The 56,984-nt window shown below is 44.4% G+C and overlaps 4 protein-coding genes across 8 annotated transcripts; 3 read left to right on the forward strand and 1 right to left on the reverse strand.

Annotated features, from left to right (window-relative positions):
* The first annotated feature begins 2,133 nt into the window (after nucleotides 1–2,133).
* Nucleotides 2,134–5,343, forward strand: znf593 (zinc finger protein 593). Of its 2 annotated transcripts, XM_042338358.1 has the most exons (4): nucleotides 2,134–2,213; nucleotides 3,462–3,679; nucleotides 4,684–4,746; nucleotides 4,926–5,343. In XM_042338358.1, exons 2-4 carry the CDS (start codon nucleotides 3,480–3,482, stop codon nucleotides 5,056–5,058), a joined length of 396 nt encoding a protein of 131 aa, XP_042194292.1. In that variant the 5' UTR covers nucleotides 2,134–2,213; nucleotides 3,462–3,479; the 3' UTR covers nucleotides 5,059–5,343.
* A 2,299-nt stretch (nucleotides 5,344–7,642) lies between these two features.
* Nucleotides 7,643–16,876, forward strand: selenon (selenoprotein N). Its single transcript, XM_042338825.1, has 12 exons — nucleotides 7,643–7,931; nucleotides 9,212–9,329; nucleotides 9,947–10,077; nucleotides 10,564–10,776; nucleotides 10,925–11,049; nucleotides 11,213–11,350; nucleotides 11,546–11,627; nucleotides 12,070–12,258; nucleotides 13,082–13,187; nucleotides 13,902–14,014; nucleotides 14,242–14,343; nucleotides 14,680–16,876. Exons 1-12 carry the CDS (start codon nucleotides 7,710–7,712, stop codon nucleotides 14,848–14,850), a joined length of 1,710 nt encoding a protein of 569 aa, XP_042194759.1. The 5' UTR covers nucleotides 7,643–7,709; the 3' UTR covers nucleotides 14,851–16,876.
* A 521-nt stretch (nucleotides 16,877–17,397) lies between these two features.
* Nucleotides 17,398–38,751, reverse strand: si:ch211-15d5.11 (nuclear receptor coactivator 7). Of its 3 annotated transcripts, XM_007894793.2 has the most exons (16): nucleotides 38,549–38,747; nucleotides 37,419–37,588; nucleotides 35,203–35,396; nucleotides 34,050–34,129; nucleotides 33,829–33,936; nucleotides 33,312–33,419; nucleotides 32,183–32,326; nucleotides 31,529–31,713; nucleotides 29,471–30,264; nucleotides 27,820–27,988; nucleotides 22,322–22,481; nucleotides 20,686–20,805; nucleotides 19,937–20,089; nucleotides 19,707–19,802; nucleotides 19,099–19,172; nucleotides 17,398–18,234 (listed from the first exon to the last, which is right to left on the reverse strand). In XM_007894793.2, exons 2-16 carry the CDS (start codon nucleotides 37,511–37,513, stop codon nucleotides 18,099–18,101), a joined length of 2,616 nt encoding a protein of 871 aa, XP_007892984.2. In that variant the 5' UTR covers nucleotides 37,514–37,588; nucleotides 38,549–38,747; the 3' UTR covers nucleotides 17,398–18,098. The 3 variants fall into 3 exon arrangements, with proteins under 3 accessions (XP_007892984.2, XP_007892986.2, XP_042194782.1); XM_042338848.1 differs by lacking the exon at nucleotides 19,099–19,172 and having other exon boundaries at nucleotides 18,146–18,234; nucleotides 38,549–38,751; XM_007894795.2 differs by lacking the exons at nucleotides 35,203–35,396; nucleotides 37,419–37,588; nucleotides 38,549–38,747 and adding an exon at nucleotides 34,329–34,537.
* Nucleotides 38,752–42,401: 3,650 nt separating this feature from the next.
* On the forward strand, nucleotides 42,402–53,329 carry mtfr1l (mitochondrial fission regulator 1-like). 2 transcript variants are annotated; one of them, XM_007894798.2, is made up of 8 exons: nucleotides 42,402–42,535; nucleotides 44,913–45,065; nucleotides 45,549–45,650; nucleotides 46,602–46,726; nucleotides 47,465–47,694; nucleotides 48,578–48,896; nucleotides 49,610–49,750; nucleotides 50,287–53,329. In XM_007894798.2, the coding sequence occupies exons 2-7, from the start codon at nucleotides 45,051–45,053 to the stop codon at nucleotides 49,716–49,718; spliced, it is 900 nt and encodes a 299-aa protein (XP_007892989.2). In that variant the 5' UTR covers nucleotides 42,402–42,535; nucleotides 44,913–45,050; the 3' UTR covers nucleotides 49,719–49,750; nucleotides 50,287–53,329. The 2 variants fall into 2 exon arrangements, with proteins under 2 accessions (XP_007892989.2, XP_007892987.2); XM_007894796.2 differs by having other exon boundaries at nucleotides 42,403–42,535; nucleotides 50,297–53,329.
* Nucleotides 53,330–56,984: the final 3,655 nt, after the last annotated feature.

Genomic DNA, 56,984 nt, shown 5'->3' on the forward strand with positions numbered 1-56,984 from the left:
ACACACACGAGCGCGCGCGCGCCGAACTTCTGCGTCTGACTCGAAGCGCGACCCCGCCACGGGGGGGGGGGGGACGACGACGAAGGCGGCGGCGCGCGCGCGCGCAGAGAGAGAGCGAGAGAGCGAGAGCGCGCGTGACCTCCCCCCCCCGCCTTTGTGACGTCGCCGCCCGTGACCCGCGCCTTCTTATGACGTCATAGCCCCCCCCCACGCACTTGCGCCAAAGGCGGTCGCGGACGCTCAAAGAGGGACCGACTTTATAATCTATGATATTTATTGTATAGAGAGCGAGAGGAAGGTACGGGTTTATAGTATGGATTCTATAAGGTTCACGGGGGGAGGGGGAGGGAGGGTGTGTGTTGTTGTTGTGGTGGTGGTGGTGGGGGGAGAACCCCTATGGATTCACCGCCTGAGGAACGCTCTGAAGAACGTTTTGGACACTCAGAGCAACTTCTGGTGGACACTGTGCAATGGTGGGCGGTGGGTGGGGGGGGAATCCTGTGGCTTTACGGCTGCAGAGGGATAGTGTAGGTTCGCAGTGAGGGAGTGGACATGTCCGGCGCCTTGGGACGTCCTCCCCGGTGGTGGAAGGCGCTTATAACGCACGTGACTTCGCTGTGATGCGGATTCAAGGTGTGTGTGTGTGTGTGGAGCGTATATGATGATATCATAATTAATAATAATAATAATAAAAATGAGCGTGTAGGATTCTCAGGGTGAGGATGTATGAATTCGCAGTGTGACAAACGTCTAGATTCGTGTTGTGCTGACTGTACAGGACTCAAACCAGCTTGTCCAGGTTTAGAGTCGACGCGTGGAGTCCATTGGAGCCTCTCCATCTCGCCTGGAGCCTGAATCAAAACATTACAGAAAATACAGGTGCCTCCCTCATCACCATAGGGGGCGGCGATACCTATCCCACAAAGCACAGAATGCCTCACTTTTCGACTTTGATTTCATCTCTGGGCTTTTAAGAGCTGGATCGACCACGACAAGCAGCCCAACCCAATATATATATGTATATATATATACTGGGAATTCATGATGGAGTGTAATTGTCGCCGGTGCACTGTAGAGATTGCTCAAGTGTTGAAGCTGACCTTATGTTGCACTCTGCTAATGACCATTGTGCTAGAAAAGAAACCGGGATGCCAAATTGTTTCAAAGGAACACGGTAAGTCACTGGGTCTGTAAATCACATTCTTGGAAACTAGACCCAACTGCCTACGTGTAAAACAAATCTTAAAAGATTGGCGTAGGAACTCCACGTTGAATGTGTCCAAATCCAGCGCCCCCTCAACGACCCCTTGAACTGTTGAAAGGAAGAACAAAGTGAAGCCAGAGCAGAGAGTAAAACACAGTCCAACTGCAAGTGAATCAAGCAGTTAGTGACAGAAAGTGCTGGTACAGTTATGTGATAAGATCGCCTGCCCTCTTCCTCCCCCCGTGCAGCTGCAGAATGTAATGAGATACGCGGTTTTCGGAGATCAGCAAAACCCAAAGCCCACGCGAGGAGAATTGCAGGTGCGACGTTTTTTGTGCCAACGGCACAATATATAAAAAAAATAAAACGCGAGGAAGACTCATTTTCATCTGCAATACATACGGTTAGCAAAGAGGGCGATACACTGCAGAGACCCTGGGTTTCTAAACGCTCTTCCAAGAGGAAAAAGTAAGAGTTCCTCTCGCACGAAAAAAAGGCTTATTTTCAGGGATGAAAACATAATGTTTTTGCTAAATGTCCTTGCGGATTTGAGTCAATTTGACTCGTTAGCTGCAAATATTGCACGGTTTTACAACGAACAGTTGCATTCGGGCAATTGTCACGTTATTTGCAAACTTGAATCCCATTTCATTTCACTTTTGATTTTCCCCCTCCAAAGTCACACATCTCGTTGCATTAATTCCCCTGACATCGAATGTGGTTGAAATAACGCAACCAATTGCAAACCGAGGAGGAGGAGGAGGAAGAGGAGGAAAGGGAGGAGGAGGAGGGGTAAAAAAAATACAGATTTAAAAAAACAAGTGACCGTAAAAATCAAAGGCTCTGAATGAATCATCGCAACACAGACTCGCACAGAGAGAGTGAGTGAGTGAGTGATTGACAGGAGGGATCACGTGGTCCGTCAGGGCTCGCTGACCTTTAGCCCCCGAGACCCGGAAGCAGTCGGGGTTGGCGGCGACTCGGGCCCGGAGCGGAGCCTCGGAGTTGGGTGAGTTTCTGTCCCCGCGTCTTCCAGGCGCTGCCGGGCGGCCCTGGCTGGGTTGGGGGTACCCCTTCCCTGCCTCTCGGGGGAGGGGTGTGTGTGTGTGGGGGGGGGAGGGGGTGTTAATTCTCCCCGAGGCGCCGGTTTGAGCAAAAAAAACCACTAGGCCTCGTTGCGACTGTTAGGCCTCAGTCTCTCCCGAGGACCTGCCCGACAATCTCCTGCATTAAGTCCCTCACTCACTCACTCGCTCACTCACTTACTTCCCCCCCTCCTCTGTTGGCGGGCGAGTCCCCCCCCGTCCCTGGGCACACAATTGGCTGCCGAGTTCGCCCACAGACCGCGCGCGCACACATCACCCTCGAGCGATAATAATAATAATAACAACAACGACGACAACGACGACCACGACGACGACCACGACAATAGCGATCCTTGCGTTTGATACCGCGCCTCAGCCCGTCTTCGAGACCGCCCCGAAGCGCTTCGCGCAATATTATTCTTCGCCGTGAAGTGAATTAACAATGTTACAGTCCGTCCCCACCCCCCCCCCCCCCCTCCCCCACCCCCACCCCCGGGGTCTTTCAGGCAACAACAACAACAACTTGGGTTTGCGTAGCGTCACCTCACTCATGTCATTGAGACATCTCAAAGCGCTTCAGAGGATATAGCGGATTGACTGTATCGATGACAGTCCGTCCGGGCTGGTGCAGTGCTCCAGCACATCGCCGGGGTGTCCCTTTTTGGGGACTCTGACCCCCTGCACTGGCCCTCTTCACGCAGACGTGATGGGAGGTCCCGCCACACTGTTCGTAAAGAGAAGGGAGTTTCTCCCCCAATGTCCTGACCGGAAATCCCGCCAGATTGAAGGTTGTGCGTGGGCCGTTGGCCGCCTTCGAACACAGTCACTACACTCGGCAGCACTTACCATCAAGGGTTTTGAGACATTTCAGGCCCCTATTCTCTCCCCCACCCCCTCAGCTCAAGATACCAGTCGCAGTGGGTGAAGTGCTTTGAATCGTCTTCCTGACCTGAAAGACAGCGTATCAGATGCAAGGATTTGATTTAATGTATTCCAAATGATTATCAAAACCTTGTTTATGGATATTGTCCATAGGGAAGTTTTTTCCCTTTAATAATGTTGACTTTTATTCATAGTTTATTTGTGAAGCATTTATTTATACTTTGAACCCTGTAAAATGATCAATATTTGAATGATCAAAGAGGGATTATTTCTGCCCGTTTCCTTCAAAGGATTAATCATCAGGGAAAATGGGTAAATCAAAGCAGACGCGGAACCACAACAGTGACAAGAAGAAAAATATCTCCAAAATGTGGAAAACAAAAAGGCGAACAAAAGATTTAGACGAGATTCACAAGGACATGGAAGCTGCAAATGCTCAGAAATTACTGCACCAAGCAGTAAACTTCGACGTGACAGGCAACGCTCAGTTCTATTGCTTACATTGCGCGTAAGTAGCCATTAATACCTTTGATGAATAATTTATTCTCTATCTCAAGATCAATTAATAATCCTATGAAGGAGTGAATTATTTATCTTCTGCGAGCTGAGGAGCTTCCACAAACTTCTCTCTTTCTCTCTGGGGTCCATTGTGACAGTTTTATCACTCAAAAAAATCATTTTTATTTTAAAATCTACTTGAATTGATTGCATCGCCAGGGTGAGGGCTGCAGTACAGTACAATTTACACTTGTTTAGGGGTTTTCACATGGAGTAGACATCTCAAAGCTACTGCTGCCCTTCGGACGGGACACAATACTGTGGTCTAGTCTGTGCCTTTGCTTCAGGTGGACATTAAAGATCCTGTGACACTATTAAAACACAGAATGGAGTTTCTTCCGATGTCCTGACATCCAGATAAATTGGTCATTCCATTCACTTCATCGCTGTTTGTGATTCCTTACGCTCTGTCAAATTGGCTGCTGGGTTTGCTGACAAATGTGCAGTCACTAGACTTGACAGCTGTTCTCTGTGAAGCAGTTTGAGATTGTGAGTGTTCAAGTCCTAGTAGTACCAAAAGATTAACCAAGTTGAAACTAAATCAGCATTTTATTCACCAAACGAACATAAAATTCACATCCAAATAACTTTGCCTTTTTGTACCTTTACACATGGTATTGCCTCGGCCCCGCTTTCAGCTAAATATTCCCACCCATTAGCCTTGGATCAGTTACCTCATTAGGACTTGTAATGCGGTCTCAACATTTCACATGCTTTGTTTAAAAGGATCCGCTTCCTCTTTTAATGTAGCAGTGCTTGAGCACAGCCTCTGAGACCACTCATGGAGTTTCCTGACTTTTCCTTATTCTGAGAGAGGCAGAATAATTAAAGGAGACGGCAGGAGAAAGAGAGATGGGTCTGACTTGATCAGTGGATCTTAAATTTCTTCAGTTTTCTATTTTAATTCCGCAGGGTTTAAAACTTTTTTTGTTTTTTCATTTTTCCCCCTCACAGTCGGTACTTCATTGATCAGAGAAACCTCCAGGAACATTTTAAAACTAAAGTCCACAAAAGAAGGTACAGTAATGCCATTTTTTAAATACGTAAAGATCTTTGTAGTGCCTGGAATTTTGGCCTTAATGTGGAATGAAGCCAGTTGACTTGAGCTGAGTCAGCTAACAGACCAAAGATCCATGTGAAAGGAACTACTGGTTCCTGGCTCTTTAAACATTCATTCTCTATTTGTGGTTCTCTAGGCTCAAGCAGCTGAGTGAAGCGCCATACACCCAGGAAGAAGCTGAGCGAGCAGCGGGCATGGGCTCCTACACCCGTCCACAGAAAGTCACGGTCAGAACACAGCCAACCGAGGAAAACATGTCTGTGCAGTGAGGCCGGCTGCCGTCGGCGCCCTGAGCCGTTCTTTAGAAAACAAGACTTCTCTTTTAACGGTTTCCAATGTTGGTGTATGTCAGTAGTGTTTGGGACAGGTTCAATTTCCAGTTCAAAAACTTGCCAATGTGGACCCTGTCAAACTGACAGCCTGTCTTGAAGACCAGCCGTGAAGACTCGTTCTCTGAGTAGTAATTCGTGCAGCCCCCGTTCCCCACACAGGTGACCTACAATCAATCCTCTGTTTTCAGGGAAAAAATAAATTCTAGCGAGAATACCCTCAAACTTGTTTGTTTTCTGATTTGTAAAAACATAGGAATCCACTTTGTATCTAATTGGTATTTGGAGGCGAACAGAAATCAAGGGGTGAAGTCATTGCTGAGTTTGTCTTTCTTTTTTGGGGGGTGGAGGGGGGTAAGGATGGGACTGTATCTCTGGTAGCACTGAAACTGCTTGCTTCACAAAGTCTCTGTCAAGTGTAGTGACTATCTGTAGGCGAACAGAGCAGCTATTTTTGGGCACAGCAAACAGCTGTGAGGTGAATGACCAGTTTAATTTACTTTCTCTTCAAATAGTACCACAAAACCTTTAACACCCACTGCACAGGTAGACGGAACCTCAGCTTATCGTTTGTGTTTCCATTAAGGGATGTGGGGCAAGAGCTGGAAAGCGTGATTTATTTTTTAATAAACGGCACAGTGGCATAGATGTGTGATATGCAGAAAATGGAAGAAAAATACTGTTTTTAGGAAGGCATCTCTGATAATGCAGCATTCTTCCTCCCTAGTCCTACCCCCCAGTACTGTACTGCACCGTCGGCTTCAATTGCAACGTACACATCAATGGGTGAGCCTTTAAGCCATTCTGCCACTGCTCTCTGGAACAACACCTCTGCCTCACCCCCTCCCCAGTTTTAAAGCCTGTCTTTAGACCTATCTCGTGTACTGTGCTTTCGGTCATCTATTCCTTACAGATACATACACACACGGCTCGGGTGCCTGGTCAGCTGTATGAAGCACTCAGAGATGCCCTCCCGAAGTGAAAGGTATGCAAATTGTATGTTAACCGTGGCTGCCACTGACCCTATTAAACGAGTCTCGCGGTCGTGTTGCTTAAATTAACTGGAAGAAGCTGAGCTGCTGCCTGAGGGCGAATTCTACAACTTGGAAGAGCTTCTGTTATGGAGAATCAGCCACTGATAGGAATGAATAGTCTGGTTTATTACTGCTCCAGCCTGAAGCGTTGAGCCCTGACCGAGAGAAGTTTGTGGAATCCTGTAGAGTAGGACCTGGGTTCGATTCCCACCCGGTTGGGGCAAAACCTTAGGCAATATAATAATAATGATAATAATAATAATAATCCTTGTATTTGATATAGCGCTTTTCACGTCTTCTCGACATTTCAAAGCGCTTCACAGAATATGCTGTAAAGTGAATTGACTGTATATTTGTGGGCGAAACACGGCGGCCGACTGCGCACAGCGGCGTCCCCACAAACAGCCGTGGATTGAAAACGGCCAATTTGTTGTCGCTTTTTGTAGGGTTTATTATTCGGACGAGTTTTAGACGTCCCGACGACGACGTGATAAGAACCCCGTATCAAACGCAAGGAGTATTACCGTTCTCAAGACGTAATAAAGAAATGCAAGTTGCTCACGGGTGAAATTTTAGCGCCTGGTTTTGTGGGGGGGGGGGTGGCGAGACGGTGCAAACGCACTCCCGAGTGGAAAAAATTCAACGGCGAAGCGGTGAGTCGGGGGCGTACGGTACAGCGGTTCAATCCTGCGGGAAGGGACAGCTTCAAATAATTAGCGATCCGGGTTTTCCTTCCATTTTCCCAGTCGGCCATTCCCAGTGAGTGAGTTGCACAGACGGATAGAGACAGACGGATAGAGACAGACGGATAGAGACAGACAGATAGACAGAGACAGACAGACACAGAGGCAGACAGACACAGACAGAGACACAGAGACAGAGAGAGAGAGACAGACACAGAGACAGACAGAGACACAGAGACAGACAGACAGAGAGACCGACAGACAGAGAGAGAGACAGATGCTCTGATGGGGATTGGCAGAGGCTGAGATAGAGTGGGTGGACGTGGTGTGAGTGAGTGGGTGTGTGATGGGGAGGGGGTGTGGGGGGAGAGGGGGAGAGTTTAAGTGAAAATAAACCCAGAGAGAGAGAGAGAGAGAGGAGAGAAAACTTCTGAGGCGCCACACAGAGAGCGCTCAGAGCCATCACCTTTCCGGGGGGAGTGGGGGAGAGAGGGAGAGTGGGAGAGAGGGGGAGAGAGGGGGAGAGTGGGGGAGGGGGGAGAGAGGGAGAGTGGGGAGAGGGAGTGGGGGGAGGGGGGAGTGGGGGAGAGGGGGAGAGTGGGGGAGAGGGGGAGGGGGGAGAGGGGGGAGAGAGGGAGTGGGGGAGAGAGGGAGAGGGGGGGAGTGGGGGAGGGGGAGAGAGGGGGGAGTGGGGAGAGGGGGAGAGAGGGGGGAGTGGGGAGAGGGGAGAGGGGGAGTGGGGGGAGGGAGAGGGGGGAGAGGGGGGGAGTGGGGGAGAGAGAGGGGGGGAGAGGGGGAGAGGGGGAGAGGGGGGAGAGAGAGGGGGAGAGGGGGAGAGCTCTGGGGGTCTGCGGTTCGGCTCTGATCGCAGCTCATGGCGTCTGAGGTGAAGAAGCGGAGGAGCGGCTGCGGCTCCGCTGCGGGAAATGAGGCGACGGGTGCGGCTGAGAGCCCGACCCGCACCCGCCACCGGCACAGGGGGGGACCCCCCCCACACCCCCCCGGGCGGCTCGGGGCTGCGGGGCTGCTCGGGCTGGTCCTCACCCTCGGGTGGGGGGTGAAGTGTTACCGCGACTGGAAACTGCTGAGACAACGGGTGAGAGGGGGGGAGTGGGAGGGGGGGGAGAGGGGGGGGGGAGGGAGGGGGGGAGAGGGGGGGGAAAGAGGGGAGAGGGAGTGGGGGGGAAAGAGGGGGAGAGTGGGGGGAAAGGGGAGAGGGAGGGGGGAGAATGGGGGAGAGGGAGGGGGGAGAGTGGGGGGAAAGAGGGGGAGAGGGAGTGGGGGGGAAAGAGGGGGAGAGTGGGGGGAAAGGGGAGAGTGGGGGGAAAGGGGAGAGGGAGGGGGGAGAGTGGGGGGAAAGAGGGGGAGAAGGAAAGGGGGGAGTGGGGGGAAAGAGGGGGAGGGGGGGAGAGGGAGGGGGGAAAGGGGGAGAGTGTGGGGGGAAAGGGGGAGAGGAAGAGTGTGGGGGTGTGTGGAAAAGGGGGGGAAGAGGGGAAAATTGGGGGGGAAAAGAAGGGGAGAGGGGGGGGAAGAGTGTGTGGGGGGGAGAGGGAATGTGTTTGGGATTCAATTGGAATTGGGGGGGGAGGGGGGGATAGATTTGGGATTGAACAAAAATTCGGGGTGAAGGGGGGGGAATAAGACTGGAGATTGCATGGGAATTGGGTCATTTCATCCAAAGTTTTTAATGACCAATATCTTTATTATTATTATTATTATTATTAATAAAAGGTTCTTTTCGAAGGAGTGGATTTAAAACAAATGAATGCGCATCGCAATCTGCAGCCGCGTCTCCGGGTGATGGTGAGGGGGAGGAATGGAGTTTGTTTTTTTTATTAACAATTTGAGAGACGTAGACACACATAGAGAGAGAGAGAGAAAACAGGAGAGGAAAAGAGTGTGAAGGTGTCCATTTCAAAGCCACTACACTGGCACGTACTCTGTGTGGGTGGGGGGTAGGTGGGGGGTGGGGGGAAAGCCCAGACAACATTCCCCTCCACTCCTTTCCTCTTCCACACACCAGGGAGAAAAATCCACTCAAAACAGCCATTTGTTAACTCGCTCTCTCGTGTCCCCCCCCTTTTTTTTTTGGCTCTGTGAAACTATGCGTCTCCGCGTTGATCCCAACCCCCAGCTCGGGCGCAAACCCTTAACCGTCCAGAACCTCGGGACGTCCCTCCGACGTGAAAAGCGCTGCGCAAATGTAATGTTGTTGTCGTCGTGGCGTAGCTCGTGAGTAAGGTACTCTATCGAGCGAATGTTCTCCCCCAGCGCTTCGTTCGCCCGTTTGTCGAATGGTTTGAGTTAAGTACGGACACTCCTTCAACTGATTGTGCGTTTTATGTGCGGAAAAGAAATCGTTGTTCCTCTCCGCAGGAAGATGCTCAGAAAGCCCTGGGCAGCGAAGGGATGTTCCTCTTTTCCTCCCTGGACGCCAACAACGACTTGTATCTCAGCCCGGAGGAGTTCCGGCCCATAGCAGAAAAACTAACGGGTACGGCGCTTTGTGGCTGAAAAGTAACTACGTTAGCAAGTAAGCTGCTGGTAGCCTGTTGTAGGTTTACGGCACAGAAGACCACTTGGACCACAGTATCTGTGTTAGAGCTTGTCCCCCCCCTTCCCCCCCCCCCGCGGTCCCCCACTGGAGTTTTTTAATTAATACCCCTATTCCTTCCCCATCATGTCTGTGCCGGTGCACTCTACCCCCGCCGGAACCTGGCAGCAAGTGGGAAACCAGTTGTTAATGGATTGTCAGATCGCTTTCCGGGGGTAATAATCCCTAGCCCCCCCCCCCCCCCTCCTCAAAGTAAAATGTTGTCAGATATTTGTCAGATTGATAAATAAATTATAAGAATAATTTGGTCACTCAATCCACTGCTGCGGATTGGACACTGCTGTGCGCAATTGGCTGCCACATTTCACCCACAGTCAATCCACTTTACAGAATATTCTGTGAAGCGCTTTGAGACGTTCCAACGACGTGATAAGGCGCTATATCAAATGCAGGGATTATTATAATTATTATTAAGACTGATATTGTAATCCTTTTGAAAAGAGTAACTGAATGAGCCCGGATGTAAATGCTGAGTGAAGAGTAATTTGTGTGCACAGGTGTCTCCCCGGCACCTGACTTTGACAGCGATGAAGACTTGGACCCCAATGGCGAGACCTTAACCATTGTCGCCAAACTCCGGCCGCTGATCCTGGAGAGCATGACCAAGAGCAAAGATGGGTTTCTCGGAGTGAGTGATCTTCTCCTCTGAACGGTGACCGTTAGAGAAGGACCCTGCATCCAACATTGCAGCAAAAAGTAACTCAGTAACCCCCGTCGTGTTTGGTGACTGCCTTTGTAGGCAAATGCAGCAACGATTCGCAATAAGTTCCCGCAAGTAGCAGTAAGTAGGTACCCGGTTGTTAGTCGAAGGTAATAATCCCTCCAAAAAAAAATATTTGGTCACTCAATCCGCGACTGTTTGCGGGACGCTGCTGTGCGCAATTGGCTGCCGCGTTTCGCCCTCAAAATACCCAGTCAATTCACTTTACACAATATTCCGTGAAGCGCTTTGAGACGTCTCAACGACGCGATCAGACGCTAGATCAAATGAAAGGATTATTATTATTATTTTTGGATGAGTTCAGGTGCGACAGCAATATTGCGATCTCATTGTTATCCGAGAATTACTTGCCAGGAGAGTGGAAAAGGGAGAGACTGCGCTTGGTGTTTTCAGGTTTCTCACGGGACGCTGTCAGGGCTGAAGAATTGGAAGACGCCTGCAATTCCCTCCGGGGTCTTCAGCGCCCGGCAATTCAAAGTCTTCCTCCCTCCGAAGAGCACAGTGCGGGTGGGCGACACCTGGTGGATGGTCCCCAGCGAGCTCAGCATCTTCACGGGATATCTCTCCAATAACCGCTTTTACCCTCCAGCACCTCAAGGGAGAGAGGTGAGGCAATCTTAAAGAGTCCCTGCAGCGTAGTGATTAGAGTACTCGCCTCACAAGAGAGAGGGCCGGGGTTCGATTCCCAGGCATGGTGAAACCTTAGGCAAGTCTCTTCACGAGGAGCTTACAAGATGTTTTCCTTCCTAAACAGGTCCTCATTCATAATCTCCTCAGCATGCTTCACCCCCGCCCGTTTGTGAAGAGCAGATTTGCCCCTCAGGGGGCAGTGGCCTGCATTCGCGGCCTCAGCGACTTCTATTATGACATTGTGTTCAGGTGGGTATGTTATTCCAGTTGCCTGTTTGCTCCGAGTGAGGGGCCGTCTAATGATTTACTAGTGGATTCTGTAAAATGTTGTGTAGTCTTTATTTCTTTCACCACATTCATCTTTCACGACACGGGAAACCTGTTATCTTTCCTGCTCCCTTCCTCCTCCCAGGATCCATGCAGAATTCCAGCTGAATGAACCGCCGGATTTCCCCTTTTGGTTTACCCCGGGGCAGTTTACTGGAAACATCGTTATCTCGAAGGATGCCTCTCACGTTCGGGATTTCTGGATGAATGTTCCCAACGACAGGTCGGTTGGATATTTAATTTCGTCTCTTGGGGGAAGAGGTGTTGTTCCCAGATCACATTTGGAATAACAATCCCAAGTTTGCTGCTGTACTTTATAATGTGTACTTTACGTGGCTCACTCTCGCTCTATCAAACGCAAGGATTATATATTATTAATAATGTAATAATCCTTGGTGCTCACATGTACTCCCAACAGGTCTCTAAATGTGGACATGGAGTGGCTGTACGGAGCAAGCGAAAGTGGCAACATGGAAGTGGACATTGGCTACTTACCGCAGGTTTCTTACGTTCCCAACACCTTAACCCTCAACAGTTGTCCGTTCCTTCTCTGTTTTGCGCAGCATCGTGGAGTCTTTAACTACCTTACAAACAGCACCTCGGTTGACTGTCTCATACAAAAAATAGAAGGCTGAATTATGAGGTGCTCGGGGATGGGTGGTCTAATCTAATTTAAATTAGTAAGGGAGGATTAAGCTTTCCCCGCCCCCAACCCCTCCAGGCTCTGGATGTTAATTCAGAAATCGATCAAGAGGTAAAATTCTGATCTTGATGCACGCGAGTCAATATAACACAGAACATGCGCCATTTGCCTGGAAGGGAAGTGGATGAGTGTGTGGCAATTAGGCGGAGTGTCCCTTGCACTGACCCACAGTTTTTTTTTTGCCTGTGGCCATCGGAGTTTTTTCTCTTTTAATAACTGTACTCGTGCGTATGTTGCAGATGGAGCTCAGCGCTGTCGCCCCATCCGTCCCGAGCATCATTACGGACGAGAACGGTAACACGGTAGACAGTGGGAATATTGTGGGGGAGCCCATCCAGTTTGTGTTCGAGGACATCGAGTGGCGGTCAGAAATCAGCTTCGACGAGGCTGCTCAGAACCTGGAAACGACCATGTATCCCTTTAAGAAGGTAAAGGGTGAATGAGACACCAACCTTGGATGTTATAGAGACCTGTAGCCTAGTGGATAGAGCGCTCACCTCGCAAGCGAGAGGACCCAGGTTCGATTTCCGGGCAGGGCGAAACCTTAGGCAAGTTTCCTGACCCACCCTCAGTTTACCTAGGAGTAAGTGGGAACCTGGTTGTTTCTAGGGATAATAATCCTTTCCAAAAAAAATAATGAATCCATGACTGTTTGTCTGACACTGCTGTGAGTTATTGGCTGCAGGGTTTCGTTCACAAAATACACGGTCAGTTCACTTTCCAGTAAATCCTGTGAAGCGCTTTGAGACGTCTCAATGACGTGATAAGGCGCTATATCAATAATAATAATAATCCTTGCATTTGATATAGCGCTTTTCACGTCGGGAGGACGTCCCAAAGCGCTTCACAGATCACACTGTAAAGTGAATTGACTGTATATTTGTGGGCGAACGCGGCAGCCAATTGCACACAGCAATGTCCCACAAACAGTCGTAGATTGAAAATGACCAATTTATTATTGTTTTTGGTTTTGGAGGGATTATTATCAAGTGCAAGGATTATTATTATTATTGTGCTTCTCTGTTGCGTGGGTTTTCGGTTCACTGTATCTTTCTTGTTAGTCCTCAGCCCAGGAGTTTCTAGTTTCTACTCATGGCCGCTGGCCATTTTACCAGATCTAATCTGTCAAGTCTTTCCCAGAGCTAATCTCTGCTCCTGTTAAGCTGCCGTAACTCGAATCGAATCATCGTAGCATATTGTTTAGTTGAAGCGAGGGTGTTCAAACACAACGCCGCCTTTGCCTTTTCCCAGGTGTCGTATCTGCCTTTCACCGAAGTTTTTGAACGGGCAAAGGCGGAAGACAAGCTGGTGCATTCCATTTTACTCTGGGGTGCGCTGGACGATCAGTCCTGCTGAGGTGAGGAATCACATCACGTTCTCTTTGTGCAATTAAAATCTGCTGTATGTTTACACACACACACACACACACACCCTATGCCCTCTGTCTCACCATCCATGGCGGAGCCTTTGATCACTGTGTCCCCGCGCTCTCCCAGGTCCACTGGTGACCTCAGCCACCTTGGCTTCTGTGTGTTTTGAGGAGAGTTAAGCTTTTACTTTTTTTTTTGGTCGGCCGGGTGTCTGACACGTGTGGAAACCCATCGCCGTTGCTTAAGAGTACCCAAACCGAGCTGAGAATTCCAGACATCCCACCAACACAAGGAACTTCCAGAGATAGATTGTTGGAATAGAGTGCGCCCACTCTCTCTCTCTCTCTCTCTCTCTCTCTCCCTGGAGGGACACATCCTGTTTACACAATTCCGGAAAGTATTAGGCGCAGGTTGGCAAGAGGGGCACCAGAGTTCGTTGGGGTAACTGCTGGAGTCTAACCAGCTAAAACTGTACAGCTTGCCATGGATATCGCTGTCTGGCAAGTTTGTCTGCTGCTTGTCCAGCTGGGACCACCCACCCAACCTGTTAGGGTTTTGGCTTGCAGGGTTAACAGGAGTTGAGTGGGAGGATTCCCTATTACTGACCGCACAATGGCCTTTCCCTGAGTGTCGAGGTTCGTGGTGTGTTGGCCGCTCACGCTCAAGCAGAGTCTGATCTTTTTTATTCTCCGTCCGCGCAGGTTCAGGGCGGACTCTGCGGGAGACTGTTCTCGAGAGTTCGCCCGTCCTCGCTCTGCTGAACGAGAGCTTCATCAGCAGCTGGTCCTTGGTGAAGGAACTGGAGGATCTTCAGGTAAACGCACCGGGCACTAAACTCACTGCAGCCGCGTTAGTGGGGAACAGCCATCCAGGTGGGAACAAAAATATCTCCTACAAGACTTGCAGGACAATTCCTGATTTTCTCTCCCCCACCCCCCACCCCAAACGGAATGTTCTTTCCCTCTGGGGAAGGTGTTATAAATGCGGGTGACCTGCGGTGATTAATTCAGTGATTTAACGCCCTGTGCTTATCCTCCACAGAAAAACCCAGAGAGTGAAGTGCATGCCCGGCTAGCCAGCTTACATCTAGAGAATTACAACTTTCCTGTAGAGATGATGGTGGCTTTACCCAACGGCTCAGTGGTGAGTTTTTTGTTTATCATGAGTTCATCGACTATTTATCATGCACTTGATTGACTGCCCAGCGCCTAGGGACGTCCTCCCAACAGGAAAGGCGCACTACAAATGTAATCTGTTGTTGTTAAGTGTATTCAGTACAAGTGTGAAAGCGGCAGAGAGTGATGCATCACCGCGTTCAGTGCGACATCCTCCGTAACGTGAATGGAGTGAGGAGGCAAGATGCATCTCTGATAGCTTGTTTCATCTCTTCCATAGTCTTGCATTGCTGTTTTGTAACAGAGGACTTTGTGGACACCCTGTACATTGCTGATCTCTCTCTCTCTTTCTCTTTCTCGGCAGATTCACCACATCAACGCAAACCACTTCCTGGACATAACATCGATGAAGCCGGAGGAGGTGGAAGGTGGTCTCTTCACTTCCTCGGTGGGTTTCGAGGACCCCTCGACCGCAGCTTATGTCCAGTTCCTGAAGGAAGGGCTGGAAAAGGCGCGACCGTTTTTATCGTCCTAGCAAGAAGGGAAAAAAAATCAACAAATGAACCAACCTAACGAAAGGCAGGGGGAGGGGTGCGGAGAGAGAACAGTCAGACTTATTTCACTGCAAACCCTCTTTGCCTTTCTATCTTCTCTTTTCCCCCCCCTCCCCCCCACCTTCCCGGTCTTGACAAGATTCCACCTATTTTCTACCAAAAATGACCAAAGTTTAGGAATGCACTTTGTGCTCCGTTACCTGGAATGTGGCCTTGTAACCCAGCAACAATTCAGCTTAAGATGTGTTCCTTCCTCTCCCCTTCTTTAACACCCACTCCTTTCTTCCCCTCCCCCCGTAACTACCTGGATTTCTTGATATAAGAAATAGTGCAAAATTGAGCCCGACTGTGCCGATTTTCCAGGGAATAGTGTTTTCTTAATTCTGCATCTCTGAGAGGAAGGGGTCTCTGGGAGTAAGTTCTTAAATCCGTTTTTAAAAACCCATCCGTTTGAAGACGTGAGGTTTTAATGAGGTCGATGTCTGTCGCTGTGCTTGGCGCTGCCCCTGCATTTAGAACCAGATGTGCTGAGTTCTGCCCTTTTCCTCCTTAAACCTATGCAAGTACTCTTCTGATCTTCCCTCCAGTTTAAAGCTCTATTTTACCTACTCCACAATATATTTCTAATAGTGAGAATGTGTAAAGGAAACCAGTCGGTCGATGCGTAGCGTGTGGTAGGTTTGACTTTTTTGATATGGGAAAAATAAGTCAATTTTTTTATACCTTTTTTTGAAACCCGTGCAATATTTCTGAACGCTGTCGTGTGCGGAAGGGACGAGTGATGGCAACTGGGAAGTGGCCTGTTTGTTCCTCGAGAGCAGCTCTTTTTGAAGGTTCAGTCCTAAACCCCGAAAAGGACTGGGCTGAACCTGATGTCTCTCAGCTGTTGGACAGAAACGATCGACCCTAACAGTGTTAATTGCTGCTCGCTGCCTTCCCCTCCGCAGGCTTCATGTTTCCCAGGTCTTTTACAGTGTTATGCTTGAAATGAACAACTTCTTCTGCATGGATCACATACAGTAAAACTCACACAAGTCTGATCTGTATAAATCATATAATCACCTAAGTCGTGCATCTGCCCAAGTCCCGTTCAAGAATTTATATTCTATGCAAATTGCTACATATCTCGTACTTTGCATAAGTCATATTAAACGTCTCGTCCCAACTGAAACGACTTATGTGAGTGAGGTTTACTGCAGTTGCAGTTGGTGCAAAAGAGAACAGTGGAGCTGAACAACACCGGGCAGGAGTAGACCGTCTAGTGTCCAAAGAGATTCAAGACTATTTTTGAATTGAGGTGAGACCTGTGTCTTTTGCTGTTCAGGCGAAAGGCCGGACTCGTCTCTCACTCACTCCCTCGGGGGCTTGAAAGGTACGCGGTGGGATAATGGTGACTGAGACGTAAAAAGAACAGTATCGCTAACCCCATTGCGGCAATTGTCATTCTGACTCTCAGACTATGTAGCCAGTCAAAAGTGCATCAAAGAGCGTTATGCATGTGTGCCCCTCTCATTGAAAGTATCTGAAGCCTGTCCTACACCTGCCTCGTCTGCCTGAGGCCGAAAGCTGAGTGTGTGCATTCGTGAGGGGGGTGGGGGAGGGCAAAGAGATTGCAGCTGGGGCTGTGGTCCCAGTGCTCTGCGTAGACGGACGGGTTTGGTTGCTTTTGGCGACTTAGCACGAAAGATGTTCTTCGCCAGAATTTTTTGCCGCTTCAAATATTGTGCCGGTTGCCAACGCTGTCGTTGTAGAAATTTACAGTGTGCAGAAATGAGCTTGTGTTGAAATGTGCAGCTCTGCTTGGCGCCAAGATTCAGACACTAATTTTGATGTGTTTGGGAGGTTTGCGTCTCTTCACCTGCGAGCAGGAAACACAGTTCCTAGTTTCAGATTTTGATCCGTGACAAAGTCTAGGCTGCACCTGTTCTGCTTCACGTTTGTCACATTCTTAAATCAGCAAGAATGTTCTTTGAAATCCATAATAAAGTTCAGTTTTTCTTGTACGTACACTCGAGAGTTGACATTCATGGTGTGTAAACATTCCTTACAATTGTTTTTTTCTGTCTTCTGCCCGGTGCAGGTTAACATTCTGAACTTGTTGTTTACAAGTGCAAGTTTCCAGATAACCACAAACCGTCTATGACTAAACATTGAATGACTAAATTTTTTTTATATTACACCCAGAAAACGATCTGCTGATCGACTAACAACCAGGTTCCTACTTACTCTTAGGTAAACAAGGCATGTGGAGTAAGGATACTTGCCTATGATTTACCCCACCCGGGAATTAAACCTGGGTCTTCTTGCTTGCGAGGTGAGAACGCTAACCGCTACTCTACAGGACTCCACTTGATTCATTTCCCGATGGGGAGAGGGAAGACGAAAGGAAATCAGGCTAGTCTGGAGGGTGTGACGAAAATCAGGATGTTACAATTTTCACCCCAAATAATGGACGCTTACGCTGACTGAATATCAAACATTCTGCAGAACAAGGACCAATCTATTCAAGAACTCCCTCAGATCGCGGCTTCAGATTAAGATACTTTAATATTAATAACTAACTGTGCAATCAAATCCCATTACATGTGGCAATTTCAGACAGACCACACACACACACACACAAAATATTAAACCAGACTTGCATGTAACAAGATTACAGAGCAACCAAGTAAAAAGCAAGTAGCCATTTAGTAAAGAGTCATTTGTATTCCAGCTTTTGCCAAGAATTGGTTAGGTATGAGCTGCAGCCTTCATTGTCAGGTGGTGATTTATTCCAACAGGACACCAAGAATTTGCGGGTGTTTCCGACTGCAAGCTGTTTCAAATGCACGGCACAACACATCAGCATTGTTGCAGTGAGCCCATCGAAACAGGACAGGTCCTGATTGTTCTCTCGATGCGAGCTCCACGTGGCTTAACGAAACTCTTGAGGTGCTAACCGGATTCAGAAGCAAAAGCTCCCCCCCCTCTTCCACACGAGGAATTGATCGACATTTCCTCCTCTGTCTGCATCATCTCCATCGCTGGAAGCCAAACCTCCTGTGTGACTGCAGCCATGCTGCTGAACCCGGTCTAAAGAGGTGCGCGTCCAAATGTCCTTTCGGTACTTTTATTTGCTTTAAAAAAAATAATACGAAGCAGGAACTCGTTTCATGAATTTATCAATGTTTTCAGCGACGCACGTCGGCAGTCGGCGCTGCAGCCCTGTTCCAGGTCTTGCAGTGCAAGCTTAGCGAAATGTCCAGACTTCGAGGTCCCGCACGTTAAAATCTTCGACTTTGGACAGAATGGAGTTATTGAAGGTCGGGCAGGAATTGCTTCGGCCCCTGTTGAGATCTTCATCCAGCCACAACCCGAAGCGGCCACTTTGTTGGAAAGGAAAAAAAAAAAATGGATTGTGATCAATTTGAAATTTCTGATCGTTCTGCACTTTTAACAACTATGGTCAACAAGTATCATAGACTGTAAACTTCCAACACTCGAGAGAGCTTAACTGTAATGAAAAGGGTTATAATAATAATAATCCTTGCATTTGACATAGTGCGGGAGAGGGTGCGAGGGATGAGGCCATCGAGGGAGGCATCGAGTGGTGGAGTGAGGAGGTCAGAGAGGTCAGGAGGTGCCAGGGAGTGAACGGATTTGAACACAAGCGTGACAGGATCTTGAAGTCGATCCATTCGGTGATGGGGAGCCGGTGGAGCCTGGGCCAGAAATGGTGAGATGTGGGTTCCGAGTTTGGTCCGGGTCAGTTATGTGGGTGGCAGAGTGTTGAATGAGCTGGATCTTGTGAATGGTGGAGCTGGGGAGACCTGCGAGGAGTGCATTGGAATAATCCAAGTGGGAGGTGACAAACTCACCTGCAAGGGTTTTGGCTGCATTTGGGACCTGACAGCTCATCACAACTATAATAATCCTTGCATGTGATCTAGCGCCTTGTCATGCGGTTGAGACATCTCAAAGCACTTCACAAGATATACTGTAAAGACTATATTTGGTGGGCAAAATGGGGCAGAGTAAATCTATGAAAAATACCCGTATCACTTGATGCTGTTTTGCCATGGGCAGATGAAAACACGTTAGAATTAGGAATTAGATATGTTTGGAGCACAGAAGGAATTGGAAGCTTCAATTATTTCCCCTGTTCAGTTACTTCACTTCCTCTCCAATGTTGCCAATACAAAGAGTTTTCTCTCCAGAGTTAGGATCTTGTTCCTCATTTAGAAACCTACCTCCCTCCTCCTATTGCTAGAGAATCCAAACCTCCTTTTATAAAGAACGAATTCTCCCCAGTCCAGGGGAAGATCTGCAAACAGATTGTAGCGATTAGAATCTGCTCCAACAAAAGAAGCCGGCTAAGCACGTGAGTCATTTGATATAGAGCCTTAGATATCTCAAAGCCTTTCACAGAATATACTGTAAAGTGAATTGACTGCATCTGTTTTGGGTGAAATGTGGCAGCCAACTGCACACAACAGTGGCCCACAGACAGCCATAAAAAAATGCAGGCCATTAAACCCCGCTCCTTCCAGAAACTGCCCCAAGCTTGCCTGATAGCACGCTTTGACTCATCAATCTGATCTTCTAGGAGAAACTTCTACACAGATTAAACAATCCTCAAAGCTAATAAAGCCATCTCCACTATTCAAACTCTGTGCTCCTTCCGTAAACAGATAACATTCCTCCCCTCGTCACAGAAATCACTGTGCACAGTTGGATACAGATTTCAGTCTGTATCTCCCTCTATATTCTGTAGTAACTGCAGCACTGAGGGAGTCAATAACTAAGGTACTATCATGAAGTGTGACTCAAGAACGTTGCTCGAGCCCACTCTATATACCTTAAAATCAGGATTAAAGGTGAAGAGAAATGTTTCTCCCGTCCCAAAGAAAAGATCACTCGACTTCGGGGGGTGTGAGGTCAAAGCACCGAACACCTAGAACGGACACAAGTCGGGGTAAGTGCATATAATTCAGGGAAGCGCACATTAATAATCTTTCCATTTGATACCGTGCCTTAACATTGCCACAGAGCATGACATTCTGTCTGTCAGTATAACCAATTCCTTACCTGACTATGTGTGTCCTTTAAAATCAGCAGCACTGGCGAGTCAACTTTGGCCACTTTTCGGTAAAGGGTTTTCAGACTAAAGCCATGCAGAGATGTGTTGTATGCCAGTCGCCAAGGATGCCCCACTGTTCTGGGTGGCAGATGCCTTGAAATCTACAAAACAGTACAACAGAATTCAGGTAAACAAAATTTGGGAGCCTCTGTCCTTGAGGGAAGGGAATTTTTTTTTGTGAAGTTTCATTGACAAGTTAAATAATAATAATCCTTGTATTGATAATATAGCACCTGTAATTGGAAACATCTCAAAGCACTCACAAAGTTACTGAGAAGTCTTATCAGTTTTGTAGGCAAACACATCAGCCGATTTACGCACACAGTAATGCCCCACGACCAGCCCTAATGTGAAGTACCAATTTTATCTGTTTTTATTGCCAAGGACATTGGGAGAAACTCCCTTCCCTTTTGGAAAAGTCCCCACCTAACTAAAAGAAAGAATATATATTTCTTTCATCCAAAATTATCTTCTTCATCCAATTTAATTTGAATGATCTCACCTGGATTCTCTTTCCTTAAGTGTAGACTAAACCAACGGAAGGAGAGTAAAATTTCACCCACAAAATACTTAGACAATTCACTTTGTAGTATATTCTGCGAAGCCTTTTGAGAAGTCTGAACAACGTGCAAAGACTCTATATCACATACAAGGATTATTATTATTATCATCAATATAAAATCTCACTGCCTTCTACCTTCTCAATATGAAACGTTTCCATCAAGTTGCTGCTCCCCTCCAGCACTGGTTCAACATAACCAAACTCTGTCTCGAAGATATCATACTGGTTCAATGGGTTATCCTCTACAGTTATAATCTACGAAAGAAATAAGAAGGCAGAAGCTAAACGCTGTAGAATTGAGGATTTTAAAAAAAAAAACAATCAGTAAATCACAACAAACCGAGAACATTCAACCAAACGAGTCTGGTAATAATACAATGATATTTTGCACCTTTGGGTCAAGCAGGGAAGCTGAGTTGGGCAGTACGCAAGTTGGCCTTTAGACTCACAAACGGGCAGTGCAGAAATGCAAACACTGATCAAATGTGGGTACTCTTTTCCCCGATGTCAATACAGTGGAGAGATATCAATCCAGTCACTGCTCTTCACATCAGAATAGAATCATAGAATTACACAGCACAGAAGGAGGTCATTCGGCCCATCATGTCTGTGCCAGCTCTTTTAAAATAGCTGTCCAAATCAATCCCACTCCCCCGCGCTCTCCCCGTAGCCCTGCAAACGTGTCCTCCCCAAATAATTATCTAGAGACGTGTTGTACTGAATAAAGCAGGTACTGACCTGGACAAAGGGTCCATGTTCCCCGTTTGCTTTGTAAATGATTTTGTATTGCCCTAAGAAGCCCGTCTTTGCTCTCTGCACCACTGCAGTTCTGACCATTCTCTGGCACGAGCCTCTCTCTCTTTCTCTCTCTCTGGAGCAGGCAGAGTGACTCCAAGCACACTGTGCTTCTATGTTTAGACTGTTCAGCACAAAGCGAGTGGCTGACATCAATTTCCTCTCCGCATTCCGAAAAAAACAATCTGAGCATTTAGCTCATTGCGGTGAGAAAAGGGAAAGCTGTCTTTAGAATAAACAGGTTTGTTGACTGATCTGCTCTGCATAAAGGAGAAGTGCTTTTATGCATCAATTATGTCCATTGATAACCTTGACAAACTGCAGCTAGGGATCACTTGGTCCAATGCCAGATCTAAAGTCTGTACGGCCACTAAATGCGGCTTCAACATGGAGCGGTGTGGAAAGTGCCCTTGAGCAGGAGCAAAAGAGAGGCTATTTTACACTTGCGCAGCTATGATTAAATTTGATGAAATAAAATCTCGGAGACTTGAATCTCTCAGCCTGCGTAATGTGCACTTTACATCAACAAAATTATCCCTGATTCCATTCCGTCCCAAAGCTTTCCTGATGAATTTGCTCTACGTACAGGGCGGCGAGTTATTTTCCCCATAAACGCTTCATGTTTTGCTATAAAATCATATTGAATCTGAATATTGCTTGGAATTTAAACGCTCTGGGACGCTACCCCGGGTGAAGGGTGCTGTACAAGTGCAAGTTGTTGTGGTTGGTTTTGCTAAATTGTTGCACAAATCTTTTTTTATAAAGGATCCTTATAAACCTTCCTGGTCTGTAAGTCTCAGGTATTCAACTAAAAGAAAACTTACTGACTCATACTCAGAAAGTTACAGGCAAAGAGTTGTGCAGCACTCCTGTGTGAAGAGCGCAATATAAATACAAGATGTTGTTGCAAAGTTCTATGGAGTGAAATGTCGCAGTAGTCTCTATTGCCTCTATCGCAAGATGTGGCTACACTCACCTCCCAATCTTCGAACAAACCATCGAGGACATTCTCGGGCAAAGAGAACCCGCACTTTCTCTCCAGCAGCACAAAATCGTCCACTTGGGCATCATCCATTCTTTCAAGTGAATAAATCTCAGGTCTCCACTGTTTCAGGTATTGATGCAACTCGTCCACCCTGTAGGAATAATCAGTAACATTAAGAATAACTCGCATTTATATGGCACCTTTCACGCTGAGTGCTGAAAGATATCACCAGTGCCATGTGGGTAGCATTTGTTTTGAGTCACGATATTGATGTTAGTTTTAGCTCCTGATCATATCTAAAGGTGTCAGAGTTCCTCCTGTTGCTGCGAGTTACTAAACTGTGTAGTGACTGTTGCTTCGGCAGCTAAGCTGAGCCAGATGAATGAATGATCAATGAATTGTCTTTTTGTTGAATTGGAAGGAAGAACATTATTGAGGATACTGGGTTTTCTTTCCTACCTCTGCATCAAGGCCTTCACCTCATTTCCTGAATACAGTATATATTTGTGTGTATATATAATATATAAAACAAAATCAGAAACAGTGCATTAAAAAAGACATTTATTTTTAAAAACAAATCCCACCTGGGTGTATCGATTCTGGGCACCTTCTCACCATAAAGTCTGCCTGCAAAATGGAACAGGCCACTGCAGATTCAACGAGCACAATTCTCACCACAGCTGCATATGGTTAAGAGCAATTGTATTGGAGCTATAGCTGGGTTTCGCTGTATCACATCACTTATCATAGAAGTTATCATAGAATAATACAGCGCAGAAGGAGGCCATTCAGCCTATGGTGTCCGTGCCGGCTCTTTGAAAAGAGCTACCTAAACCTTAAAGTAATAAAAGAGGCGCATTCATTACTTAATTAAATCCACTGAGCTCGACTGGCAGGCAAGGAGTAAACAAACTAATCTGAATGCAGTGGCCTTAAAAAGCCAGGCAGACAATATTGAGTCAGAACATGACCAGGGAAGCTTCACTGTGGGTGGATAGACTGGATTTTCCTATCTTATAGTGAGGGGCTGCTGAACTGCATGTACACACATCATAGGTTTGAGGCAATAGTGTTACATTTCTGGAAGGACTCATAGCATATCTTTGATTGGGATTATTTTATGGTGACTTTTCACTGCTGAGCTGCAAATGGTGAGTGGGTATAGCATTCTGGTACTCATTAATGACTTTTATACTGATTTTAAAAAATCTTACCATTCCCCACGGTTTCCTGACATTTCTATACAGGATGCTATTTTTCCGTTTACTAACTGATAATTAAGTCCAGTTCAAGTACTTTCCAAAATTATCCGAGTTAAGCAACAGGATGCTTTACATTGTGGAAATGTCATCAGTTTGACTAATTTTAAAGTGTTTTTGTTTTCGAAAGAAATGATTGCCTTCCAAGTGAATGAACGGATTATAATCATGAAACAAGTTCCCCAGTTTTGTGGATATTGCCCAATCTTACCACAAGCCTCCTCAATCTAAAATACGTTATTTCTTGGTTCCCACAATACAGACAAACTTACCCCGATTCCTGCCACTCTGGAGTCAGTTGAAATGATCAGCCTGTATCTCAGAAGCTGAGCTTTATAAAGTGTGCTGTAATCTTGGTCGAAAATCATTACATGACATGTCTAATCTGGAGGCTACCCCTGCGAAGCTACTTGTGAACACTATGATGATAATTAGCCTCCTTCACTCTCTGTCACTGTATTGTACGCTGTCCGCTTCCGTAATCTAGATAGGAAGCTTCTTGTACACTGCAGTACAGGGTGGGGCAATTCATCGGTGCTTTAGCATTAGACCAACCGGGATTTATATTTCTTTTCCTTAAAATTGCTGTGGTTTCTGGGCTGAGGAGAACCGTACTATGTGCAACTATTGCATCAGCTCGTCCCAACAACAACAACAAAATTACATTTGTACAGCGCCTTTCACGTCGGGAAGACGTCCCAAGGCTCTGGAGCCAACCAGTAATGCTCTGTGCAAATTGATTGCAACTTTCGCCTACAAATACAGTCACTTTGCTTTACAGCAATAATCTATCAGGCATCTTTCCTAACTCCAAATCAGTGAAGAGATCTGAACTCCACTGCTATCTTTCTCATGTGAAAGATATGACCTTCTGCAATCCAGGGAGGTTAAAAGTTGGGCATTTGCAATAAAAAGTAGTGGTGGAACAGGTTTGGACCAGTCGGTGTTAGGTCTATCTTGCAATGGTACAATCAGCAAAGCGTCTCGGGTCAATGATTGCTATCGAATGATTTTGTCTTGAGATTAGCAACTCATCCAAGCTAGTTACCTCTGAAGACATCATTAATGCTCCCTGTTTGTGAGGAAAAGTGAACGCAGAGACCAAAACAACCTGAATGATATTGCGCCTTGTTGCTAACTACGTTGCATTTAGTGACCGTTTTGATATGTAAGCCCATAGTCTGTCGAATTCAAAGTATTGTTTGATTATAATGCCTATTTATAGTATCTTTAATGTATGCACGTCTTTATTATACCAAATAGTTAACAGCAACAACTTGCATTTATATAGCGCCCTTCACGCATCCCAGAGTGCTTCACAGTTGCGGAGTCTGAAAAAAAGCCGTGTGGCGAGGGAGTGGGGAGGTGACAGTAACCACGATCAAAATGTAAGGTACCAAAACCGCTGGCCACGGTCTAGGACTGTTTGTACAGCAAACGATAGTATCAGCAGCTTGTTGTAAACAAGTTCACGAGGACGACCGTATTCACTCTCATTTCTGCCTTTGAACTCCTAGCAACATGTTTGAAAGGAACATCAATAGTAATAATCCTTGAATTAGATCAGAGAAGTTACTCAACCGGCAGACAGAGAGGGAGGGAGAGAGAGCGAGAAAGAGAGAGTGTTGATACTCACTGGTACAGATACAGTTGCAAATGTTTCCCAGCTTCGGTAATGGTTGCGTGTGATTCCCATCCCAATGGGCAACTTGTCATTGGGTGGCAGATCAGTAGGAATCTATTGGGTAGTTACTTTGCTTCATATGTAACAGGTCAGCGGACTTGTTTGAAAGAGCTTAAACCACAGCTAAGCAGAGGCAGCAAAAAATAAATAGGAAAGGATTCCATTCTGTGAATGTCCAAGGGGCTCGAGGCCAAAAAATGCCATTTGTGTTTACCAATTACTTTAACTGCTCAGGACTTCCTCAACAACAACAACTTGCATTTATATAGCCCCCCACCCCCAGCGCAGGGTAGCTTCCCAGAGCTCTTGACATTGATGGAGAACGATGCTGAGCCGGGGGGGGGGGGGTGGAACAACCGTAGGTACTGTCGAAGAGGAAGATCTTGAAGCGCGACTTGAAGACGGGGGAGGAGGGGGCAGGGCGGAGAGTTGGAGCAAGTGTGTTCCAGAGTTTCAGGGCATAGCGGCTGAAAGCCGCGGCCACCGATGGTGGAACGGAGGGCACGGGGGACGAGCAGTTCTTTTTTTTTTCTATTTTAATCAAATTCTGCCAACTTTAGCAAGAGGTTTTATTTTGTTCTTCTGTGACTTCCTCTCCAGTTTTCGCCGCGCTCAAGTCAGGCAAGTAGTTGCCTGCTTGTGACCTAAACCAAGCATCGTTCAACTTGTTTTCCACAGTCAGAAGCCAGGAGACCAGTGTGAATGTCCCCCCCCACACACACACACACGCAAGGCACTGGGCTTTTGTACTTTACTGAGCAACCGTTCTGGCCATAGGTTGATTGTCGGAGAGATAAGACAGACGAATGATGGTCCTGGACACGGTGCAAGCAAGACTCCGGCAAATTCATGTCATTCACCGGATGCAATGAAATTCAAAGATACAGCAAGTCAAAGGTGAGTTTCTTATTCCTCAGCAGCCCTAGAAGGTGATCATTCAGAAGTGATCTGAAAAGGTTTGTACAATATTTAAGGCAATGTGGCCCAACTCACAAACTGCTCATCTGGGATTTGAACCTGGATCTCGGCATTCAAACTCCACCGCAAAGGAAATTTGTCATTGGGAGATTTCATGCCAACTGGGCCAATAATATGCAAAGGAATGCCTCTAGCCATTGTAATTTTGTTTATTTGGAGGTAGCTTCCTGCAGTTGAACTCTTACTGGGCAGAACTGTAGGAATATCTGCCACAGCGTGGATGTAACCTGTGGCCGCTACTTATATCATTAACCGGTCTGTGCAATTACATCACAAGCAATGAACACGCACGACAAATTCGCCCTTTCCTGTGATTCTTTGTCATCTGTCACCGTTGTGACTTAAAAACGTTGAGAAAACATTCTTGTTTCTTGCCAGTGTCCGTCAGTAACCTCGACGATGAGAAGAGCTGCTGCAAACGTGACTGGAAATAGGCATGTAAATGAGAGAGTTTATCTGCGGACATGTAGTCGAAGTTTGTTATTGCCTTCTTCGGGCACTGCTCGAGAGCGCTCACAGCGTCCCATTCACTGCCCGTCTAAGCAAGTGACGGGCACAGGAACAACAGCAGCTTGTGATCCAGGGGGGGAGTGGAGGGGAAGTCAGATAACAACATGTCCTTGGGGGAGCCTTTTTATACGTCCTTGGGCAATGCTGCCTTGAGAGAAACAGATAAGCTCAGTTTTTGTAAGTTTAATTTTTTTTGGCTTGTTTCTCTAAACGTTGGAAAGGGAAATGCAGAGTCATCCTATCGATCTGGGCTGGCTTTGAACCCGGGTTAGAGAGGTAGAAGGATAATGCACCACACTGTAACCTAATGCTACTCTACTGTGTCAGCACTGGTTCCAATCACAAGACAATGTGCGACAATATCTAAAATGCAGCTGACGAGCTCCGTACACAACACAGCCATTGTTACCCCCTAATGTCACGCAGCCCTCCTGTTCCGAGCTTACATAATCGACCTGGGTTCACGGATTCGTTGTGAGGCAGTTAAATTTGCAGAAGGCACTAATCTGAGAAGGGAGATGTAATCAGAGGAGACAGCCAAGAGTTTGCAAAGATCATAAACATAAGATAGCAAATTTAAGTTCATTAGCTGAGAGGAACAATGAGATAAGGGTGGGGGGGTTTCAGACTGGAAAAGAGAAGAGTCGGTGGGGACCTTGTAGAGGTACATAAGATGTTTAATGGGATAGAGAAAGTATACCCAGAATACTTTTAAGATAAGGTAATGCAGCAAGGAGAGGAGGCCTTATAATAATATAATACAATACTTGCATTTGATATAACACCTTATCACGTCTTCGAGACGTCTCAAAATGCTTCACAGAATATACTGCAAAGTGAATTGACTGTACATTTTGTGGGTGAAACTGTATGTTTTCAGCGTCGTGAACGGTAAGTTTAGCACAGACACCAGGAAGCATTCCTTTATACAGAGAGAAATCAGCAACTGGAATGGCTCATCGGGAATAGTAATGTATCCCGACGCGTAATAAGTGAACTTGTATTTGCTACAAATGGTTGTGTTTACAATAAGATGTGAATATGTGAACGTAACTTACTTTTCCTGAGACATTGCAAACCAGAACTCCTCAGATCTCTGCTGGCATCTATTGCGAGGGACGGGCACTCCAAACTGAACCAAGCTGCTTCTTCTCAAGGGAACTCGAACCTTTAGGCATAAAAACATCATCCGCAACTTCACTTCATCCTCTTTAGCATCTTGGAGTTCTGCAACGCAAACCGAATCTGGTCATCAGTCTATATTGCAACGTCTCAATCAGTTACAACCACTAACTAATTATTTTTATTTTGTAATTATTGATGGAGAATATCGATTATTGTTGATGTTGATGTTTGTTTTTACCTTTCTTTCAGTTTTTTTTAAAGTAATTTTTTTTGACTACAAAACATTATCTGAAGTGCTTTAATAAAATTTATATAATCACAAATAGGGGGCAAGATATGAGGGAACTGAAGAAGAGAGTTCCACGGTACCACACTAAAATGATCACGATTATTAGGGATATCCAAACCAAACAAGTTTCAACAATTGGAAATTAATTATTTACTGCAACAACTTGCCTTTTAAACAAACACATTTTAAATCCAAAACCTTTTTGTTGCTTGCATACTCGAGGAAAGCCTTGATGCAATTGCAGTACATTTTTGTGAAAGGAAGGTCCTTGACTTTTTTTCTATATATATGTATTATACACACATACATGTATTATACACAAATGGATTACTGCTGTTTGACCTTGTGAACAACAAGTCTAATTGAACAAGGCTCTGTGCTATTTTTAGCCTGTGACATTTATCAGCCATTCAATACCATTGAGCATTGGATCTATTCGGAGGTTACTGTATTTTGACAAGAGCATGGGAATCTGTGTATGATGATAATAATAATAATTAATAATCCTTGAATTTGATATAGCGCCTTATCACGTCTTCAAGTGAATTGACTATATTTTGTGGGCAAAACACGGCAGCCAATTGTGCACAGCAGTGTCCCACAAACAGTCGTGGATTGAGTGACCAAACTATTATTTTTATTTATTTTTGAAGGGATTATTAACCCTGGAAAAGCGATCCGCCAGTCAACTAACAACCGGGTTCCTACTTACTGCTAGGCAAACAGAGGTGTATGGAATAAGGAAACTTGCCTAACGTTTCACCCTGCTTGGGAATCAAACCCAGTCCTCTCTCTTGCAAGGTGAGCACACTAACCAATATGCCGCACAACTATTCAAAGAGAGGGATTCGGTAACTTGAAACTTGTGGCGAAACGTTATCAGGTTGGGTGGTCCTAGCTGGACAAATAATGTGCTGCAGAGTTGCCATTTATGAAAGGGTTGGTTACGTACTGGAGTAGACTTTTCTGGTTGCAATAGGAATAAGTTATAAATCTAATATAGACAAGTGAAGGGCTGGAAATAACCATCTGGACAGTCCTAAAGCATAAGAAAAAAAAATTGACTCTATTACTCTCTTTCTGCTGCAACTTTAATTTACTTCTCAATCTCCTCGATCAATTTCTTTGCCAAATAACTAGCAAACTTCCTCATAAATCTGCTGATATAATCTTCCTCCACCACCTTCCTGGGCAGTCAATTTGGCACGCTCGTTGCAAACTCCAATTACTGCTGCTGAGGAACATCACTATTCAAAGAGCGTAGTGGGAATGCATATGTTCCTGATATCTCGTACCTTGTGTTAATCCACGCTTTTCCTTCAAAGTAGGTAACTCGAAATCCCCTCCACTGTCCTGTTTGCTGTATTGATAAGCTGTTAACTGATCCTTTGCTCTGGAACTGTTCATTAAAGAGCAGACATCTTGAACCTTTAGTCCACGACTTGAAAGTTCGGTGTGAAATAGTTCTTCTTTAGTCTTTTCCAGATCATGTTCTGAATCACGAGCTGAAAGGACACTGGCATGCTCTTCATCTGATAGACGTATTTCCCAAAAAGAACCGTCTTTGTTATCTGCACTGTTAACTGAATCACAGAGGATCTCTAATTCCTTTTGTTCATACAAACCCTCCTTTCTTAGTTTACTGGACAGAATACATTGGTGGCCATGACTTGTGTTGTCTTCTGGATTTTTTTGCCTTGTAGAACAGAGTCCATTTTGTGATATTAAATTATCTCCCCCGCATTTCACTTTGCCGTCAAAGGGCAGTATTTCCTTATTTCCAATCGTACCATTTTCTTCCAGATCCAAACACATCACGCAGTCCTGCAATACCGCTATTTCATCCAACGATTTCTCATTAGCCTGACACAGAGAATCGGGACAAGAGTAGGAGACCCCAATGATTTTTGCCAGAGGTGTTTCTTTACTGCCGGGAAATAAATGGGCCTCGTTCATCTCTGCACATTGAGGTTTGGCTTTGATCTGAATGGGAGTGTTGAAACGACGAGCCTTCCTTTGGACAGTGTTGGCAATATTTCTTCCTGTTGGTTTGTATTGACTGGAATTTGTCTCAACAGTAACTTTCCGTCTGTAGAAAAAAGGAAGGAAGAGTGTATTCATCCCAGTTGCTTCAAAGCAAATTGGAGTCAAATCAACTTGCATTTAATTCCATAGCAATACGAGCACGAGAGAACCCCAAATTCTCCCAAAAGGTAGTAAAGATGCTTAACCTAAAATTTAAGATTTGTTCAAAGAGTTGTTTAAAATTAAAGTAATTTGTAAGTTTGCTTCCGATATTTCCTCTCCCACCCCTTTTCCCTGTGTGATACAATTAGTTGGGAAAGTGAGATCGGCCTGTCTATTCATCTGGCGACCATATTCCTTTCTGGAGCGGGGCTGGGTTAACAATTTGTTCGGTTAGGCACCACTAATTCCGTAACCGCTGATTCTTTGGGGACCAAGTGATGATTTTGCTTTCTTTATTGCACCTCCCAGGAAGTCTTTGCCTCCCCAGGTTCTGAAGAACAATAAGGTACTGTGTTTTTCCACTTCCTGGCTCTTAATTGTGTGACCTTTGCTGGCCTCTGTCCCACTTCCATTCCCACCTCCCGGCACTGCCTGAAACACAGTAATTCTTCTTCCTTTAATTTTGCAGTAAGCCTCTGGACTCCTCTCTGAGAGCTCAGCTCCACTGTTCCAAAAGGTTTGTGTTTCCTTTTAATGCTATTTTTGCCCAGAGCTCTGAATTCTACCTCAATTCAGTGGTTAATCGATCACATTCATTCTTCCACTTTGTCCCTAAATCTGCAATTCCTCTCTCAAAGATTGTAAAATGGAAAGCTGGTTGACTTGATTAAGAGGCAGAGATTTTAAAACCACGAGTGGATACTTAACGCTGTTTAAATATCTTGTTCAATAGCAATTTGTGTAGTGGTTTACTTCAGGCATCCTCAACCTTGTTTGAATAGGCAAGAGATCATGTGTGACAAAGGTAAACTGACATCCCTTAAGATGCTATTGATGCTGTTGTATGGTTGATACATTAACTGTCATGCTTGGTAAGTAGAGAAAGGATCTTTCCCCATCTGACTGATTTTCTTCCTTGTCTCTTTCCCCTCCCCACAAATCTCCCCTCACCATTGCCTCAGTTGACCTGCCAAAATACAGCAAACCCAATCCCAGAAAACGGTGAATAATCAGTCAAGGCTGCAATTTAAATGTGACTGGTTGAGAGCACTGTACAGGTCATCCCTGTTGCAACATTCCTCGCTGGAGTGCAAGTCTGCTTATAACCTAATTTCCTCCAGTTCTGACTCTGATCTTTATATTTTCGTTTTGAACGAAGCACTTACAAGGGTGAGGAGACCCTGAACTTCATGCGGGAGACATCTGTGTGGCAATTGGCCGAAATGATCGATGCCATGCTGCAGGCAAAGAAGTAATCCTCACAGCCATTTTCCTTAACCAATGGGTGGGATTTATACGGGTCGAACAGGATCTTTTTTGGAGTAACAAGGAGGACGCCTTTCACAACTCCCTGTGAGCAGATCATAAATACAATGAGCAGAGGTATTTCCAATAAAGCAAGCAGCACTTCATATTCAAGCTGTTAGTTTAAGTGAACCTTTATATATAAATTGCCCACTCTGGAGGTTTTAAAATAACTGTGACTAATTGCTATTCGTTGTACATTTCTGAAATGGTTTTGTAAGCCACAAAATCTGTCAATACATATATTTTTACATATACCTTTTTTTAGCTGTTAAGACTCCAGCAGTTAACCCAATGGTCCCCAAGCATTGCCAATCTGCACCTACTACTTCCTGGAATTAGGGAGAGTGTGCATTCCATTCCAACAATCTATCTCTTAAAATTCCCATGTGTAGGTGGGATGGATGAAATTCTCAGCTTGGTTTGGATACTCTTAAGTATGGAGAGGGATTTCCACATGTGTCAGGCATGTGATCCCAAAAAAATCCCGTCTGACCAAAAAAAAATATATATACCTTTCTATCTGTGAAATATTTGCAACAGATTTTGAGAAATCTTTCAGAAAGGGAGTTTGTGTCTTGGGTGGGGAACGAAGAGTGTTCTGTGGATGGTTCTGAGCTGCATTGCTGCACAGTGGACATTTTCACAGAATCGGCATCCTGAAAATTACAGAAGGTCAAAAGAATGACTCATTGCTATTACCACAACACAACATGCACTGAATAATTAATTTTGCTGTACTTTGAGAAAATACGATGGAATCATTTTAGCAATAGCTCTCAGTGATGTTTTGCACTATTTCGCCCGCAAAATACACAGTCAATTAATTATAATATATCTGATGAAGCACTTTAACATGGCTCAACGATATAAGGCGCTATATCAAATGCGAGGATATTTGCTATTAAGTAACATTTACAGTGACACAAATCAGAGACAAAAATATATATATCCCAGCAATTCTAAGAGAGTAGGTTCTCAATAGCATTGTCATTTTGGAAGTGGCACTGAGTAAAATAACCAGTAGTTACTATGAGTGATGGTTAACTCTGTATTGAGGATCAGTTCTGGCTGCTTTCTGCCGCTGTGAATAAGATTGTGTTGATGGCAAATGGAGGAGAAATTTCACCTGGGTCTATCTTTACTCTATTTTCCCAGCATTTTAAAATAGGCTGAATGTGATAAATTCTCAAAACTCAAATGTGACCCATGAAGCCAAACATTCATAGATCTTACAACAATATACCAGGGGGAAAAAGCTTCAAAATTAAAACCGGGTTAAAAGATATTTCTCAGATAAATAAATAAATTATTATAATAATTTGGTCACTTAATCCACGACTGTTTGTGGGACACTGTTGTGCACAATTGGCCGTTGCATTTTGCCCAAAAAATATACAGTCAATTACAGCATATTCTGTGAAGCGCTTTGAGACGTCTGAAAGACGTGATTGAGTGATATATCAAATGCAAGGATTATTATTACTATTGTTAAATTCTGCACTCTTTGAATTGCTAAGAAAACAGTGTAAATCCAGACCCGAGTAGAATTTCTACCCTGTAATTGAATGCACATAGCATCTTGAAAGGGTCAGTAGATAATTGCTTGTTCTGCTGTTGCATTGATCGCTATGAATCACTTACCAGAAGTTTGTCATACTCTGCATCTGACAGACTCAGTGACTGGCTGTGACTTGAGGACATGGGGCTGTGATCACTGCGGGAGATGCCTGGATCCAGTACATATATTCTCTGCAAAGGGGAAATAAAAATCAATGCACATGTTTAGTTCAGCTCAGAATTTATATTGAAACAGAAGTTTCCACACGACAATACGGGGACAAATGTAGACGTATTCAGAATCTCATTGTTTTCATAATTTAATACCACCTAGTCTTAGCCTGTGTACCATTTTGTCTTAACAAGCTTTCGAATTGAGATTGAATTTAAGCTATTAAGCATCATCTTAACTTTTTTTTAAGAGAGTGGCTAAGACCACAAAATATTGTAGGTCTCTATTAAGTAGTTTGCCCACAAAATATCAGTCAATGCACTTTACAGCATATTCTGCAAAGCGCTTTGAGATGTTTTGAAGACATGATGAGGCGCTATATCAAATGCAAGGATTACTATGATTATTATGATGAAGTGGCTCACATACCTGCCCGGGGACAATGCTGTGGGAGTAAAGCTTGTTTAACTGAGCCAGTTGATTTGGAGTAGTGTTGAACTTCAAGGCTATGCTGCAGAGGGAATCGTCAACTGCTGCCTGCAAAAGTGATCACACACTGAATCTTGCATCTCTAGAATGACTGAAATGAAACGAATGAAACTAGAATGAAATGAGCAAACGAAACTTATCGAATTGAAAAACGCCCTTACCGTGTATTCAATGGTGCCTTCAGGTTTCTTGTGAATCAGTCTTCTGCCACTCTTCTCTGCCTTTTTATCTGGCAACGAATCTTTCAAGAAAATGTACGACCATTTAATATCTTTGCCTTGATCGCGCTCTGCTGCCTTGCAAAGTGTATATTTTTAAACACGCATGCATAAAAATATATATTTATGCTGCAGCTATTTAATTTGATAGCACAAGGCAGGGGGTCGCATTGGGACAAGTGGTGAATGAATGTGATTGAAGTGACTCAAATAAAAACTCACAGTGCATTTGTGAAGGTACTTCAAAGAAAAAAAAGGTAGGTCTATTGGGAATACTTGTCCCATTAATGTCAGGTATGAGAGGATGGGAATGAGATTGGATTCATATGGAGGAAAATGCCAGCACAGACTTTATAGTCCTGAATGGCCTGTTCCTGTGCTGTAACATTCCATGACTCTGTGAAAGTGGCGTATATTTCCTCAACGGGTCACAGCAGCCTTCAGGAGAGGAAGTGGGAGGGTAAAACATTCGAAAGAAAAACTCACTCAGCCCTTGTGTGCATTCATTCCAACCTTGTCTCCAAGGCAACCAGATAAAAATACTGAGCGAATTCTGTGGACTGAATATAAGCACATTTGCCAGGTTTAGAACCCCAAATCATAATCGTAAGCATGTTGATTTTTCCGATAGATGTTTATCTGAGGTGGGGGGGGGGGGGGGTAGTGGAGATGTTGGTGGAGAGTATAACCTGTGAGTGTCAGTTTGGGTGGGGGAGAGAGATGGTGAAGTAGCAGCCATCTATTTTTTTTACACAGGCAAAAACCTAGGCTCATAGTAGACACGACAGATACTTATTGACTTATTGACTCCCCCTCCACCCACCCACCCACCCACCCTGCTCTATCTACCTGCTGTGTTGTTCAGTTATCTCATCTTGTAGGGGATACTATAGGTAGCCTCAGCAAATCTGAGCTCAGAAGCCCACAGCTCCAGCTCCTAATCACTACCCACCTCCCCCATCCAAACCCCTTGCAAGAAAGTGTCAACAGAACTTGTGGACATAGGTAAAGGACTCACCCGTGATGGGCCAAATGGACACTGACACTCACCTTCCTAACTGCGATGGCGAGAAGAATATTTCTTTCATGCACTTACCCATGGAATAGTACCGTCTTAGGTCTGGATTTCGTATCCTTCCTGTCTGACTCATTTTAGATGGAGAATTTGCTGTGTGTGACGCACTGGATTTCTTCCTGGTGAAGGCAGCCTTGCTCATCCTTCTCTCTGTCCCTGGAGAACTGATTGACGTTGTACAGGTGGTTTTCGTCTGTTTAAATTTCTTCTTTATCCTTTTAGAAATAATGCCATTAATTTGTTTTGTTTTTTCTGGCAGCTGCAATCTCTAATATCCCAGTATTCAGTCTGCTGTCTTTAATCAGACTTTCTCAAACTGGATCTGTCCTGGTAATTAATAATAATAATACTTGCATTTGATGTAGCACCTTATCATGTCTTTGAGACGTCTCAAAGTGCTTCACAGAATATGCTGTAAAGTGAATTGACCATATTTTGTGGCTTCTCGTTGGGAAAAACTGGAACGCAAAACCCAATTGCAGATCTAAAGTAAAAAAAAGTGGTGTGTTTATTTCCCACTAGCATTTATTTTAGCATGTGGTGAAACCAACCATTGGTCCATAAAATATCCTCCTTATAATGGGGCTCTACCAGCCGTCTAAGCAGGTGATGATTTAAAGCTATTTCAATGTTTTATTACAAGTTCTGGGACTGGAAAGAAAAGAACAGTTCACCTCCACTTGTGAAAGGATAACGCTTTCCCCTCTACGCATACACAACACACATACACACACTCCTAAAGCCATTCTAAGATTTATATTTAATGCAGGAGCCACACTATAGACTACCAAGGACACCATGAGGTGACATGATGTCAAATCAATGATATCCTACCTGCAGCTTGGGTTTGAACTTTGCTACAGAATGTAAACAGCAGGACCTAAAGGCAATGGACTAACATGTCCTGAACAAACCTACTGACATTGACACATCCCTGTTTCATAAAGTTGAAATCTTGTTCGATAATAACATAGCAGCCAGACACACTGAATCCCATTGATTTTTACGAGTTGCTCTATGTATTTTTTGATTGAAATAGCATTGATTCCTCCAGCACTTGAAAATGTTTTACAGTGCATGGTGGATTTTTTTTAAAAAAATTCTTAACAGGGGTTTAAAATATCTCTGAGTATCTTATTTAAAATTTGGTGAATGTTTGAAAAGCACTTTTAAACTCTGAGTTTCTTATACCTTATTGCAAGCCTTCGCTTTTACGAGTTGAAAAGACACAATGTCCTGCTGTCTTCACAGCTGTTAGACTCTAATCAGGGATCGCTAGCCCTGAATTCTTCGTTCAGAACGTTGAATAGACTATGCTGCAAATGTAGTTTCTAATCCCATTATTTAGGGTACCTGCCAATATGCTGTGCTATTTGTACATATTTGTACTCAAGAGCAGTGCGACCATTATATTTGGCTCTATCCATTAGACAGCACCTGCTATTGCAGAACAGTGATGGCATTAATTTAGCAATATGTATGATCTTTGTCAGATCATAAGAATTACTGGATGAAAGAAGATCAAAGTCCATCCGGTTTGCCTTGCAGCATCCTGGCAGTCACATGCACATGTCATAAGCCACATACCACTGAGTAACATGTTACCGAAGTAAAAAAAAATGGAGAACTGTGCAAAATGGGGAATGTTTACAATGTACCATTATAACTAAGGTTCAGGTAACCTCACAATACAACTAGTTTATATCTGATTTCTGAGGCAATAGATTACGGTCTTAATTGTTGATCCAGGCTCTCTTTCCCCTTTAAAATCTAGTCTGTTTGATGCATTTTTGCCCACAAAATATAGTCAATTCACTTCAAAGTATATCCTGTGAAGAGCTTTGAGACGTCTCAACTATGTAACAAAGCACTATATCAAATCCAAGGATCATTATTATTATATTTGTCCCTCGGTTTCCTTTCTTTGTAAATATCTTGAAGGGTTAACTCATTGCTGGGGATTGGTTTGGTGTCTGTCTGCTCAGCCTCAACAACAACTTGGATTTAGATAGCGGCCTTCACGCAGGTTACTATCCCAGAGCCTCCTTTCCCAAGCTATCATTTGACTGTCGCCAAACTATTCAGGTGGGGTGGTCCTGGCTGGACAAGCAGCAGGAAAGCTTGCCAGACCGTGCGATCAATGGCAAGCTCCTGGAAATCGAATGGGGATGGACACTGTTTGGTTGTCCCTCAACATTTCAAACTGATTAGTAGCACGTCGATAGTTTAACCCTTACCTCGCCCTCACACCAGAGATATAATCTTGATTTTTCTCCTTTGATCTTGAGGATCCATAATATTTATTTAGCATTCCAAGCAACCCAATTATCATTGCCACCACTTTCACTTCTGTCTTTTGGTTGACCTCTTGTTACATATGAATGGCTCTGCTCTGTGTGACACATAGCTGTGAAGAGAACAGAGAATAACAAGAAAACGGCTCCAGCAAAAGCCACAATATCTGTCACCCCCTTTAGCGGTAACAATTCAGAATGTAATTGGCTGCCGCGTTTCGGCCATAAAATACAAATCAATTCACTTTACAGTATATTCTGTGAAACGCTTTGAGACGTCTCGAAGACGTGATAAGGCGCTATACCAAATGCAAGGATTATTATTATTAGTCTCAATTTCCGATTATTCAGAGGAATATTCACAGGGAACCATCAGTTAGTCATGGAACAATTGTAAGAGTTTTTGCACTAAATAAATAATCAGCTATCAAAAAGTAATTGCTTATTCAGTGTAAAAACTTATAGAGCTTATACAGTATATAAACAACATATACAGAGTTTCGCCCATATAATATTTTGTCCATATAATATACAGTCAATTCACTTTACAGTATATCCTGCGAACTGCTTTGAGATGTCTCGAAGACATGATAAAGCACTATATAGGATTGCAAGGATTATTATTATTATGATTAAAAATTGACTGTCGTTGAGACAACCATGATGAACACAGCAACACTAACTCAAATCATATTATGGGGTCTAGTGTTAAAGAAAAAGGAGTCATCCTATGTTTGAGATACTGCAGCAGGGATTTTCAATGATATGCAAACCCATGATGCTCACAGGAGAGATGCACAGAGGCTGGTGCGAGGCTGACACAGTATTTTAGCTATGGTTGGAGGCGTGTTTCTGTGCTTTACTTTCGTTTGCTCCCCATTGCATTGTAATTTCTAAACAGCAGATTGCTTTTTCCTAACAACAAACCTCAGTCTCGACTCTCCCCACTCCCCCATCCCCCCAAAACCCACAGCTCCCCAGATCCTTGCTCTCTCTCTCTCTCTCTCTCCCCTCCTCCACCCCCTTCACATCACCCTCTGGAGATGGATGCAACACCATTAAATTTGCTTTACCTGTCAGCACCATCACGTTTGATGACTGGCATCTACCTCCAAGGTGGATTGAGGGTGTAACAAGCAATGAGCCTGAAGAACCAAAGGAACAAGGGAGTTAAAAAAAAAGCACATCGACTGGTCCTCAGCAGCTTGTCTGGATGCTCCTGGCTCACCCCCAAACCCCAAAGGGTTCTTAAAGCAGAATAAATATCCTCCTCGCAAAGGCTTGGCAAACCTAAAGTGATCACTTCCCGTTTGGAACAGGTAGGTGCAGGTGACTGTCGCTGTGTTGGTTGGTTGGGAAGAGCAGTTAAGGAAGAAACATGTTTATAGTGTCATTGCATTGTAAACAACAAGTTAGGCACTGATATGTTGTCTCCAACCCAGGACCAAAGGCATCAATGCAAAGTGCTGATTAGGTTTATAAGTATCCGGGCTGCTTTCGTTTTGACAGCAGGATACTGCAAGTTAACCTTGTCATGACATTTAATTAATAGCATTGGATCATTTGCAGGAATCGTTTTATTGCTGTTTTGGACCATGTGGTCCTGTGGTCATGAGGATATCTCTTGGACCAGTAACGTTATGTGTGTGAGGCCCCATCTCTTTCCCCCTCTGGCCACAGCCACACATACACACACACACACACACACACACAAACCTTCCCCTTTCACCCCATCCACTCTCTACGTCCCGGAGCAAATAATCTATAATTCGGATATTCCCTGAGCTCTCAAAGACAATTGTGCAATTCTGGGATATTAACTCATTCCCTCCTGGCTTCCTTCCTTCCTTGCACAGATAAAACATCCATCAGGACCTGAAACCATTGTGGCTCTTATTATACAGTATAGATCCCATGAGACCGCATTGATGATCCAAGATGACAGAGGGAGAAAAACATTGGACTCTGCACTTAACTACACCTCAAAGAGTTGAGTTTATGAAGCTTTAATCTCCTCGTTGACTCTGACTCACCGAGATGTGTTCATGCCCTTTAGCCCAGTCCAGTCTTTGTGCTATGTTATATATAATGCATACAGGATATCGTGACAAAAATATGTTGTATTTTTCAATAACATTTTTCTTTCTTGCCCCAGGGAAAGGCGTTTAATATTTCCTTGTAAACAACATCGCTTCTGACATGTGATGTGTGAATCTGAATCACAAAACTCAAGGCTCACAATATTTGAGATTTGTGACACGAGAGAGAGCAAGCACACGAAACGCAGATAACTGAAACTTTATATGTGACAAAAGGTAAAATATAACTGAGATGTTACCCACTGACAGCAATGTAAATTGATGAACATTATTCCAAGATTAATAACATCAAAACCTTTCAACTAAGAGTGAAGAGTTTCAGTATAAATATATTTTATTTCCTCTATAATAGAGGGACTAAAACATTGAGCTCTGCACTGCCAATAATCCTAGTATCTTAAAAGTCAGAAGAGGTAAGGCTCACTTATTTTAATTACCATCCAAACTGCAACAATTTATAGTTGTGTAGTTCAGGGACAGACTTTACCTTTCAAAAACAAAGTATAAATCTTTAATACATCTACAATTCCAACTCAGAAGTTGTGCCATGACTCTGTGCAGATTTCAGCTCATAATAAAAATGTATTGTACATTGTTTGCAAGTAGATTTCTATAATAGGTTATGCAAATAAACCCACAATTATTGCTTTGCTCTATTATTGCTGTGTTGGTTGGGTGTTTATAGTGAGGGTGAGAAAGGCAATGGCTATATTTTCTTCCTGTGATGAAGAGGTGGTACAATCCACATTAGGATAGATCCTGTATTGTCTGTGAAAGGAAGGACCTTGAATGGATCACATATGTGTACTTCTTTCCAATGTGTTTTTATGCGAAAACAGTTGGTACTGGAACAAAACACAGCATGAAATTATTAGGACAAACCTCTCCTCACACCAAAATTGGTCCCTTCACTACCCAGCCCCCTAATGTAGTCAGCAGAAGAGGCGAATTGTTCCCAATTCCCAGTGTGACCTACATTTCTCAAACCCCAATTGTCATTGAAAAATATTGACTGGGCCAACTGGAAAAATACTGAGAGGTATTTAGGTGTGTGTATGGGGTGTGGTATGTGTGTGGGGGGGGGTCTGTGTGTATGTGATGGGGGTGGGGGGGGGTCTGTGTGTATGTGATGGGGGTGTGGGGGGGTCTGTGTGTATGTGATGGGCGGTGGGGGGGGTCTGTGTGTATGTGATGGGGTGGGGGGGGTCTGTGTGTATGTGATGGGGGGTGGGGGGGGTCTGTGTGTATGTAATGGGGGTGGGGGGGTCTGTGTGTATGTGATGGGGTGGGGGGGGGTCTGTGTGTATGTGATGGGGTGGGGGGGTGGGTCTGTGTGTATGTGATGGGGGTGGGGGGGGTCTGTGTGTATGTGATGGGGGTGTGGGGGGGTCTGTGTGTATGTGATGGGGGGTGGGGGGGGTCTGTGTGTATGTGATGGGGTGGGGTCTGTGTGTATGTGATGGGGGTGGGGGGGGTCTGTGTGTATGTGATGGGGTGGGGGAGTGGGTCTGTGTGTATGTGATGGGGGTGGGGGGGGTCTGTGTGTGTATGTGATGGGGGTGGGGGGGTCTGTGTGTATGTGATGGGGTGGGGGGGGGTCTGTGTGTGTATGTGATGGGGGTGGGGGGGTCTGTGTGTATGTGATGGGGTGGGGGAGTGGGTCTGTGTGTATGTGATGGGGGTGGGGGGGGTCTGTGTGTGTATGTGATGGGGGTGGGGGGGGTCTGTGTGTATGTGATGGGGGGGGTCTGTGTGTATGTGATGGGGGTGGGGGGGGTCTGGGTGTGTATGTGAGGGGGTGGGGGGGGGTCTGTGTGTGTATGTGATGGGGGTGGGGGGGGGGGGTCTGTGTGTATGTGATGGGGGGGAGGGGGGGGTCTGTGTGTATGTGATGGGGTGGGGGGGTGGGTCTGTGTGTATGTGATGGGGGTGGGGGGGTCTGTGTGTATGTGATGGGGTGGGGGGGGTCTGTGTGTATGTGATGGGGTGGGGGGGTGGGTCTGTGTGTATGTGATGGGGGGGGGGGGGTCTGTGTGTGTATGTGATGGGGGGTGGGGGGGGGGGTCTGTGTGTATGTGATGGGGGGAGGGGGGGGTCTGTGTGTATGTGATGGGGTGGGGGGTGGGTCTGTGTGTATGTGATGGGGGTGGGGGGGGTCTGTGTGTATGTGATGGGGGTGGGGGGGGGGTCTGTGTGTATGTGATGGGGGGGGAGGGGGGGGTCTGTGTGTATGTGATGGGGTGGGGGGGTGGGTCTGTGTGTATGTGATGGGGGTGGGGGGGTCTGTGTGTATGTGATGGGGGTGGGGGGGGGGGTCTGTGTGTATGTGATGGGGGTGGGGGGGTCTGTGTGTATGTGATGGGGGTGGGGGGGGGGTCTGTGTGTATGTGATGGGGGGGAGGGGGGGAGGTGATGGAGATGCTGAGACAGTGCGAGTGCGCGTCTCCAGGGGGCGCTGCTGATACTCACCCTCGGCGGCTCCTGACGCGGTGGGTGGTGGGGGGGGGGCGGTGCGAGGAGGGAGGTCACATGCTCGTACCCGCGCCTCCCATTGGTCGGGGGGGCGGGGGGGCGGTGCGAGGAGGGAGGTCACATGCTCGTACCCGCGCCTCCCATTGGTCGGGGGCGGTGCGAGGAGGGAGATCACATGCTCGTAAACCGCGCCTCCCATTGGTCGGGGGGGCGAGGGGCGGTGCGAGGAGGGAGGTCACATGCTCGTACCCGCGCCTCCCATTGGTCGGCGGGGGCGGTGCGCGCCTGCGCAGGAGCGAGGGGCGGGCGGGGCGGCTCGCGACCAACCAGAGCGGCCTGAGCTCGCGGCGCCCGGCAACGGCAGCCCGAGTCCCCCCCCTCACGGCAACGGCAGGGCCGCCATTGGCAGCTCCCGCCGGGGGAGACCGACGCGCGCACACACACACACACACAGAGAGAGAGAGGGAGGGAATGAACCGCTTACATGAGGTAATTTTAATTCGTTGGTTTTTTTTCACATCAATCGGGCGCTAGGCCCGAGGCCTCGGCCTCTGTTTTTTTTCTCCCCCCACCCGACGACCGTGACCTTCGTTTAGTTGGTCAGGCAGGGACGGACAGCGAGAGGGGGAGAGAGAGAGAGAGAGGTGGAGGGATAGAGGGAGAGACAGGGAGAGGGAGGAAGAGACAAACAGAGGGAGGGAGAGATATAGAGAGGGAGAGACAGAGGGAGGAAAGGAGAGAAAAAGAGAGGGAGAGACAGGGAGGAAGGGAAGGAGAGACAGACACAGAGAGAGAGAGAGGGAGGGAGGGAGGGAAGGAGAGACAGAGAGGGAGAGATAGAGAGAGGGAGGAAGGGAAGGAGAGACGGACAGACAGAGAGAAAGACAGGGAGGGAGAGACAGAGAGAGGGAGAGAGACAGAGAGAGGGAGAGAGACAGAGAGAGGGAGAGAGACAGAGAGAGGGAGAGAGACAGAGAGAGGGAGAGATAAAGAGAGGGAGGGAAGGAGAGACAGACAGAGAGACATAGAGAGGGAGAGAGAGGTTGTTTGTTTGTTTGTTTGTTTGTTGTTGTTGTTATTGCACTGTGAACGCGGCTGGAATTAATGTTCCATTAAAGGTTTCGCACGTTCACCTGAAGGTCCAGACCCCGGAGTCCCGTCAGGTGAGGTCGGTTTGACCTTTAATGTCAAGTTTTTTGCACTAATGTCAAACTCGCAAGATCGCCAGAGAGCACAAGCATGTAATAATAATAATAATAATAATAATCCTCGCATTTGATATAGCGCTTTTCACGTCGGGAGGACGTCCCAAAGCGCTTCACAGAACACACTGTAAAGTGAATTGACTGTATATTTGTGGGCGAACGCGGCAGCCGATTGCGCACAGCAATGTCCCACAAACAGTTGTAGATTGAAAATGACCAATTTGTTATTGTTTTGGGTTTTGGAGGATTATTATTAGGCTCTGTGTGGAGTAAGGAAACTTGCCCAAGGTTTCGCCCTCTGCCTGGAATTGAACTCAGGTCTCTCGCTCGCAAAGCGAGTGCTCTAACCACTGAGCTACAGGACACACACATACACACACGGGCTCAGGGAGAAGACCCTTTGCCCTCATCTCATCTTTCTCCCTCCCCCCCCCCCCGACTCTCATACCGGTCTTCCCAGTAATACACCGGTGATGATAAATGATACTTGCATTTGGTACAGTGCCTTATCGTGTCGTCATCGATGGAATGCCGCGAACCGCCGCGCAGGATTTTTAATGTAGATAATAATCCTCGCGTTTCACATAGCGCCTCGTCACTTTGTTGAGACGGCTCAAAGAACTTCGCAGAATATACTGTAACGTGAATTGACTGTATTTCCCCATTTCCCCCCCCCCTTGTTCGGGTCCTGACCCAACTGTCCAGCGCCTTGGGACGTCCTCCCGACATGAAAGGCGCTCTGTAAATGGAATCTTGTCGTTGTTGTTGTATATTTTGTGGGTGGAAAGTTTTGGGTTTTTTTTTGCTGCATTTGCCTACACAGTCACCAAAGGGTAATGCAGGCAAATGCGGCAGCCAATTTGCACACCGCGGCGTTCCTGCAAACGGCATTTGGTCGCAAGTGAGCGACCAGTTTTATCCAGTGGGGATTGTTGCCTGGGGCGTGAAGCGACCTCAGTTAAAAAATGGGTTACTTGACATCTTGCTCAATACGGTATTGAAAATGTGATGTCAATGTTTTGGTACAAGTGCTACAAATTTTAATAGACTCGAAGGAGAGAATCTTTCACTCTTTTAGTTACCATGAGATGTAAAACATTTTTCGCACAATTAGATGACTGCTACTCTTGAGGAGGTATCAGTTGACGTTTCTGTACCCAGTACTAAGTTCGAGTCCCAAAACCTTGAACCTAGTTATCTTCTTGGCCAAGAATTGATATGAGGTAGATAACTTTATATTTATTACTTGTGGACTAAGTTTCACTTAGTAAATACATAGCTTGTTGACTGTCAATGATTCCTAGCTTGGCTCGTAACGTTCTTGACTCTTGATCTCCCTCCCTTGCCACCTTCAAGACCCATCTCAAAATCCTCCTCTTTGACCATGCTTTCAATCTCCCTGCTTCCCCCCCTGCCCTCCACCGTTCCCCACCCCGACCCCCAGCTTGGGTCCGTAACTCTGACTGTCCAGCGCCTTGAGAAGTCCTCCCGACGTGAAATGAGCTGCTCAGATGTAATTTTGTTGTTGTTGATCCAGACGATTGTTTGCACGGTAGCCCAGGATGATACTCCAGTGTTTTGCTTGTTGGAGTTGTCTATATATATTATAATTTTTATCATATTGCCTGAGCTCCTCTAAAGCTATGTTCTTTCATTTTCAGAAAGGCGTTACTAGGCACTTTGATGCAGATGGATAATTGAAATTTGGTTTCAACCATATATTCTTATCAAGTTCGTTTGTTCCAGTGCTTTTGATTGACTCTATGCTATCAACTTAGATTTCTTCTGTGTTGCTCAAGATGGAAACCGAAACAGTAAGTAGTTATGCTATTTGGTTGAATTACTTTAAAAGTGAATATTGGGGGATGTACAGTGACCAATCCAACAGTACAAATCATCCAGGTTAGCCACCAAGCATCAACAGCATTTTTCACCGTTGATTTTAAAATTATAATTCATTAATTTTTAATTTTTTTTTGAATCAGTATGGTTATTTGGAATTATTTCTTATACATCCTCTTCGTTTTTCAATACTAATATTTCACTTGCTTGGCTTTAAAATCTTTAATGATATCTAGTAAGTGACCTTAAACATAGTGCCTGAACGGGGATATCGGATTCCCTTACTGTCAGGAAACTAGAGACTGTTTGAATAATGCCTCCTTTACCTTGGAATCTTTAAATTGAGTGCAGACAAATGGGATGGAAGTTCCTGGTCTCTTGACAGTTATGTTTTGGCGATGCTGTAATTCATCTTTGCACGGCCTCATTTTTGAGTTTTCCTGCTTACTTTACAGATCCCCATATGGCAGAACAAGCCACACGGATCCACCCGCAGTGTCGTTCGAATGATTGGAACAAGTCTTCCTTTGAAACCCTGTCGCAGAGTTTGTTTTGAGGTTAAGAACGTTAATAAGTTTGTCATTTATTCTGAACTACTTAGCAGAGCATACGCTTTTTATTGGGCTCAACGTTGGTAGTTATTTACACTAACATTCAGAATCATTTGAATTGTAATGAATATTGAGAATACTCAGTTGCTGCTTTACTTTTAAATTTATCTCCCTTCAATCAACTAACATATTGGAAGCGGTTTCTTAAAGGCAAGAATCTGAACTCCATTTGTTTGTTCTATTCTTTCTGTTTTCAGTTTAAATAATAAGTACAGTACAAATAAACTTCCAGTTCAGCATTTTTTAATTAAAATTGCAACGGACTACAGATAAATTAACTCCAACATAAATGTCACTTGGTAACATTTTGAATGTTAATTGTATGTAATTATAAGGGGAATGTGATATGATTAAAGGTGTTAGTACCCAGCCTATGCTTTGGGGTTTTACATGTTTCACTAACTCCCTTTTAATTTGTTTTTCTGAATGTTAAGCTTTGTTTATGTGAAAATAAGCAATTTCAAGTGTGGCTATGATATGATGAGAATAAATCTTGAAGGGAGGGGGCAAATGTATGAAGTATGATTCTTGATCAAAATATGTTATTTTCAACCTAGTAACTATCTTAGAAAAGTATGAACTCTGTTTACACATCATCCATTTAATATTGATGTACAGTATTTATATCAATAACTATAACATAGTTTTTTTTAGCTATTTGTGTAATCTTAGATCAGACAATTCTAATATCCTCTCCCCTTAAATTTAACATTTGAACTTGGTATGTGATGTTTGAAATACGTAACTTTTTTAAACCGATGTTCACCTGTTAAATACCATGATTAACATTTGATCCAAATGGATATTCCGAAGTTCATAAGATGCACACCTTCTTTTCCCTTGGGTTTGTTCAAGAAATAACTGTACGTTGATGGAATATTTTCCCTTTGTCTACAGCTTGTCCCAGGATTGTCAGCAGTTGATTCCTTACATTCTGTCTATGGGACTGGACCACCTGTGCCAACTCTGGCAGATGTTGCCTGGATCGCTGCAGATGAAGGAGAAGCTTTCACCAGACTCAGGTATCCATCTTGTTTACAGGAACATCGTATAACCTACCACTTATGAGGAATTCTCAAACCTTTTATCTCTGGTTATATCCCTGAAATAAATCAATATTCTTTGCCAACACTGTTATTTTGCAATGTAAAAAAAATATTGTACATTAACAAAATGCAAAAAGCTACATAAAAACATTTGGAACATTCAAGGCAATGTTTGCAATGTGACACAGATCCATGAACCCACACAAGTAACCTGTTAAATACAATCTGATTAAAATTCTTCGTAATTGCTCCCCTTACCCTGAGTTTCTTCCGTTCCATCTTTGCTTTTAAAATTGTGTATTTGTTGTGTTGTAATAATTTTCAGTGAATGGTTAATGCAGTATTTCTGAGACAGATATTACTGATAATCGCATGCACACACCGTTGCACTGGATCATGTCCTTCAGTCTCTTTTTCACAAACTGGTTCAGTTCTGAGTCCCATTTCCTTGCCTCCTTCAAAACCCATCTCAAGACCTTCCTATTCGACCATGCTTTCGATCAACCTTCTTCCTCCCACTTGTGTTCCATCCTCCCCAATCCCGACCCCCAGCTCGGGTCCGAATCACTGACTGTTTAGCACCTTCGGTCGTCCTCCCGACGTGAAAGGCGCTATACAAATTACAAATGTAATTTTACTGCTGTTGGGTTCTCTCCTCACAGCAGAGATTGCTTGCTCTGCCATATGTTGCAGTGTGTGTTTTGCTCCTTTTAGAGCTGACGTCAGACCCTTCAGGGAGGAATGGCACCCCACCCCATTGCTGATAATGCACAGGAATTCATCAGTCCCGAACTTCAGAAGGGAAGGGAGGAGACACGAAACCCTGAAGAAGCCAGGTCTAGCTGCTCTGAACAGAACAGTTGCACTTCAGGATGAACTTAGCCGTTTACGAGAACAGATTGCTAAAATAGTTGCTGTACAGGAGTCTGACGAAGATGCCACCGGTGAGTTTCCAGATATCTAAGCACCACAAGTAACTCATTTTACAAAGGAAGTTTGAAAATTTTATTTTACACAAATTCAGTTTTCATATGTGATGCCTTATCTATGTAACCGGTCTTACTGACTTGTTTTTGTGACCTGATACTGATCAAATTCCTTTTACTTATGGCCCCCCTTGGTGGCGACATCACTCCCGTCAATCTTGGCTGACTTCAGATTCAGGTCCTGGAGGTATAAAAGGACTGTCCTTCGCATTTTGTTGCACTTGGCCACGTTCTGCTGCTCTGTGTTTTTTGTGGCAGTTAGATATGGGGCATTACCTGAGATACTATATTCCTCCTTTCGCTTGCATCTTAAGTGGGATTTAGGACTTTTAAATTGAGGAGGTAATACGGATGGTAATGTCAACAAAGTTCCTTCAAAGAGTTTCGTTAAAAAAATATTCTCCCTCTCTTCCTCCTTTGGAATTCTCGCTCATTTTTAGCAAGATTTAAAGTGCGGCACAAACAATGAGTTCTAAAGAACATTCAGTGGTGAGTTTAGATATCATTCTGGTAGTTTGAAAACGCAACAGGACTCGAAAGTGTTTGTTCACTTCTGTTGGAATTGCCGCTGATTGGATATACGGTAGCTTAATTATGACGCCCTTGGTAAGCTTTGCAGAATATTGATTGCGTGCTCAATCCAATCACCGAACAATTCAGTTCTTCCCAGAATTTTTGAATCACCTTATATTCGGCGTTTTGCTGGTTTGGTGATCAACTGGATTGGAATTGTTTCAGCTACAAAAATACCTGCGATCCTTGAGAGCATTTTGCTGTGTTGTTGATTATTATCGAATCTGTCGGGTGAAATCAAAATGAATAGCTTTTCTTTCTGTTTCAGAATCTGCTGCTTTCACACCTGAACTTGGTTCTCCTGATACTACAAGCATTGCCTGCTCTTTGCCAGAGTTTGAATCCGTATATCCTTCTCTAGCTTCGTTTACTATCAATGATATTACAGAGACAGACGAGCCTGATTGCATGAGTTTATCGTCCTTCTCTATCGCTGGCACCTCAAACTTTGACTTCGAAAAGAAAGATCTAAAGGATGATGATGATGATGATGGAGAAGTGGTTTCTCTTTCCAAGTCCACGAGCTTCGCAGACATGATGGACATCCTGAAAGACATGAATAGGGTTAAGCTACACTCGCTGCAGGGGTGAGTCGAAAATAAATCAGTACAGTTTGCATTTTTTATAGCTCCTTATTGAATAATTTTATTTAAAGAGGGTGTTTGCTTTCCTTGATGGAAAGTCTTGTGTAACCGAACCCCAAAAGAAAGAAATAGCACTAGGAGGGGGGAAGGTATGTCATCTCTCCCTTTGATGCAACACCCTTCACGGTGGAGCAGGTCGGGCGGGGGACGTGGAGTAATCCGGAGCTGGCTGAGCGGAGGGAGCAGACAGGTCGATGTGGAGTTAGCAGGTTACAGAGGTAGGAAGGAGCAAGGACATGGAGGGCTTTGAACGAGGCAAGGACGAGGATTTTGATCTCTATCCTCTGGGGGATGAGGAGCCAGTGGAGCCAGGTGATAGTTACCAGCAGCTGCAGGAGAAATTTTAAAGTGTGACCAGGACTGGGTGGGCCTTCAGCCTTTCTGCCCCCAACTTCTGGAACTCTATCCTACAGTCCCTCTGCCTCAGTCCCTCCACCTCGCTTCCTCCCTTGCACCCTTCCAGGCCCTCCTCTTTGACTGTGCCTTTGGTCACCCTCCTAACCCTACCCTCCTTACCCTCCACCCATCCTGATCCTAACCACCAGCTCGGGTGCAGATCTCAGACTGTCCAGAGTCTTGGGATGTCCACCTGACGTGAAAGGCGCTATACAAATGTAACTGGTTGGTGTAAGTGATGTCTGAAACTCTTGCTGCAGGTCCAAGGGAGACTCACTGAGGGAGAACGACCCGGCGGTGCGCATATCAGAAGCCTTGAAACGCAAGTTTACTGTTCAGGACAACGGTATTTTCTTGAATGAAAATTAGATTTCCACGCATCAAATCATGTCCCTTCCAAAGTAAGTGTCTTTTCTTTCATAACTCCAAGCTTGGAGTTAATGGGCCTCTCTTTTTGCTTTGCTTTTCATTAGTTGAATAAAATGTAAGCCATATAGTATCCATAACCAAGTTGGTGAATGTAATTAAGAACTTGTGCTAATTGTCACTGTTTATTGCTTTATTTGCTGGTTAACTCTCCTCACTGTCGCCTTCGAAACATAAGAAATGGCAACACAGCTGCTGGATTATTGTAAAAACCCAACTGGTTGACAACTATCATTCAGAAAAGATATTCTTGTCATCCTTACTCGGTCTGGTCTACACACAAGTCCAGTCCCACAGGACATGGTTGACACTCAGTGCCCTGTGAAATGGCCTAGCAAGCCACTCAGTTATAGGGAGGGCCCCACCCCCGGAATGGGCAATAAATGCTGGTCTTGCTAGCGTTGCTTACATCCCGAGATCAGTATAAAATAAATGAGAATCAAAGTGCTTTTGAAGTGTACAGCTTGATTTGCATCTTCACCTTTTGTTAATGCTTTGCGTTTATCTTGAGTTCCTGCTAGATTTGAAACGCAAGGTGGAGTTGGTGGAAAACTGCAGTCATTTGGAAGGGACTACAGTATTTATTCCCAGCCATTTCAAACGTTCTGTGGGCCTTGCTACAGCAACAGCTGCCAATAAGCAAAGAGCATGGGACAAGCATGGCGTATTGAACAGGACACTTTCTGCTGCACACTTCTTTGCACAGCAATATTTACAGGCAGTGGAGACAAGGTTACACAAAAGGCAAGCTTCTATTTGTGCCTTGAGTAGTTAAGAAAAATGTCCCTACCTCAGTTGTTATCCACTATTGTTCCATTACAAAGAATGGGAGAGGGATGAAAGACATGAATGTCGGATTGCCAGATAGCCAGTCCAACATATTTTTTTTTGTTTCAGGCAAAATTGCACTTCACTAAAATATTGTCCCAAATCGATCCGCACGGTTGTTTGCACATCAAATGTATTGGTGAGAAATCTACCTTTGATAACAGGGTTTCCTTGATCTTAATTCAGAAACTCTGGCGAAAGCAGGTGTCTCTTTGTTCCTTATGTTGGGTTCACTTTCAAATGGAGATCAAATAGAGAAATTGGCTTTTATGACCCTCTTGCGTTTTGATCTCTTTCTTCCCGCCCACCCCCATTCACTCAAAATGACATGAATTATTTCACTCATTCACGGTTATGTTCCCAGAATGGGGAGAAAAGGATGTTTTGATGGTGACGCAATACCATGAACAAACTCAAGCAGTTTGGGTGGAAATGTTTACTTCCTTTGACGAATGTAACAACTGTCAGTAAGACTGCATTTTACTTCAATCTTTATTGTTTCAACCATTTCCTTGCAACGTTGATTAACTTGAGGATAAATTCCAAGATCGCCGATTCTTAATTTGAAAGCTTATTGAGTTATTTGAGCCTAAGACTAGTTGTGTCAACTGAGCCACTAGTGAGGTTAATCCACTTATTACACTGGTTCAAATCACTTGATTGCAAATCTGAATACCATTGATGTTTCTTATGGTTATAATCCTCAAAATGTGTCGGGAGATTTTTCTGATCTTCATCCTAGTAATAATAACCATTCCTGCAAACTGACCAAACCCCTGTTGTGTCTTGTTCTGGCAATGCTCTTTGATATCTGATCAGGAACATTAGCCAAATATATTTGGAGAATAAAATCAGTCTGTTACATTGTCTGAAGAGTTTGCTAATTTGTTGTAGGTAAGCGCTAGTCTGTATGATGGCTAGAGTTGCATCTTAAGTTTACTGGTACAATGCAGTCAATACAATTGTGATCAACATTAACCCAGGTGAAATACTCAGTTAGTAGCCCATCAGAACATAGTTTTCACCAAATCCAACAACTAGTTCTTCTAACTGAAAAATGTTTGTTAAAGCATTGAAAATAAGCTGCAGTTTAGGTTAGCAGAAAACATCTGTAAAGTTGGTTAATTTACACATTAATTCTGCATTGGTGATAGGTCATTATAGTTTTGGGTTCCAATGCTTCTTCTAAAGCATTGTGTATATATTCTTTAAAGTGTGTAAACATTGCTTATCCCTCTGTCTGACATAATTGACAAATTGAAACTTGGATCATTAAAAGTGTTTTGTTCTGAGAATGCTCTTTAATATCTGATGAAGAACATTAGCCAAATATACGTGAGCAATTCCTTTTAGATATTAACCTGTTAACTTACTGCCAATAAGCAACGGCCATCTTGCGAATTGGCTCACACTTAAACCCGACTGCCTTGTTGGAACTTGTTCATCACATCTTGACCAGTTTGCATCAGAGAGATGCGCACAGAAATCTGCCCCATACTCCGTCTAATTCCGTTACCTGAATTGGGTAGAGCAGTGATCATGAATCCTGGATAAGGACCAGCTTCAGGTAGAGAAAAACAAGTTTGTCTTTGTGCATGCTCCCTGAGGAGGAATTTTAGCTTAGCATTAGGACTTCTGAACTCCCATTTGTATATACTGTAAAATCAACAGGTTTTCCCAAATTTAGCATGGATTTGAGTTTCGGTCTTCCAAAGCACAGTAGAATGTTATTCCGTTAGTTGTTTTGTCAGCCATGTTATCTTTCATCCCAGGAATCTTTCTCTGAATTGCTGAAATTATTTACACACTTGACAGGTGCTGTTACAGTTTAATGGGAGAGCCCATCGCTGGACTGTAAAAAGTCTAATGAAATGAATTCTTTTTTAAAAAAATACAATAATAATTTGGTCACAATCCACGACAGTCAAATCCCTTTACCGTATATTCTGTGAAGCGCTTTGAAATGTCTAGAAGACGTGCAAAGTGCTATACCAAATGCAAGGCTTATTATTATTATCTTTTGGTATGCCACTGGATGATGTGAGTGGAAAAAAATTATCAATTCGCCACTTCCGATATTTTTCTCAGCACAGAAATTGAATGAAACGTTCAATTAAAACAAAGTTTCCTTTCTATTCTATTTTTAGAAGATGGAAAAGGATTACGCTGTATTACAATATAGTAACAGTACGAATCCTGTTCCATCAGTAAAATATGAAGAAGCTACAGCTTCCAATGCAAGCTGGCATTTAGTCCTGGTCAGGAATAGATGGTGATTGATTCTTCCCAGCAAATATATTGCTTAAAAAAAACCTTGGTGTTCTCAATATCTAGCAATTTGGGGTTAAGTTCTTCAGTGATGTATTATAGAGATCTTTAACTAAACGAGAACCTACCCTGCACGTTTACTATAGTTCTTCAGACCTTCCTTTAGAGAGTAAAAGCAATTCCCATTTGTTCATTTACATTTAAATAGAGTGAAACTTGGCGAAGGCTATTTTATAAATCTGTTGACGTAAAACTATTACGCCATATGAAATGACTTGAAAGCAATAAGGTATCAGATTGTTTATGCATGATAGCAGAACTATTTATTACATTTAGATACAGTATGTGTAAGTTTTCAACTAATGGTTTATTTTAAGTTGGAATTTTTTGGCTTGTTTCTTTCCCATACTTTAACCTCAAACTTGTATCAATATAAATAAAGGCAGAATATTCTTGCACCGAGATTTTGTCTGCATTTTATTTACACCACAAAAGTTAATTGCAGGAGATGTGCAATATCTACTCCGCACTTGGGACGAAATGGATGTCTTTATACACCTTGAACACACAGTTTGAAATCAGGAGCGCAATTCTCTGGGGAAACACTATGGCACTTGAGTAACGACAGCCTGAATAAATAGCACTCATTTGTGGTCAGAATTGCTGTTTCAAGCGATGTATTTTTGCACTCCGTTTCTTGAGAACTAATCGACGTGCTGTATGTACTCTGCAGAACCCCAGGGGATAGGGTGCGACCACCTTCCTGAGCTTGAAGTGACCCGAATGCTCGTGTGGAAGTTGCTGGTTTTCATTTACAGCTGCGGTGCCTCGTGTCTGACAGCTGAGGGCAGCGTTTCGCAGTGCTCTGATCAAAGCACGGGATAATGTCACCTTGCAGACATTCGAGTCACGGCAGCTCACTGTTGGGCCACTTTTTCTTGTCTTTCATCATTTGAAACTGATGGTGGCCAAACCCCCAAACTTGCCGTCGAGGCCACCTGACCGACAAAGGGCTAAAGCGATCAATCTGCTGACTGCTCTGCTCGTAAGAGTTTAGTTTGAGCCATACTTAATTAGTGACTGGCCACGATTTTCGGAGGGTCATTTAAACTGTCTACCTCTTTGGAAGCCATTCAGAATCTGATTTAGCCACAACAGTTAGACAACTTTGAGAAAAGCAGAGTGATTGCACTAAATTCTGCTTTTCCCTGTTCTTTGCACGCAGAGGCTACAGACTTTTACTGCACATGATCAAGTATTTTTACCTATATTTTTACAATCTGGCTTCCAAAATTGCCCCAACTATGAGTTCGGTTTACTCAACATTTTCCTTGTGGCTGAATCTTGCTCCATCAGGACATTTGCTATTTAAACCGAAGGTTTCACTTCCCTCTCCCCTCCGTGTTTTCTGCACGGATTTTAATGGTTACTGAGAGCTTTTCAATTTTCACAATGGCTCAGACAATATAATTGTAGTCGGTAGCAAAATCACCCCAGTTGGCATTCAGTTGGTTTGTGCTATTGATTGATCTTATTCTTGCAACTCTTGAGTTGCAAATCTAACCACTTGAGCGCTAAAGGGAAAAATACTCTCAGACACCCGGAATTATAATAATAATATAATAATTCGCATTTCGTATTGCGCCTTCAGAGAAGATTAGATTTTTTTTAAAAAAAGGAATTAGATTAAAAGAATCCAAGGTCAAATGCCAAAGGGGACTTGATTCTTCATAAAGGACTTGTCCGTGAAGAAATAGCCTCCAACTTTGGACACTGTCTTAGCCTGTGAGGGGCAACGTTTCCTCCACTGAGCCGACAGAGAGAGGAGAGCTGAGGTCATGGCTAATTGCTGGGCAGAATGGAAAAAGATAATCGAGTGATCAGTCAGAAAAGCAAGCTAATCTCTCACCAGAAATAACTTGTAGTCACCTGATGGTGTCCCAACGGTTTGGACATATGAGAACCTCATAGAAGAATGTGCCTAAATCACAAAGGCATTTTAATTCCTAATCCTATTATGTTTTTTACTTGGCAGTAAATTTAGGATCAAAGACAATTTCAAGGGCTTTGAAATGTCCTCTTGATGCAAAAGGCTTTGCATATAAATAAATTGTTGTTGCTGCAAAGTTGTGTTTATAAGAAAAATAAGATTAAAATATTTGGCAGAACTTTGAAATTCACATTTTGTAACTTACGCACGGTTTGTACAGTAACTCATTGTAACAAATAACAAGCAGCTTGTGGTATCTATCATCCCCTCCACATAACACAGATCAGCTCAATACTGTTGCACATAAATTCAGGTTTGTTTCCAGCACAGACCAAGCAAACGAAAGGTTTGCGTAACGTACTTATCTTTCGGCCCTATTAAACTCAATGTAATGTTTCGCCCACAAAATACAGTCAATCCACTTGACAGTATATCCTGTGAAGCTTTGAGACGTCTCGACAACGTGATAAGACCATAACAAATAATACCAAATTATTATGAATGCACACTAACATTGCATTTTATTTTTTTATGAAGGAAAAAAAACACGAACTGTCAAATGTATTAGTGTCTTTTTGAAACTTTTTGAAATTGAAGCAACTGTTCCAAAGGTTTTGTTAGCTCTTGAATAAAAGGTCATGCAGTGTCCCGGCCAACAAATTGCTCATTCACTGAGGGCAATTTGTCTCCTGTGTTCACCTACAAACTGCACAATGATTACACAATAGCAATTACCGGTGAGACATCTCAGGATATAAAAACGCAAGGATTATTTTTGTATAAGGTTACTTGGGTTGGGTTTTGTCTGGAAAGGAATCAGAAAAGCCACCTGCCAGTGCAAATATCTTTAGACTTAAACTCAATATAATCTTCTAGGCTCATGTATGAGACTTCCACGATTCAGCACACCAGTCAATATTTAATTACAATCCTGATGTATCTCTGCAGAAAATTACAAGAGAGGTGTATCAAGTGCATTGTATATAAAAGTCTACAGGACTAATGAATTGTCTAGTTTGCAGTCCAAGGTCAAGTGGTGGCAATTTGTACTCTTGAATTCTTGATGGATGTTGAAACTAGTCAAATAGCCATTTTTTTTAAGGGCACTGGGTACTGAGCACAACCATTTGTAGGGAAGATTGTTACAATAATGAAGGAATATAAGACCATAGGTAGCACACCCCTGAATGACATTTCGCCTGAGCTCAGTTAATTAACGCAGCACAAACTTTAGACTGACCCTGACATCTTCGGTGTGTTCACGTGAGTTTGGTTGTCTCAGATTAGACTGGTGTTACTGAGTCATTAGGTGAGTCATCCTGATTACATGAAAATTTAATTTATAAATCGAGTATCCATTCCCTCCACATTTTACTCATTCGCATGCTGTTACCCTTGTAGCCTCTCACGCGGAACCCCGTAGGGTATTGGCTCGAGTGCTCGCCTCGCAAGCGAGAGGACCCGGTTTCGATTCCCAGACAGAGCGAAACCTTAGGCAAGTTTCCTCACTCCACACGCCTCTGTTTACCTAGCAGTAAGTAGGAGCCCTGTTGTTAGTCGATTGGCAGATTGTTTTTCGGGGGTAATAATCCCTTTGGACAACATCAATGTCTGACGGGGAAAAAAAAACAAGCTACCAACTGAGGACCACTGACAATGCAAAACTCCCCTCGTTACCGCACAGGATTGTCTCAAGTACTGACAAGCTTGGATCCCAAAATGTTCTGACAGGGGAAAAAAATGTGCTACCAACTGAGCCTCGCTAACACATGATAATTCTTAAAAGCACGGACGAGGAAACATCCTTGTAGTTATTAAATCTAATATGACTGGCTGCTAAATGCTGATGACTGTAAGAGCAGACTTAACTATACAGGGAAATGATATCCAAAGGCTCTGATGAAAAAAAAACAAATTCCCAGCCTCTGTGGTTTATGTTATTACTTGAATTAAGGGATTAATAACTGTCATGTATTTTTCTGTTCGTCCCAGTTCAATAGTTCACCCATTCAATGTTGGAAGAATCCTCATGACAAGAACACAGGAAGGTGCAGGACTGGAAATAAACACATTGTGGTCCATTCAACCCAAAGTAAAAATGCTGCTCCATTTCCCAAGCCCCC

The sequence above is a fragment of the Callorhinchus milii genome, unplaced genomic scaffold (assembly GCF_018977255.1).
Source record: "Callorhinchus milii isolate IMCB2004 unplaced genomic scaffold, IMCB_Cmil_1.0 Scaffold10, whole genome shotgun sequence".
In the NCBI taxonomy this organism is placed as follows: Eukaryota; Metazoa; Chordata; class Chondrichthyes; order Chimaeriformes; family Callorhinchidae; genus Callorhinchus; species Callorhinchus milii.

What these genes read in the sequence shown, in the direction of transcription:
- znf593 (XM_042338358.1), top strand. Translation starts at nt 3,480, where the DNA reads ATGGGTAAATCAAAGCAGACGCGGAACCACAACAGTGACAAGAAGAAA. An exon ending in TTCTATTGCTTACATTGCGC is followed by an intron (nt 3,680 to 4,683) that starts GTAAGTAGCCAT and finishes TCCCCCTCACAG; the next exon opens with TCGGTACTTCATTGATCAGA. An exon ending in ACTAAAGTCCACAAAAGAAG is followed by an intron (nt 4,747 to 4,925) that starts GTACAGTAATGC and finishes GTGGTTCTCTAG; the next exon opens with GCTCAAGCAGCTGAGTGAAG.
- si:ch211-15d5.11 (XM_007894793.2), bottom strand. Translation starts at nt 37,513, where the DNA reads ATGATAATTGGGTTGCTTGGAATGCTAAATAAATATTATGGATCCTCA. An exon ending in AAGGCACCATTGAATACACG is followed by an intron (nt 33,937 to 34,049) that starts GTAAGGGCGTTT and finishes TCACTTTTGCAG; the next exon opens with GCAGCAGTTGACGATTCCCT. An exon ending in ACAGCATTGTCCCCGGGCAG is followed by an intron (nt 33,420 to 33,828) that starts GTATGTGAGCCA and finishes TCCCCTTTGCAG; the next exon opens with AGAATATATGTACTGGATCC.
- mtfr1l (XM_007894798.2), top strand. An exon ending in GTCGCAGAGTTTGTTTTGAG is followed by an intron (nt 45,651 to 46,601) that starts GTTAAGAACGTT and finishes CTTTGTCTACAG; the next exon opens with CTTGTCCCAGGATTGTCAGC. An exon ending in GAAGCTTTCACCAGACTCAG is followed by an intron (nt 46,727 to 47,464) that starts GTATCCATCTTG and finishes TGCTCCTTTTAG; the next exon opens with AGCTGACGTCAGACCCTTCA.